This window comes from Zea mays, chromosome 3 (assembly GCF_902167145.1).
Source record: "Zea mays cultivar B73 chromosome 3, Zm-B73-REFERENCE-NAM-5.0, whole genome shotgun sequence".
NCBI classification, from domain to species: Eukaryota; Viridiplantae; Streptophyta; class Magnoliopsida; order Poales; family Poaceae; genus Zea; species Zea mays.
Genome location: NC_050098.1, coordinates 136,456,241 through 136,528,329, shown reverse-complemented (window position 1 = coordinate 136,528,329; position 72,089 = coordinate 136,456,241). Strand labels below are relative to the sequence as shown.

The 72,089-nt window shown below is 46.7% G+C and overlaps 1 protein-coding gene, 1 long non-coding RNA gene and 1 other non-coding gene across 3 annotated transcripts; 2 read left to right on the top strand and 1 right to left on the bottom strand.

The window, feature by feature from the left end:
- Positions 1-4,035: 4,035 nt before the first annotated feature.
- On the top strand, positions 4,036-4,108 carry TRNAK-CUU (transfer RNA lysine (anticodon CUU)). Its single transcript has one exon. It is a non-coding gene; the product is annotated as a tRNA-Lys (tRNA).
- Positions 4,109-44,406: 40,298 nt separating this feature from the next.
- Positions 44,407-45,916, top strand: LOC100216793 (uncharacterized). Its single transcript, NM_001366969.1, has 4 exons — positions 44,407-44,645; positions 44,773-44,817; positions 45,474-45,506; positions 45,581-45,916. The coding sequence occupies exons 1-4, from the start codon at positions 44,606-44,608 to the stop codon at positions 45,757-45,759; spliced, it is 297 nt and encodes a 98-aa protein (NP_001353898.1). The 5' UTR covers positions 44,407-44,605; the 3' UTR covers positions 45,760-45,916.
- Positions 45,917-46,088: 172 nt separating this feature from the next.
- On the bottom strand, positions 46,089-48,632 carry LOC109944841 (uncharacterized). Its single transcript, XR_002268083.3, has 2 exons — positions 46,921-48,632; positions 46,089-46,718 (listed from the first exon to the last, which is right to left on the bottom strand). It is a non-coding gene; the product is annotated as an uncharacterized lncRNA (long non-coding RNA).
- Between the last annotated feature and the right edge of the window lie 23,457 nt (positions 48,633-72,089).

Sequence of the window (72,089 nt, the reverse complement as noted above, 5' to 3'; positions counted from 1 at the left end):
TTAGTGCATTGAGAGTAGCTTGTGTGCATTCATTATCTCTAAGAGACTTGATCAGGTCAAGTGACGGTCAATGCTTGTTACTCTTAGTGATCGATATCACATAGATGACTTGGTGGCGATCAGGAGTTTGATGATCACTCGAAGAGCTTATGGGTGATCCAACTCAAGGGTGTATATGGTTGTGAGTGATTTATCGTGCTGGAGAGGCAAAGAACTAGTTCATAGAGCACTTGATTCGTGGACATACCAAAGTGGTGCGACACCTTTGCATGGATCCTCCAACAAGGACTAGTGAGGAGTGCAGACTCTGATACGTCAACAAAACATTGAGTGTTTCTAATCCTTTCTTTACATTGAGCAATTACATTCAAGTATTTACTTCACTAGAGTTTCCATGCTAGAATAGGATTGGAACATAGGGTACAAAACTTTTGATTTGTGGGTAGAAACACTATTAGGCACAAGGGGTGAAGTTGGTATTGCTTATAGGTTTTTAATTTATGCAAGAAAAATTAGAGAAGCATGATTTACACCACCTATTGAGCATCTTAATCCTTTTATTTGGTATCAAATCTTTGTGCTAATAGGTTTAGGCTTGACTACCAAGAGATAAGATGTCCAATGGGTTTGGTCCTCATCTCGTGTTTGAGGGAGAGAATTTTCCATATTGGGAAATTTATATGGAAGCATAGCTTAGGGCAATTAACATAGATGTTTCTAGAGTAGCCATTCAAGATCTTCAAAAACCTAAGGATCCTACAAATTTAATTTATGACGAGGTACACTAGGATAAATCAAACTTAAAAGCCAAAAACATCCTTTTGAGAGGCTTTTGCAAGGATGTGTTTGAGAGCACCTAGAGGGGGGGGGTGAATAGGTGATCCTGTAAAAACTTAAAACTTATAGCCACAAAACTTGATTAAGTGTTAGCACAATAGAATCAAGTGGCTAAGAATCGAGCTCTTGTGAAACACAATAGTCACAAAGAAAACAAGCACAAGATACACGATGATTTATCCCGTGGTTCGGCCAAGTAACACTTGCCTACTCCACGTTGTGGCGTCCCAATGGACGAGGGTTGCACTCAACCCATTTCAAGTGATCCAATGATCCACTTGAATATCACGATTGTTTTCTTTCTTATACTCTTTCCCGTTTGCGAGGAATCTCCACAACTTGGAGTCTCTCGCCCTTACAACAAAGATCAAAGTGAAAGCACTTAGAGTAAGGGAGGAAAGCAACACACAAATCCGTAGCAATACGCACACACACAGCCAAGACTTGAGCTCGAATGAATCGCAACAAGTTCACCACTAGAACGGAGCTCAAATCACTAAGAAAGTCAATCAAGTGCGCGAAGACGGAGTGTGGAAGATTAAGAATGCTCAAAGTATGCTTGGGTGACTCCTCCATGCGCCTAGGGGTCCCTTTTATAGCCCCAAGGCAGCTAGGAGCCGTTGGAGGCATTCTGGGAAGGCAATTCTTGCCTTCTGTCGGGTGGCGCACTGGACAATCCGGTGCACCACTGGACATTCACTATTCATTGTCCGGTGCAGATCTCCTTCCTAAAATGGCACAGCCGACCGTTGCAGAATTGTAGTCGTTGGCGCACCGGACACTGTCCGGTGCCCCCAGCCGACCGTTGGTTGGGGCCACGCGTCGTGCGCGGATTGCGCGGCCGACCGTTGCGCTGGCGGTCGTTGGCTCACCGGACAGTCCGGTGCACCACCGGACAGTCCAGTGATTTATAGTCGTACGCCGTCGACGAATTCCCGAGAGTGACCAGTTCGGCAGAGCCAGCCTGGCGCACCGGACAGTCCGGTGCACCCAGACTGAGCAGCAGCTGACTGAACACAGCCAGCTCTTTCCAATCCCTTTCTTTTTCTGATTCAAGCACTTAGACAAATATATTAGTACACAAAAACAAATGTACTAAGTCTAGAATCATACATTCTTGTTGATTTGCACTTCATCCATCATTTGACATATAATTACTCACTCAATATGTGTTGGGCACTTAATCACCAAAATATATTAGAAATGGCCCAAGGGCACATTTCTCTTTCAGTGTTTAATAGGGAGTGTAACCATAAAGACACCCATGCTCTTTGGTTAAGTATATTTCACTCTATGAGGGGACAAAGAGTGGGTGTGAGGAACGCTATAATTTAGTCATGAATAAATTAAGTTAATTTAAAATGTGTCCCTATGAAAATGCTAACAACCAGTACTCACGCTTGGATGTTCCTGCAGAAGAGGTCAATAGGGTGGGACTCACACAATTGACACCTCCAGACATTATGAGAAAAATTTTATGTGTCCTTCTAATGAATAAATATGGACACATTGTCATCGTGCTCCACTAAGTTAATCTATTCCACCATTACACAAACTCAAATATTGGGGAAACACATTAGATGTACATGCACATCAACACTCAAGATGGCTTTTGCTAGGATCTAGATGGCTATTGGTAGGTGAATGGCCTATAAAAATTGTTATACAAAACTCAATATTAACACTAAGATTAAGTTTATTGGCATGGAAGTGTATGCTTGTTCTAGTTCTAAATAACTCTATGCTAGCTTCTAATCAATCTAGCAGCTTGGTAAAAAGATAGTATTGATTGTAGCGAGCTACTTACTAGAAAGAGATAAAACTCAACAATAATCGACACAAGGCTAAATAGAAAAATATGATACAATAAGTATATGCAGTCCTAAGAATAGGTATGGACTGCAAACCATATAGGGCAAGAGATGACTGAATATATATCCCTGAGGTTCAGTTACTTGCCGACAACATATGTTGTTATTGTGGCGAGTCCAGGCTAGATGATTCATGCTCTAATTTTCATTATATGTCAATCCCACAATAAGGACGCCATAAGTATCACCCTTGCGAGGCACTCGAACAAGCCACAATTTCACTATAGTTGCTCTTCTTGAATCTCCCATGGAGAATGGACATAATGGCCCCTCATAATGATGATCGGAGCCTGCAACAATCTTCATTAGATATTCAATGATACCACAAACTTTAGTCACATGGGCCGCCACGGGTGATGTCGTCGTCCACCTCTAGTCATTGAGGACTAGGCAACAAGAGCATGACATAGAGAGGCATTGAGTGGCATTCATGGCCTCATCAGCGAATCAGAAGAAACATAGAAAAAACAAAGAAAAGTGTATTAGGTGATTGATACGTGGGGTGGGATTATATGTGAAGCTGACGTAGCTTTTCAAAGAAGTCATACTTGTTGAATCAAACTACTCTCAATTTTCCCACAACCCGTAATGTATAACATATTTTTTATAGCTCACAACTCACAGTAATTTGTGCAAAAGCAACAACTTAAGCAAACATGCGCTCAGATAATTATACTCTCCGTTCCAATTTATGATTCATTTGACTTTTAACTCTAAGTTTGACCAGCTCGTCTTATTTTAAAAATACATTATTATTATTATTAATTTTTACTATAATATCATTATTATATGATTTAAGAATAACTTTGAATTTTTCACTTTCCAATTTTTTTTGAATAAGATGAACTGATCAAATTTGGTAAAAAATTCAAACAAATTATAAATTTGTATGGAGTGAGTATATTGTTATTCCTTCGGTGTGAAATCTGGCATGCTGTTACGTGCATAGGTTTTATGAAATCCAGGCTGCTGAATGATTGAAAAAAAAGAATAGAGTGCAGGAGACAGGATTCCGTTATTGGCACCAGATCATTATGGCTCCAAATGGATTTATTTGTGTGCACAGATGTGCTAGCAAAAGTTTCTGCAATTGGCATTTTGTCTGGACTCTGGAAGACGGATAAGTTCTGAAAATATGGAAAATTTGAGAGTAGAATGTTTGATCTAGTTGCAATATGTATTATCTGGTGAAATAGCGTATTTTATCAAAGTGATTTTAGCAAGAGGTATTACCATATTAAAGATTTTTAAATTTAAGGATAAAGTGAATATTAATTTGTTGTGTCTTTTGAATACTTAAATAAACTACATAGCATTTTAAAACATAGCCCGTCTAGCTCAGTTGGTAGAGCGCAAGGCTCTTAACCTTGTGGTCGTGGGTTCGAACCCCACGGTGGGCGATTTTTTTTGCTTTTCTTCAGAATATTTTCATCAGTGTGTTACTGGTCCAGAAAGCAAAGGAACTTGAGCCCTCACGGACACAGTCACGTATGCTCACGAAGGTTCCGTGTATAAGTCGTCGAAATAACGGTGAGCTCAAAGTTGCAAAACCTTTGTCTGCATGTATTTTGGAAGATGGTTACTGGTCCAGAAAGCAAAGGAACTTGAACCTCCTGTTTCATATTTTCTAGCTTTTGGAAACAAGGATTTCGTCAAGAGCATGGAATTCCGTTGTTGCATATATTTTATTGTAAAAAAATTCTGAAAGAGTTAGCATAACTTTGAGATATTTGTTAGGAATAAATCCAGCGCCGTGGTAGCGTCTGTGGGTAATATATGTCTATGTGGGTAATATATGTCTATATATGAAGTCTTATAAACATATAATTAAGAATTATTATTTGATGCAAAAAATAACTTATATTGACCACAAAAAAATCTTTAATGTTTATAAAATGAATAAATCTAATTTATAGTCATAAATATTTACTTGCACTTGATATTGATAAACCACCTGATGCATGGTGTCATGATCATGTCGTCCATAAAAACTGAAGAACTCAATTACGATACAGTGTGAGACGATCTAGAGTTGCAGGGGCAGTATTAGCGTCGGCGAGATTAGAGTAGCGAGGCCAAAAGGGCATCGACGACTCAACGCGTCACTGCGTAGTGTTATGAGTCTGTGACGATTTGTTTTCTCTGTGACTATGGCAAGCTCATCGATTTATTTCTCATATTCTTAACAAGTTGCAGCTAGCGAATGAACTTGACTAGACTAAAACTAATTACTAAAAATCCATAACATACATCATATGCTTAGTGCATACTTAGTGGCCCCATAGATTTGGGAGCCTAGGGAGGCTGCCCACCCTGCACCCCCTTAGGACCGGCCCTGTGTGTACATGCATGTGTTGCACACTAAGTTGCATGTGTGGTGACTAGTGGATGTTGAGAGCAGGTCTACATAGAAGATCGCATCTTGTGCGTGAGCGCGCGTCGTGCCTGGTTGTGCAGTATAGGGGTTGATTGGTTGGGTGGACAACCAGCTATCCAGGCTAAGCACATGTAAATCATGGCGTTTGGTGTCCTATACTACTTCTGTGGCCTGGCCTAGGATGTGCAAAGGAGGCCCCCACCTGGCTCCAGATCAATGACATTCCATTTATTTGTGGCCAGGCCCAAACCACAGTCGTGTAGCCCAGCAGCTGGCTTCCGCTCTGCACTCACTCCTCATCCTCATGCAATCCGGTGCTAGGGTTACCGCTCTGTGCCGCAACCCACCCACTCACTCCTCATCCTTAGGGATGGTAATTCGACCCATATATTTGGATATCCATAGGATATCCGATCCGATGGAGCCGGACACCACCCATGGGTTACCCGTTGGATATTCGAAATTGGCCCACAATTTATTTTTTTTGGTCTAGCTCATATTACACAACAAAGAGCAAACCCTAACTCCTAGCTCTTCACTCCATGTCATCGCCCGCCCTTTCACGCTGCCAGTCCAGTGTCGGTAAGCCTCCCCTACCACTTCCCCAGTGGTTGTAATACCCAAATTTGTAAACCATGGTAATGGAGATAATTCTCCTATTGCTTTGTTTCAATTTAACTAAGCATGAGAACAACCACATTTAAAGGGATTAAATGACTAATGTCAACTTGTGCATCATATTGGAGTTTTGTTTGTTGTGCATTTAATACAATAGTAATAAATAAATAAAAATATAATAATGATAATGAGGTGAAGAATTAAAGGAAATGGGGGGAAAAGAAAAAGGAGAGTATATAATATAAAGAGAAATTATATTTTTAGAATTGGTACTTTTAAATTTTATAAAATAATTGAGAATAAAATTTGACACAAGTTTGAATTCAAATTCGAAATTCAAAGTGAACTTGGAAATAGAGAAAGGAGAATAGATTATAAAACAGAAAAGAATAAAAGACTTCCTGGGCCGACCGACCTCCTATTCGGCCCACTACCTCATTCAGCCGCAAGCCTAGTTCCACACCCACGCCGACTGGCGGGACCCGCTCGTCAGGTGTTTCTCACGCAGCAGGCTGCAAGCACCTGGCTTGTGGGACCACTGAGCAGCGTCATCCGCACTGAAAGTAGCCTAGAGGGGGGGGTGAATAGGCTACACCTGAAAATTTTCACTAAAAACTTCGAAATAGGTTAAATTAAAGTTGCACAGGTGCAAACCGGTTCAGTCGATTTTAATCACAACTGAACAAGTTTGAACCCACTCAACTTAAATTTAATAATCTATTGAACAAATGTGAAGTAGTAAAGAAAATAGCTAAAGATTTGCCCTACACAAGAACTACTTAAGTGAATAATATGAACCAACCACCGAATATGAAGTGCTTAACAAGAACACACAAGAACACGCGATATAACCCGAGGTTCGGCAACCACCACAAAGGTGTCCTACTCCTCGTTGAGGAACCCACAAAGGGCCGGGTCTTTTCCAACCCTAATCCTCCACAAGCCGACCACAAAGGTCAAGGCAATCTCTTCTCAAATCTGCTCAAGGAGCGGGTGATACAAACTTCTTGGGGTCGTCCACAAATTTGGAGACTCCCAAGCAACCTCTAACCGTCAAGGAACACGAGGTTCCAAGAGTAACAAATCCGCACACGGTTAAGTTTGCAACGAGCTCAAGAACAAGAGAATGGGAGAATCGAGATGAAATTGACAGCGAGTTCGATCGAGTTCACCTCACACCAAGGGTCCTTCAAATGATTGAAGGAGATGCGATTGCGGGTGTGAGAGGTGAAGTGAATGCTCTTGTTTGAGGGTTGGTCAGCCAAAGATTCGTGGGAGAGGCAGAAGTAAATGAGAGAGAGAGTGTGAGGGGGTATATAAAGGATCCCCCAAAAGCTGGCAGCCGTTGGGAGAAAGTGGGCAAAAACCGGTTGAACCGGTTTTCAAACCGGTTGAACCGGTTTCTACCAGGGGGATCCCGGTCCACTGGTCTACTCAGCCGGACACTGGACCGGTTTCAAAACCGGCTGAGTAGGGTCAAATTTCGGCTCAACCGGTTTCAGAAAAATATCTGCTGCGACTTTTCTGACAGCTCTGACTGTCAGACAGGTCAGAGCAGAGGTGGTAGGGTGAACAGTACCAAAACCGGTTGAACCGGTTTCAGGACCGGCTGAACCGGTTTTGGGGGCTGAAGCCAAACTTTGAGAATTTTGAAGAGAACAAAGGGAGGGACTTTGTGGGAAGTGAAATTTGTTTTTCTCAAGAGCATTCATGATCTGGGAAAAAATGATCTCAAAGGAGTTTTTCAAAAGAATTGAACTTGGCTCGATTCACAACTTACTTAACCTTCGCGGATCCCTCTTAATTGTACGGCGATTCCTATGACTTAAGAATTATAAACTTAGCACCGCCGTTGTTTCATAGCACTTGGAGCACGCCATTGGATGTGGAATTTTAAATCCGCTGTGCTTTATACTTTTATTCTCGTAGGATCTGTGCTTCTCCTGTCTGTAGAAATACTGTGTACATACTAGAAGCAAACTTGTTAGAATCATAGTTTGTTTTGTCATTAATCACCAAAACCCTCAATTAGGGTTGATTGCACTTACAATCTCCCCCTTTTTGGTGATTGATGCCAAAACAAACTAGTATGGAAATAATAATTAAAAGTTACAAATACTCGTAATAAAAAGTCTTTTGTGTATGTGTAGCTCCCCCTAAATATGTGCATGAGTTTTGCGATATTAACATTGACTTGATATGTCAATTTGCAACATATTTAGAGAGAGAGAACAATCAACACCATACACAAAAATGATGAGATATGAAACATAATTGAATATAAAGAGTAAAAACACATTCAAGCTCATCATCGCATAGCATATGATATGAAAGAGTTCTACAGCTATTACAATAATGAGAGCTCGTCTCATCACATCATCAAGTGTTTATGGCTTTCAAGCCATGCATGCAGCCAATAGTTATTACAGACCAAGTGTTCATTACAAAAATAAAGTACTGAATAATAAACGTTCTCCCCCTTTTTGGCACCAAGAACCAAAAAAAGAGAGAGAGAGACACGTCAATCCAAGGATCACCAGTGGGGAGGAGGTTGATGAGGAGCAAAGAGGTGTTGCGCCAGGTCGTAGGCAAAATGTTCCTCTCCAGACTGGGCCGGAGGAGGAGCACTGCCAGACGGGTCCTGGGGCGGAGGGTAAGAGGACGATTGACCCGGATCCCCGCGATATGGGGGTGGGTCAAACTGCTCCGGATCATCAAAATAGGTTTCTTCTTCGACGTCATCGGCTGATGAGAAAGGTACCCCATACGCCTGCTGGTACCACTCATTGACATCTGGAGGAGGAGGGTGAAGAGGTACATCAGGAGAGCGAGGGGCGAAGGGAGTACCCAAAGCAGAAGCTTGACGACGAAGGTTGTCGTCGGTCTCCCGCTGACGTCGAGCCACCTCATGGACATCTGCAGCAATATTTCGGCACATGGAAAAGAAGGCCGCAAACCCGTGGGCCAGGCGGGCACCCATCCCACGGCCACGACCTCGACCACGACCACGACCACGTGGTGTGGGAGATCCGCGGCCAGGGGAAGGGCGCGAGGCACCAGCAGCAGCAGCAGCACCAGCACCGGCAGACGGACCAGCAGATGTATGACCACGAGAACTGGAGGGGGCTTTCCTGAGACGCCCAGCTGGATTGTTGGGATCAATCCAGAAGGGAGTGTATGACTGATGTCGGGTCCCTTTCTCAAATCTGAATTGGGTCACGACCTCAATCATCTTCATAATGAATGGGGCATGAAGACACCCCTTCAAAGGAAAGCAGGCTGCATGAATAATCTCCTGCCAAATCATGTCAAAGACATTAATCCTTTCTGAGCTGTTTGGTTTCATAAAAGAGAGCAAGACTTTGCTCTCCCCAAGGATGTTCATCTGATTTCCCCCTTTTGGAATGAGGGTCATCCTGCAGAGGGAGTTGATATAGCGATAATACTTATGAATGTTGGTTGACTCCCAAAACTTTCCAGACTCAGACAAATGAAGGTCCTTGGCTTCATCTCTTGTGGGCTGACGGAAATCATGAATCTTGATCCTGTCTCCAGATATATCCTCGTCAGAAAAACCAAGAATGTGAGCAAATCGACGATAGCTCACCTTGTACCAACTACCTTCAATGAAGAAGTTCAGATAGGGGTAGTTGTAATGGCTCTCCTCATCAGCCAGCTTTATCCAGAGAGTGGAATAAAATTGTGCAATCACTTCATCATTCCAATCATATTGGAATGTCATGATGTTCTTCATTTGCTTCCTTTCACAGGCCCTCAGTGCCTGTGACATCTCTGGGTCCCCAATTGCTTCGCAACCTTCCCAGTTAATATAACGTTGATGAAGGATGGGTTGATGCTTCTTGGGAAGAATAACTGAATTATAGAAATCCACATGGTGAAGAGTCCAAAATCGATTTCCATCGATCCTGGCATCGCGAATACGCAATACCGGATTTTGGAAACGCAGATCCTGGAGAAGAGCAGACCCTCCACTGGCCGTGAAGTCAGTGACTGGCTCATTGCCAGCACGCCGAGCCTCGGCCCGGTGGAGAACCAAGCCGCGAATCACAGGAGCCGACGCCGGGGGAAGATCAACATCATCGTCCTTCCCACCGTCATCATCACTTGCAGGCTCCCACGCCTGCGGATTCGTAGCAGGTCGAGACCGACCGGAGGGAGTCCGGGAAGTCCGACCGCGAGCACTTTGAGACCCGGAGGCCTCAGTACCCGGCATGACATTTCCGCATCTGCGCCCTCGCTTGGATCGAGAGCGAGGAGGGGTATCACCATGGATCTCCTGTTCATCTGATGAGTCGGATTCGACCACTGACGGATTCCTTCGCCGCACCATTCTAAGAAATAGGAAATAAGAGATAGAACCTATGATGAGCAAGGATCAACCACGTTTGAGAAGAAACGCATAAGAGATTGAATCATGCACTTCAACCGTTCATATGAGCGGTTCAACTACAACGAACAATATCAAATCGCTAATCTCAAACAGTGTTTGTGACAAAATGAAGATAGTCTAAGTGATGCAATCTCTTAAACTAACATGTACCCAACGAATGATACATAAGATAATCAAGAACGCGAAGGATCGAGTACAAGGAAATAACATAGAACAATACCTCGATCTGAAGATGGGGGTCAAGATCTCCCAACGAGAAGGAGGAAGATGGTGGAAACACGCCGGGAAGAACGGATCTCCAACCACACTTCCAAACGGGTGAGAGCTCGAGAGAGTTTGGAGAGGAGAGAGGAAAAACAGAAGTGGCGGCGGCGGCTGGTAACAAGACTGAGAAGGGAAGAGGGGAGAGGGAGAGGTATAAAAAGGAGAGGAGTCGGCCGCCAGAAAACCGAAAACCGGTTCAACCGGTTTCAAAACCGGTTCAACCGGTTTCGGGTCAAACGGCGCAGTAAAAGCGCGCAGAAAACAGTGTTGACTGCGCGAAAAACCTGGCAGTCTGACAGCACAGACTGCAAAACTGACAGCGCAGACTGTGCGCGGACTGACGGCGCGACGGCCAAAACCGGTTCAACCGGTTTTTATACCGGTTCAACCGGTTTCCACTAGGAAGAAACCGGTTGAGTGGTCTACTCAGCCGGTTTACTCAACCAGATTTCAAATATTGCCCGAAAGGGCTGTAATATCACTTAGCAAATATGACATGAGATATTTTAGAGATAAAAATGACATTTCTCAATTCATATTGCTCAAAAAATCAATTTTCAATCATCAAATTTGATCAAAATTTTAGTTATTAAGTCACGTTTCGAGAATCCAAGATATTTAGCTCACTCCTAAGAAAACAAAACCTAGTCTCATCAAGGGGTTTTGTGAAGATATCGGCTAGTTGATTTTCGGTGCTCACATGAAATAGTTCGATATCTCCTTTGGCTTCATGGTCTCTCAAGAAATGGTGTCTGATGTCAATATGTTTAGTTCTAGAGTGTTGCACTGGATTGTTTGCAAGTTTTATGGCACTCTCATTGTCACACAAAAGAGGAATTTTGTTAAACTCACAACCAAAATCTCTAAGGGTTTGCTTCATCCATAGCAACTGTGCACAACATGCCCCAGCTGCTATGTATTCAGCTTCTGCAGTGGAGAGTGCAACACAATTTTGTTTCTTGGAACTCCATGACACTAAGGACCGCCCAAGGAATTGGCAAGTCCCAGTAGTGCTTTTTCGATCTACTTTGCAACCAGCATAATCTGAGTCAGAATAGCCAAGCAAATCGAAAAAGGAGCCTTTAGGATACCATAATCCTAGGTTTTGGGTGTGGACTAAGTATCTTAGAATTCTCTTAACGGCTACAAGATGGCAGTCTTTAGGATTTGCTTGAAAACGTGCACACATACAAACACTCAACATTATATCAGGCCTAGATGCACATAAGTAAAGCAGTGATCCTATCATTGATCTATACAATTTTTGATCTACAGGTTTACCTTCCTCATTTAGGTCGAGATGTCCATTTGATGACATTGGAGTCTTGGCGTGCTTTGCTTTTTCCATGCCAAACTTCTTGAGCATATCTTGAGTATATTTAGTTTGGCATAGAAAGGTACCTTCCTTGAGTTGTTTGACTTGAAATCCCAGGAAGTATTTAAGCTCGCCCATCATAGACATCTCAAACCTGTTTGTCATTACTTTGCTAAACTCTTCACAAAATTTTTCATTAGTACTACCAAATATAATGTCATCAACATATATTTGGCACACAAATAATTCATTATCAACTTTTCTAGTAAACAAAGTAGAGTCAGCTTTTCCTATCGTAAACCCATTTTTAATTAGAAAATCTTTAAGACAGTCATACCAAGCTCTAGGGGCTTGTTTAAGCCCGTAGAGTGCTTTGTGAAGAAGATAAACATGATTTGGCTTCTTTGGGTCTTCGAAGCCCGGTGGTTGCTCCACATATACTCTTTCTTGTAGTGGTCCATTTAGAAAAGCGCTCTTGCTACCGGTGCATATGTTTCACCAAAGTCAAGTCCTTCCACTTGAGTATAGCCTTGGGCAACCAACCTTGCCTTGTTTCTTGTAACAACGCCATTTTCATCTTGCTTGTTCCTAAAGACCCATTTAGTCCCAATCACATTTTGTTTGGGTCTTTGGACTAAGGACCAGACTTCATTCCTAGTGAAGTTGTTCAACTCCTCTTGCATTGCAGTTATCCAATCCGGATCACCCAATGCTTCTTCAACCTTAAGTGGCTCAAGAGAGGAAACAAACGAGTAAAATTCACAAAAATTAGCTAAACGAGATCGAGTCGTTACCCCTCTCCTGATGCTACCCAGGATGTTGTCCACCGGATGATCCTTTGAATTGAATGATGGACTCTTGGATGAGGCACTGATGGATGTCTTTGTATTTGCTCTTCCTCATCAGTTCCTTGATCAAGAGGCACTTCACCATCAATATTTTCTTGTTCATCTTCTACCACTGTTGGCATCCTTTGATGATTTTCTTCGTGGTTTGGATGACTTGAGGTTGATGGGTTTGCTTGGGTGGAGACATTGTCACTCACCACCCTTGCACCCACATCAACTACCTCATTGGTCATCCACAAGGTTCCTTCTTCATCATCCCTTTCTTGAGGTCTCACCTCACCTATGGCAAGTTTCTTTATGGCCTCACAAGGTAGTTTTTCATTTCCTGCAGTGTCATTAGAAACATGCCCTTGCGAGCCATTAGACTCATCAAATGTCACGTCTATCGCTATTTCAACAAGACCGGTGGAATTGTTGAAAACACGATATCCATGCGCATTTGATGCATAACCAAGCAAGAAACCCTCGTCCACTCTAGGAGCAAACTTTGAGCTCTTGACTTTCTTGTTAAGAATAAAACATTTACAACCGAATACTCTAAAATAATCAACTTTAGGTTTGTTACCAGTGAGAAGCTCATAAGCAGTCTTTTTGTAGATCTTATGAAGATAGAGGCGGTTGATTGCATGACAGGCGGTGTTGACCGCCTCTGCCCAGAAGTTGTCAGGTGTCTTGTATTCATCCAACATGGTTCTTGCAGCTTCAATTAGAGTCCGGTTCTTTCTTTCCACAACACCATTTTGTTGTGGAGTGTAAGGCACCGAGAACTCATGCTTGATTCCCTCTTCTCCTAAGAATTCTTTGACACCTGTGTTCTTGAATTCCGTCCCATTATCGCTTCTCACTTTCTTGATTTTGAGCTCAAATTCATTTTGAGCTCTCCTCATGAATTTCTTTAAAATTTCTTGAGTTTCACCTTTGTCACTCAAAAAGAAAACCCAAGTGAATTGAGAAAAATCATCAACAATAACTAAACCATACTTACTACCACCAATGCTAATGTAGGCCACAGGTCCGAAGAGGTCCATGTGAAGAAGCTCCAATGGCCTCTTTGTTGTGACCACATTCTTTGATTGATGTGGGACTCCATGTTGCTTTCCTGCTTGGCATGCGCCACAAACCCTATCTTTCTCAAATACAACATTTGTTAGTCCAATGATGTGATTATCCTTTTGAAGTTTGGCCAAATTCCTCATACCGACATGGGCTAGCCGGCGATGCCATAGCCAACCCTTGTCGGATTTTGCCACTAAACAAGTCTCAGGCGTCACTTTACTTGTTGTGAAATCAACAAGATAAAGTTTGCCCTTCAAGCGACCGGTAAAGGCAACTGAGGAGTCCTCCCTTCTAAGGATCTTCACATCCACATCCGAGAATAAGCAATTATAACCCATTCCACAAAGTTGTGAAACAGACAACAAATTATAGCTCAAGGAATCTACTAATAAAACATTTGAAAGTGATTGTTGGTCGGAGATAGGAATTTTACCAATACCAATCACCTTACTCTTGCCACTATCTCCAAACACAATTTCTTGTGCTTCTTGAGTTAGTTGCAATGTATGAAACATGTCTTTCTCCCCGGTCATGTGATTTGTACATCCACTGTCAAGCACCCAACTTGACCCACCAGAGGAGTAGACCTGCAAAACAAGTTTAGGCTATACTTTTAGGTACCCAAATTGAATTGGGTCCTACAGTGTTAGTTATAGCCTTAGGTACCCACACACTTCTTTTCATGACTTTTTGTTTAGTGTAGGCACCCACATATTTCACAACCAATTTCCCTGAATCCCAAGTCAACATATAATCACAAAGATATGAGTGGGAAATGGGGGCATTAGATTTTTGTCCACTTGAGGATCCCACTTCCTTCATCTTACTCTTTGTGGAACTCAAGTTAACCTTTACCTGAGATGACTTGTCATTTGAGGAGTGGATCCTCCCCAAGGCATCATATAGAGTGGTTCCCTCTATGAACTTGGGGGATCTCCACCCCTTATGCACTGTGCTAGGGTTTTCCTTGAATGAGTTGAACCCAAGCCCCTTTCTACCATTGTTGGGCTTAAGGGACTTGTACTTGGGTTCAACTTTCTTTAACCCATCATTGCTAGAGCATCTTTTCAAAATTTCTTTGACCTTCACCTGTGGGCTATGCTTCCTTGCATGGTTAGTTAGACAACAAGAAGCATGATATTTGGCACAATGCTTGCAAGAATTATCATTAGAGCTAGACTTAGATTCAAATACTAAAGTGGGGGCATTGATGTTTTTGCAATTTTCAAGTTGCACTTGAAGTTCTTGATTTTGAACATTCAAGCTTAATATGCTTGATTCAAGTGCATTCTTTTCATTTGCAAGGTTATCAATAGAGGTTTTCAAGTTAATTACTTCTATATCTTTATTGTGAATCAACTCTTGAAGCTCTAGGTTTCTTTCCTTTTCAAGGATAAGCAAGTCTTCTTGAGCATCAAGAGTTGCCTTTCTTTTATCTAGCTTTTCCATTAATTTTGTGATAACATTGTATCCATTTAAGCCAAATTCTTTAATCATTTTATTTTTCATGGCAATTTGATCATCATCATCATCATTTGAAAAATCATTACTAAATAAAGTTACCTTATCTCCCTTTGCCATGAGGCAAGTTGGAATGTAGGAGTCGTCTTGAAGGTTGGTGAAGAGTTGCGCGCTTGAGGTAGATTGGATGGCCACATTTGCCACCACTTCCTCTTCCTCGGAGCTAGAACTCTCATCATCGGAGTTCCATTCTTCACCAATATGAGCTTGTCCATACTTCTTCTTCTTGAAGTATCCCTTGGTCTTGCCTCCCTTTTTAAACTTATCCTTCTTGTATTCCTTCTTGGCTTCTTGTTCCTTCTTGTTAGGACAATCCGCTATGAAATGACCGGTTTGGCCACATTCATAGCATGCCCTCTTCTTTCCTTTCCTTTGGAACTTGTCATTCTTCCTTACAAATTTCTTGAAAGTTTTGATGAACATAGCTGTGTCTTCATCACTTGAGCTATCTTCATCACTTGAGGTCTCGACCACTTTCTTTGCTTTGTGGTCTTTGCTCTTCTTGAGATTGTCTTGTTCATTTGTGATCAAGGCATGAGAGTCTCTTGTCTTGATGGGGGCTTCTTCGGACTCGTGTTGTTGAATTTTTGCAAATAATTGATGAGGCGTCATGTCCTCATAATCATCACGATCACTTATCATCCTTGCAAGACTTTTATCCTTCTCTTTATAAGCTCTCATGAACAATCTTGTGACCTTGGAGTCACTCCAATCTTCACTCCCAAGAACTCTTATTTTATTGACCAATACCATCAATCGATCAAAGAGTGATTGGAGCGACTCACCCTTTGTCCAATCATATCTTGCAAGCTCACTTTCCAAAGCTTCAACTCTATGTCTTTTAGCTTTGGGATCTCCTTCATGTGACATTCTAAGAATGTTCCAAATGTCACGAGCATCTTCTCTTCCTTGAACTTTCCGGTATTCTTCCGGACACAGACTTCCTTTGATTATGCTCACTGCTTGAGCATTTCGATGAACCTCTTGCATCATTTCCGGAGTCATCTCTTCTCCTTGGGCGGGCTTATACATACCTACATTAACAATCTCCCAAAGACTAGGATGCACACCGATTAAATGCGACTTCATCTTGTCGGCCCACTCATCATAGTTCAACTCACTAAGAGTTGGTAACTTTCCAAGTGGGGCGGAAGAGAAGTTTGGAATATAATTTCTAGAGTAATCGAATTGAACTTTGCTAAAGTCATTACCTTTGCTTTTGGTAGATGATCCTTCGGTGTTGAGACTTACCTTGCTCAATACCTTAGACACCAAAAGATCCACTAGATCGTCATTATAATCAAATGTTCCCTTACCTTTACCTTCTTCGGCCTTTCTTCTTGATTCCTCTTCTTCGGCCTTTTTCCTAGCATCTTCCTCTTTCATTTTGAGGAACATTTTCTCGGCAATCTTCATGGCGAGGTCGAGGACCTTGGGGTCCACTTCCTCACCGGAAGATGTGACGGGGATTTCCTCGAGAAGAGGATCCACATGGTCCCGTTGTGTAGACATGATCGTTTCCTCACGCGGTTAAGCGTAAAACGAGGCACGAAGCTCTGATACCAATTGAAAGTAGCCTAGAGGGGGGTGAATAGGCTACACCTGAAAATTTTCACTAAAAACTTCGAAATAGGTTAAATTAAAGTTGCACAGGTGCAAACCGGTTCAGTCGATTTTAATCACAACTGAACAAGTTTGAACCCACTCAACTTAAATTTAATAATCTATTGAACAAATGTGAAGTAGTAAAGAAAATAGCTAAAGATTTGCCCTACACAAGAACTACTTAAGTGAATAATATGAACCAACCACCGAATATGAAGTGCTTAACAAGAACACACAAGAACACGCGATATAACCCGAGGTTCGGCAACCACCACAAAGGTGTCCTACTCCTCGTTGAGGAACCCACAAAGGGCCGGGTCTTTTCCAACCCTAATCCTCCACAAGCCGACCACAAAGGTCAAGGCAATCTCTTCTCAAATCTGCTCAAGGAGCGAGTGATACAAACTTCTTGGGGTCGTCCACAAATTTGGAGACTCCCAAGCAACCTCTAACCGTCAAGGAACACGAGGTTCCAAGAGTAACAAATCCGCACACGGTTAAGTTTGCAACGAGCTCAAGAACAAGAGAATGGGAGAATCGAGATGAAATTGACAGCGAGTTCGATCGAGTTCACCTCACACCAAGGGTCCTTCAAATGATTGAAGGAGATGCGATTGCGGGTGTGAGAGGTGAAGTGAATGCTCTTGTTTGAGGGTTGGTCAGCCAAAGATTCGTGGGAGAGGCAGAAGTAAATGAGAGAGAGAGTGTGAGGGGGTATATAAAGGATCCCCCAAAAGCTGGCAGCCGTTGGGAGAAAGTGGGCAAAAACCGGTTGAACCGGTTTTCAAACCGGTTGAACCGGTTTCTACCAGGGGGATCCCGGTCCACTGGTCTACTCAGCCGGACACTGGACCGGTTTCAAAACCGGCTGAGTAGGGTCAAATTTCGGCTCAACCGGTTTCAGAAAAATATCTGCTGCGACTTTTCTGACAGCTCTGACTGTCAGACAGGTCAGAGCAGAGGTGGCAGGGTGAACAGTACCAAAACCGGTTGAACCGGTTTCAGGACCGGTTGAACCGGTTTTGGGGGCTGAAGCCAAACTTTGAGAATTTTGAAGAGAACAAAGGGAGGGACTTTGTGGGAAGTGAAATTTGTTTTTCTCAAGAGCATTCATGATCTGGGAAAAAATGATCTCAAAGGAGTTTTTCAAAAGAATTGAACTTGGCTCGATTCACAACTTACTTAACCTTCGCGGATCCCTCTTAATTGTACGGCGATTCCTATGACTTAAGAATTATAAACTTAGCACCGCCGTTGTTTCATAGCACTTGGAGCATGCCATTGGATGTGGAATTTTAAATCCGCTGTGCTTTATACTTTTATTCTCGTAGGATCTGTGCTTCTCCTGTCTGTAGAAATACTGTGTACATACTAGAAGCAAACTTGTTAGAATCATAGTTTGTTTTGTCATTAATCACCAAAACCCTCAATTAGGGTTGATTGCACTTACACGCACACCGGGACACCACGTCCTTGCTTGTGGACCCGTCTCGTCATAGGACCATCTAGCGTGTCGCTTACATTTGGGGCCCGCACATCAGTAGCTCATTTCTTCACAACGCGTGTCTGTGTCTACTACCCGAGCCACTGACCGGTGGGTCCACCTCGTCAGTCGTCTTCTTCCTCAAATCGGACTCTCTGCTGGCAACAAGATCCGCGGAATCCGCGTGCAGTAGTTGGCCCTGGGATTCCCTTGTCGCGTGTATATAAACCGGTGCTATCGTCTCTCCCTAGCCTGTGCCAACGACGAACCTGGAACCCGAGCGCGGAGAGAGAGAGAGAGAACCAGTGAGAGAAACTAGAAGCCGGTCGCCGCTGCGGATCCTCGCCGGTGGTGGGAATCGACCTCCCCGAAGGCCGGCACCGCGACGTTCAGGGCCCTGGCAAGGTTGCTTGGGGGGTTAATCGGGTGGAAGTCCACTGTTGGCCCGGGATTGCTTGCCGCAGCTCCATGGCAGTCGCGGAACCATGCGTCAGCGTGGTCGGACCCTCCGTGAAGCCGTCGCGGCCAACTCTGGCTTCGCGGACTCTAACCCGATCCGTCTCGTCACCGACCGCACGGCCTCCGCGCTCGAGTCCATCGTCTTCGTCGCGCCCGGCGTGCTCATCTTGGCGGCTTCATGGTACCGCTGTTCTCAGAGCAGGGGAAGGAAGAAGATCTCGTGAACGTCCGATCCGGATCGTGCGGATGGGGATAGATCCGGGGTTAGTCCAATGTGGACCGTCGATCGTCAGTTTGAAGGCCCAGATTTGTTGCAAGGTACCTCTTTCGCTCAATTTGATCGCGACCATTGAGATGTCATCGGACGGCTGTGGGCCTGTACTGGTTCGCGGGGCTCGGATTATAATCTGGATCGTTGAAATCAGATCGCGCGGCCTAGATGAAAGGATACCCCTAAGCCGCGGTCATTTTTCTAAAAGAGACCCTAAAGAATCTTAAAACTAACCCGCCGTCCACTTAGCTAGGTTCTGAGTCTCAGGAATTCTTCTGTAATAGCCCCTGGGTTTTCTGGAAAATGAGGCCTAGTCCAGAAATCGTTTAAATTGAATAAATGAAATAGAAAATAGATTTTAATAGGAAAATAATTGCTGGAACTTCAATAATTCATAGAAAATGCATATGAACTCTAAATTACTTCATTCCAGTTGCTAAAATTTTGTAATTTTATTCTCTAGCACTTAGTGTCTCTGTTTTATCATAACCACAGTAATAAAATTTATCCCACACTTAATCTTATTTTAAACACATAAAACCTTTTAAAATCCATAACTTAAAATCTATAACTCCAAAATTAATGATTCCTGTTCCTATAATCTTATTTTAATGTGTAGATTATTATTATGTATTTTGTTTGCATGTTTGGTGTGATGTTAATATTGCCTATACATTGCTTGTTTGTATTGCTACGACTAGCGTGAGGACACGTGTCATCTGAAGAGCAAGTTGGTACCTTCTCAAGTGCCAGGCAAGTTGTGCCCTTGATCACTTCTTTTTACCTACTCATGTTCTGATTAATCATAATGATCTGCATAGGTTAATTTTGATGGGACCCAATAGGTTACCCTAGTTTGTCTATCTTTATGCCTTGTTTACCCCTGAATCACTTGGGTAGTTCTGCTACTGCTTTATATGGTTTTGGGTTAATATTTCATTATATCTATGTTCCAATTATGTTGTTATTTTATTTATGTTCATGACAAGATCATTAAATGTTAATTGGAACATAGAGCTTAACTTGAGAAACACGTGCCACCACAAGGGTTTATGGACGCCCTTGGCTGATTAATTAGGAAAGCTAGTGGAGGACTACCTTACCCGAAAGGGGCAAGGGCAGTAGGGGAGTGGTCAGTGTAGGGAGGCCCTCGGGAGGATTTTGCTGCGATGGCGGTCCTGCAAGGGATTCCTGCATTGGAGCTTCCCATAAACTATAGCGGGTTTTCTGAAGCTAGTGGAACTTTGTAAAGGCCTCGTAGTGTTACCCTGCCTCGCCTCCTCGGTAGAGGTGTATGGGAAGTCGCGATCCCTTGGCAGATGGGTAACATGACTTGTGGGTAAAGGGTACCACCTCTGCAGAGTGTAAAACTGGTATTGTCGGGGACCATAATTAGGGGTACCCTCAAGACGCCTAATTCTCATCTGGTAACCCCCATCAGCATAAAGCTGCAAAGGCCTGATGGGTACGATTAAGTCAGGGATCAGTCCACACGAGTGACTCGATCACGCTTCGCTCGAGCCTAGCCTCGGCCAAGGGCAGCCGACCTCGAGAGACTTCCGTCTCGCCCGAGGCCCCCTTTTAACGGCGGACACACCTCCGGCTCGCCCGAGGCCTTGGCTTCGCTTAGAAGCAACCCTGACTAAATCGCCGCGCCGACTGACCAGGTTGCAGGAGCATTTAACGCAAAGGTGGCCTGACACCTTTATCCTGACACGCGCCCCCCGGCAGAGCCGAAGTGACCGCCGTCACTCCACCGCTCCACTGACCAGTCTGACAAAAGGACAGCGCCGCCTGCGCCACTCCGACTGCAGTGCCACTCGACAGAGTGAGTCTGACAGGCAGTCAGGCCTTGCCAAAGGCGCCATAGGAAACTCCGCTCCGCCCGACCCCAGGGCTCGGACTCGGGCTAAGACCCGGAAGACGGCGAACTCCGCTCCGCCCGACCCCAGGGCTCGGACTCGGGCTAAGACCCGGAAGACGGCGAACTCCGCTCCGCCCGACCCCAGGGCTCGGACTCGGGCTAAGACCCGGAAGACGGCGAACTCCGCTCCGCCCGACCCCAGGGCTCGGACTCGGGCTAAGACCCGGAAGACGGCGAACTCCGCTCCGCCCGACCCCAGGGCTCGGACTCGGGCTAAGACCCGGAAGACGGCGAACTCCGCTCCGCCCGACCCCAGGGCTCGGACTCGGGCTCGGCCCCAGAAGACGACGAACTCCGCTTCACCCGACCCTAGGGCTCGGACTCCGCCCTGGCCTCGGCCGAACGATCTCCGCCTCGCCCGACCCGAGGGCTCGGGCTCGGCCTCGGCACAGAAGACAGACTCGACCCCGGCTTCGGAGGAACCCCCATGTCGCCCGACCTAGGGCACGGGCCCGCCACGTCAACAGGGAGCGCCATCATCATCCTACCCCGAGCCGACTCGGGTCACGAAGAACAAGACTGGCGTCCCATCTGGCTAGCTCCGCCAGATGGACAATGATGGCGCCCCACAAGCCCTGTGACGACGGCGGCTCTCAGCTCTCTTACGGAAGCCAGGCGACGTCAGCAGGGACTCGACCGCTCCTACAGCTGTCCCTCCGCCAGGCTCCGTTGCTCCTCCGACAGCCACGACATCACGCCAGCAAGGTGCCAAGACCTCTCCGGCTGCCACATTGGCATGTACCTAGGGCGCTAGCTCTCTCTCCGCTAGACACGTAGCACTCTGCTACACCCCCCATTGTACACCTGGATCCTCTCCTTACGACTATAAAAGGAAGGACCAGGGCCTTCTTAGAAAAGGTTGGCCGCGCGGGGACGAGGACGAGACATGCGCTCTCTTGGGGCCGCTCGCTTCCCTCACCCGCGTGGACGCTTGTAACCCCCCTACAGCAAGCGCACCCGACCTGGGCGCGAGACGAACACGAAGGCCGCGGGATCTCCACCTCTCTCACGCCCGTCTCCGGCCACCTCGCCTCTCCCCCCTTCGCGCTCGCCCACGCGCTCGACCCATCTGGGCTGGGGCACGCAGCGCATTCACTCGTCGGCTCGGGGACCCCCCGGTCTCGAAACGCCGACAGTTGGCGCGCCAGGTAGGGGCACGCTGCGTGCTGACGAACAGCTTCCCGTCAAGCTCCAGATGGGCAGTCTTCAGCAACCTCTCTGGCCCGGGACGGTGCTCCGTTTCGGGAGTCTTGAGTTCATGTCCTTCGACGGCAGCTACGACATGATACTCCTTCCACCGCCGCGCGACAACGACAATGGCGGCCGACAACCCGCCCGCCGGCGGGGGAATCGGCGACATCTTCCCCGCGCGGTGGAAGAACAACATTCGAGCTCGCCCCGTCCTCTCCCCCGCCAACGGAGGAGAAGGCGGGGCAACCAAGGCCAAGCGGGAGGCCGCGCTTCGTCGGCTGTCGAGCGAATCGACGTCCCCAGCGCCCCGACGGAAGGCGCGTCGGGCGTCGACCCCGCGTTCGAGACGAAGGCAAGCGCCGTCCCCCCGCGACACGCTGATCCCGAGCAAGTGGACAACGCCGGCGCACTCGCGAGGAGCTTGCAGGACGTCGCCCTCGTACCTGAGATGACGGTGCAACCAGTCCCCGATGTGACTACGTCGCCCCGCGTCAACCAAAAGGTACCGACTAACTCCCATCTTACGTCATTTCGACTCGGCCTCAACCCGCCAAGCGACCTCGCTTTGGCGGGTGCCCTCATTGAGGCGAGTGCAACCCCACTGGGGTTTCGTATGCGGTCGCCTTGGGACCGATTGACGGACGTCTCGACCTACGGGCCCTCCGGGTCCGAGGAAGATGACGATCCCAGCATCTGTTGGGATTTCTCTGGACTTGGCAACCCCAGTGCCATGCGGGACTTCATGACCGCATGTGACTACTGCCTCTCCGACTGTTCCGACGGAAGCTGCAGCCTCGACGACGAGGGCTGCGGCCCAAGCCGCGAATGTTTCCACGTTGAGCTGGGGGATCCCTCCGAAGGCAACCATCTTGGCATGCCGGAGGACGGTGATTTTCCTAGGCCCGCGCCTCGCGCCGACATCCCGCGGGAGCTAGCTGTGGTCCCCGTTCCGGCGGGGGGTCACGACCCACAGCTCGAGCAAGTCCGCGGGGCGCAGGCCAGGCTCGACGAGGGAACAGGAGCGCTTGAGACGATCCGCCGGGACGTCGGGCAGGTATGGGCGGGCCAGCCCCCGGTCGGAGAAATACGTCACCTGCCCAAGGGTCTCCAGCACCGCGTCGCCAACGATGTCAGGGTCAGGCCGCCGCCCGCATCCAGCGGGGTTGGTCAGAACCTGGCAGCCGCAGCAATGCTCCTCCGCGCGATGCCGGAGTCATCAACCACCGAGGGTCGGCGAATCCAGGGAGAGCTCAAGAATCTCCTGGAAGGCGCTGCGGCCCGACGGGCCGAGAGCACTGCCACCCGAAGGCAGGGATACCCCTCGCAACCTCATGCCGCGACTTCCCGGTTTATGCGGGAAGCCTCGGTCTACACCGGGCGCACGCGCAACACCGCGCCTGCGGCCCCGGGCCCCCTCGGCAACGAACACCATCGACGCGACCGTCGGGCCCACCTCGACGAAAGGGTGCGCCGAGGCTACCACCCCAGGCGTGGGGGACGCTACGACAGCGGGGAGGATCGGAGTCCCTCGCCCGAACCACCCGGTCTGCAGGCCTTCAGTCGGGCCATCCGACGGGCGCCGTTCCCGACTCGGTTCCGACCCCCGACTACTATCATGAAGTACTCGGGGGAAACGAGACCGGAACTGTGGCTCGCGGACTACCGCCTGGCCTGCCAACTGGGTGGAACGGACGACGACAACCTCATCATCCGTAACCTCCCCCTGTTCCTCTCCGACACTGCTCGCGCCTGGTTGGAACACCTGCCTCCGGGGCAGATCTCCAACTGGGACGACTTGGTCCAAGCCTTCGCCGGCAATTTCCAGGGCACATACGTGCGCCCCGGGAATTCCTCGGACCTTCGAAGCTGCCGGCAACAGCCGGGAGAGTCGCTCCGGGACTACATCCGGCGATTCTCGAAGCAGCGCACTGAGCTGCCCAACATCACCGACTCGGATGTCATCGGCGCGTTCCTCGCCGGCACCACCTGCCGCGACCTGGTGAGCAAGCTGGGTCGCAAGACCCCCACCAGGGCGAGCGAGCTGATGGACATCGCCACCAAGTTCGCCTCTGGCCAGGAGGCGGTTGAGGCTATCTTCCGAAAGGACAAGCAGCCCCAGGGCCGCCCGTCGGAAGAGGCTCCCGAGGCGTCTACTCCGCGCGGCGCCAAGAAGAAAGGCAAGAAGAAGTCGCAATCGAAACGCGACGCCGCTGACGCGGACCTTGTCGCCGCCGCCGAGTACAAAAACCCTCGGAAGCCCCCCGGAGGTGCTAACCTCTTCGACAAGATGCTCAAGGAGCCGTGCCCCTACCATCAGGGGCCCGTCAAGCACACCCTCGAGGAGTGCGTCATGCTTCGGCGTCACTTCCACAGGGCCGAGCCACCCGCCGAGGGTGGCAGGGCCCGCGACGACGACAAGAACGAAGATCACCAAGCAGGAGAGTTCCCTGAGGTCCACGACTACTTCATGATCTACGGTGGGCATGCGGCAAACGCCTCGGCTCGGCATCGCAAGCAAGAGCGCCGGGAGGTCTGCTCGGTGAAGGTGGCGGCGCCAGTCTACCTAGACTGGTCCGACAAGCCCATCACCTTCGACCAGGCCGACCACCCCGACCACGTGCCGAGCCCGGGGAAATACCCGCTCGTCGTCGACCCCGTCATCGGCGACGTCAGGCTCACCAAGGTCCTGATGGATGGGGGCAGCTGCCTCAACATCATCTACGTCGAGACCCTCAAGCTCCTGCGCGTCGATCTATCCTCCGTCCGGGCAGGCGCTGCGCCCTTCCACGGGATCGTACCTGGGAAGCGCGTCTAGCCCCTCGGACAACTCGACCTCCCCGTCTGCTTCGGAACGCACTCCAACTTCCGAAGGGAGACCCTGACGTTCGAGGTGGCCGGGTTCCGAGGAACCTACCACGCTGTACTGGGGAGGCCATGCTACGCGAAGTTCATGGCCGTCCCCAACTACACCTACTTGAAGCTCAAGATGCCGGGCCCCAACGGGGTCATCACCGTCGGCCCCACGTACAAACACGCGTTCGAATGCGACGTGAAGTGCGTGGAGTACGCCGAGGCCCTCGCCGAGTCCTAGGCCCTCATCGCCGACCTGGAGAACCTCTCCAAGGAGGTGCCAGACGTGAAGCGTCACGCCGGCAACTTCGAGCCAGCGGAGACGGTTAAGGCCGTCCCTCTCGACCCCAGCGGTGACACCTCCAAGCAGATCCGGATTGGGTCCGGGCTCGACCCCAAATAGGAAGCAGTGCTCGTCGACTTTCTCCGCGCAAACGCCGACGTCTTTGCGTGGAGTCCCTCGGACATGCCCGGCATACCGAGGGATGTCGCCGAGCACACGCTGGATATTCGGGCCGGAGCCCGACCCGTCAGGCAGCCTCTGCGCCGATTCGACGAGGAGAAGCGCAGAGTGATAGGCGAGGAGATCCACAAGCTAATGGCAGCAGGGTTCATCAAAGAGGTATTCCATCCCGAATGGCTTGCCAACCCTGTGCTTGTGAGGAAGAAAGGGGGGAAATGGCGGATGTGTGTAGACTACACTGGTCTCAACAAAGCATGTCCGAAGGTTCCCTACCCTCTGCCTCGCATCGATCAAATCGTGGATTCCACCGCTGGGTGCGAAACCCTGTCCTTCCTCGATGCCTACTCAGGGTATCACCAGATCCGGATGAAAGAGTCCGACCAGCTCGCGACTTCTTTCATCACACCGTTCGGCATGTACTGCTATGTCACCATGCCGTTCGGTTTGAGGAATGCAGGCGCGACGTACCAACGGTGCATGAACCATGTGTTCGGCGAACACATCGGTCGCACAGTCGAGGCCTACGTCGATGACATCGTAGTCAAGACAAGGAAGGCTTCCGACCTCCTCTCCGACCTTGAGGTGACATTCAGGTGTCTCAAGGCGAAAGGAGTCAAGCTCAATCCTGAGAAGTGTGTCTTCGGGGTGCCCCGGGGCATGCTCCTGGGGTTCATCGTCTCCGAGCGAGGCATCGAAGCCAACCCGGAGAAGATCGCAGCCATCACCAGCATGGGACCCATCAAGGACTTAAAAGGCGTACAAAGGGTCATGGGATGCCTCACGGCCCTGAGCCGCTTCATCTCACGCCTCGGCGAAAGAGGTCTACCTCTGTACCGCCTCTTAAGGAAGACCGAGTGTTTCGCTTGGACCCCTGAGGCCGAGGAAGCCCTTGAGAACCTGAAGGCGCTCCTTACAAAGGCGCCTGTCTTGGTGCCCCCAGCTGATGGAGAAGCCCTCTTGGTCTACGTCGCCGCCACCACTCAGGTGGTTAGCGCCGCGATTGTGGTCGAGAGGCAAGAGGAAGGGCATACAATGCCCGTTCAGAGGCCAGTCTACTTCGTCAGCGAGGTACTGTCCGAGACCAAGATCCGCTACCCACAGGTTCAGAAGCTGCTGTATGCTGTGATCCTGACAAGGCGGAAGTTACGACACTACTTCGAGTCTCATCCGGTGACTGTGGTGTCATCCTTCCCCCTGGGGGAGATCATCCAGTGTCGAGAGGCCTCGGGCAGGATCGCAAAGTGGGCGGTGGAAATCATGGGCGAAACAATCTCGTTCGCCCCTCGGAAGGCCATCAAGTCCCAGGTGTTGGCGGACTTCGTGGTCGAATGGGTCGACACCCAGCTGCCAACGGCTCCGATCCAACCGGAGCTCTGGACCATGTTTTTCGACGGGTCGCTAATGAAGATGGGAGCCGGCGCGGGCCTGCTCTTCATCTCGCCCCTCGGAAAGCACCTGCGCTACGTGCTACGACTCCATTTCCCGGCGTCCAATAATGTGGCCGAGTACGAAGCCCTGGTCAACGGGTTGCGGATCGCCATCGAGCTAGGGGTCAGACGCCTCGACGCCCGCGGTGATTCGCAGCTCGTCATCGACCAAGTCATGAAGAACTCCCACTGCCGCGACCCGAAGATGGAGGCCTACTGCGATGAGGTTCGACGCCTGGAAGACAAGTTCTTCGGGCTCGAGCTCAACCACATCGCTCGGCGCTACAACGAGACTGCAGACGAGCTGGCTAAAATAGCCTCGGGGCGAACGACGGTCCCCCCGGACGTCTTCTCCCGGGATCTGCATCAATCCTCCGTCAAGATCGACGACGCGCCCGAGCCCGAGGCACCCTCGGCTCAGCCCGAGGCGCCCTCGGCTCGGCCCGAGGCACCCTCGGCTCAGCCCGAGGAACCCTCGCCCCCCGAGGCCGAGGTACTGAACGTCGAGGAGGAGCAGAGCGGGGCCACGCCTGATCAAAATTGGCAGGCCCCGTACCTGCGATATCTCCGCCAGGGAGAGCTACCCCTCGACCGAGCCGAGGCTCGACGGGTAGCGCGACGCGCCAAGTCATTCGTCTTGCTGGGCGATGAGGAGGAGCTCTACCACCGGAGCCCCTCGGGCATCCTCCAGTGATGCATCTCCATCGCCGAAGGTCAGGAACTCCTGCAAGAAATACACTCGGGGGCTTGCGGCCATCATGGAGCGCCTCGAGCCCTTGTCGGGAATGCCTTCCGGCAAGGCTTCTACTGGCCAACGGCGGTGGCTGACGCCACTAGAATTGTCCGCACCTGCGAAGGGTGCCAATTCTATGCGAAGCAGACCCACCTGCCCGCTCAGGCTCTGCAGACGATACCCATCACCTGGCCCTTCGCTGTATGGGGTCTGGACCTCGTCGGTCCCTTGCAGAAGGCGCCCGGGGGCTACGCGCACCTGCTGGTCGCCATCGACAAATTCTCCAAGTGGATCGAGGTCCGACCCCTGAACAGCATCAAGTCCGAGCAGGCGGTGGCGTTCTTCACCAACATCATCCATCGCTTCGGGGTCCCAAACTCCATCATCACCGACAACAGTACCCAGTTCACCGACAAAAAATTCTTGGATTTTTGCGAGGATCACCATATCCGGGTGGACTGGGCCGCCGTGGCTCATCCCATGTCGAATGGGCAAGTAGAGCGTGCCAACGGCATGATTCTACAAGGGCTCAAGCCTCGGATCTACAACGGCCTCAACAAGTTCGGCAAGCGATGGATGAAGGAACTCCCCTCGGTGGTCTGGAGCCTAAGGACGACGCCGAGTCGTGCCACGGGTTTCACGCCGTTTTTTCTGGTCTACGGGGCCGAAGCTATCTTGCCCACTGACCTGGAATACGGCTCCCCGAGGACGAGGGCCTACACCGATCAAAGCAACCAAGCTAGCCGAGAAGAATCGCTGGACCAGTTGGAGGAGGCTCGGGACAGGGCCTTACTACACTCGGCGCGGTACCAGCAGTCCCTGCGACGCTACCACGCCCGAGGGGTCCGGCCCCGAGACTTCCAGGTGGGCGACCTGGTGCTTCGACTGCGGCAAGACGCCCGGGGAAGGCACAAACTCACGCCCCCCTGGGAGGGGCCATTCGTCATCGCCAAAGTTCTGAAGCCCGGAACATACAAGCTGGCCAACAATCAAGGCGAGATCTACGGCAACGCTTGGAACATCAAACAGCTACGTCGCTTCTACCCTTAAGATGTTTTCAAGTTGTTCATATACCTCGCACCCACGCAAAGTTTAGTCATCAAGGAAGGGTCGGCCTTGCCTCGGCAAAGCCCGACCCTCCCTCGGGGGCTAAAAGGGGGAGACCCCCTCTGCGTCGAAATTTTCCTCGAAAAAGGATCTCTTTTTAGCAGAATTTCTTTCGTGCTTTTTGACTACTTCGAAAAGCGGATCCTGGAAACGACGGAGTACACGTAAGCAGCCAAGGCCGACCGAGCCGAGGGACTCCTACGCCTCCGGGATACGGATACCTCACTCATCACCTTCTGCGATAAGTAACTCGCGTTCGGATAAAGTGATTCCGCAGACCGAACAAGTCTTCACGTTCGGAAGCTCTTCTGCCAAGACGGTCCTTCAAGCCTTCTCGACTGAATCGGTGATAGGGCCTCATGGACGGGCGAAAGTACGCGTAAGCGGCAAGGCCGACCGAGCCGAGGGACTCTCACGCCTCTGGGATACGGATACCTCACTCATCACCTTCCGCGAGAAGCAACTCTCGCCCACACAAACATCCCTGTTACCGACGGAAAGTCCAGATGCTCGAAATAAGAGGAAAAGGAGACGCGGCTTTACAACGAAGCGAGGGCGTGTTTTCTGGCCTCGGCGGCCGTAGAAGGCACACGCTACAAGACAACCTGATCCTGCAGGCTCGGGTCTTCACGCTGAAGGGGGCTGTAGCACCCTCGGCATCGACGACGCCTTCAGCAAGGTCCGACCCAGCCTCGGACGGCGACGCGGCCCAGGGACTCCTCCGGGAATCCGGCCCGAGCAGGCGGCTCGGCCAGTTACCCCTGGGGCCTCGGCCAAGCATCTTCCAAGGGCGCCAGCCCGACCCGAGGCCTCGGGTCATCGACTCCGACGTCGAGCCCCGCTGATGGGCAACCCGGCTAGGCTCCGGCCAACCAGGTTCCCATTTTCGAGCCAACTCCGCCTCTGTTCGTACTGATATCGCTACCCCTGGCCTCGGCTCATCGAAGAGCGGCCAAGGGGTCCCTTTAACTAAGCTAGAGGAGCCTCAGACAACAAGGCCGATCGAGCCGAAGGATTCCTACGCCTCCGGGATACGGATACCTCACTCGTCACCTTGACACGGGGCGACTCACGCTTGGTGAAGCGGTTCAGATAATCAACAGACGAGACTTAGTGCTCGAAAATGAGGAAAAAACACGGCTCCGTGCCGAAATTACATACATGTTCAGGCCTCGACGGCCACAATGAGCAAAAACTCTGGCATTCGAAGTGCCATTACAAACGGAACTCCGGTTCCCCCTCCGCAGGTACGAACAACCCCACTCCGAGGGGGAAGGCCTGCGGAGCAACAGAAGACTGACGAGCGGCTCGCCGCCACCCGTTCTGATTACGGCGACGACCACCCCCGCCCCAGGCGGCGAAGCGGCCTCGGCAGCAGCTTCGAGGCAGACGTCGCGACAGGGGGGCTCTCGCCCGCAGAGGACGAGAACCAGCCATTCAGGCCGGGAGACGGAGACCCAAGGCTACCGGCGCCCTAGCCGAGCAACGACGGCCTACCTATCCCGGCATGGCTGGAGGAAGTCCCCGCGAGACTGGAGGATGCCATTCTCCCCCAGGCGCCGGGGGAAGAAAAGGGCAGCCGACCCATGCGGGGACAGCCCCCCGACTCGCCTCATCCTCCATCTTGGCCTGGATGACGAAAATCCTTGAGGCCAAGGGAAGGGTAAAGGCCGCAGCTTGGCTCGCTTTCCCCCACCGCCGAACTGGAGGTCACCATCTTGGGTGACCGCCGGTGGGGGGATGCGGCCGGGCTGCGTGATGAAAATCCTTGAAGCCGAACGATGGCTGAAAGGTACCAACTCCCACGGAGTTGCGTTCCTCCGACGAGGAGGCGGAAAGACGGCGGGTACCCCCCATCCGGGGGCTTGGAAGATGGAAAGACGCGACGCATAAGGGAGGGAGAAGACATGGTCGCCTTCCGAAAGGGGTCGCCCTCCTTTTAAAGGCGACTCTCCCTACGTACGCCCCCAAACGCCACGGGCCGAGTCTTCTCCAACACGCTCCAAGGCCCTCCCCTGCGGCGCGAGGGCTGGGTCCTGCATATCATGCAAACCGACTCAGAAGCAGAAGAAGCCAAACCACCGCGCGCGGTGCACACAACCGCCCAGCGGCTACGAGCGATTCCCCACTTTCGCCCAGACCAACGGGCGGGAGGGGCGGGTAGCCATGCAGGCAGCATGCAACCGCGCCAGGTGGACGCGCTTCTCCGACTTCTGACGCGCCGGCTTGGAGGCCCAGGCCCACGCGTCGCGGAACCAGCGCGCCAGTTGCTGCATGCAAGCAACCGCACCGCCACTTGTGCCACCGTCGCGCCTCTTTGGTTGCGGAGCCTATGCCGCGACTCGAGGCGACCCAGCGCACGACCCAGCAGCGCCAGCCTGGCGCGATGGTCAAAGCGGCCGAAAGTGGGCCGGCAGTAATGGCGGTGGCAGGCGGACGGGCGCAGCAGTCACGTCGTCAGCTAGGCTCACGTCCCATCCTGGGACAGCAAGAGGGCCTCCTCCCACGGCGTGAAGACGGAGCACCCGTGAACCGTTCCTCGAACGGCTCGCGCACGCGTAACGGCCGCCCCGCCAACCACTCGCCCCGTCGCATTAACTCCGCGGCGGGACAGGCGGCGCCTCTGGCAGGAGAAGCGGACGACGCTTCGCCTTCGCCGTAATAACCGCGTCAAAAAAGGTACGCCACGTCGTTCGATTTCGTATCCTTTTTTCCTCTTTCTCTATCTCTTGCAACAGGGACCGGGAAAGGGGGATACCCCGAAAAGGATCCTTCTCTGTGAAGGAACCGGGCTTCGAGCCCCCCCTACTGATCAGAGGTTCGAAGGCTGGCCCCCCGAGGGGTTCGACAGTCGCCTCAGATCGCGTGGGCCCGACACCCACTACTGGTCAGGGGTTCGAAGGCCAGCCCCCCGAAGGGCTCCATGGCCGCCTCAGGCTACTCGGGCTCCGCGCCCATTACTGATCAGGGGTTCGAAGGCTGGCCCCCGAAGGGTTCACAGTCGCCTCAGACGCCGAGCGAGGGATGACCAGGGGTACGTTCGATACATAACCGAGGCTCGGGCTGCGCTCCCGAGGTACCCTAGGACATTTCTGAGACCAGCGGGAACGATCTTGTAACGGAATCCCATCGGAGGGAGGCATCGAGCCCTCGGACCCCGTCGCCAGGGGACCGGGTCCGGCAAATCACCCGCAGGTACTTTTGGGCGTGCCTCTGGGCCCCTAGCCGACCCCCAACGAACGGGGCACGGACGTCCACTCAGATTACCCGCTTGCAGCTCACCGGAGACACCATGTTCGGTGCCCATCGAGGGTAACATGGCGCTCTCCCCCCTCCTCCTTGCGGAAAGGCGACGTAGGGGCGTATGTAAAAAAGCCGAGTCTGTCCCTGATCGTCCTCTCGCCCTGTGCGGAGGCTCAGGGGCTGCTCTCGCAAACCCGGCTCCGGCCAAACCGTTGACAGCGTCAACATACCAGCCCGAGAGCTTGGGCCCCGACCGTGCACCCGGGCTATGGCCCGCATGAGGGAACAACCAGACCAGCCGAAGCATTACGCAAGGCATTAAGACCTCGAAGGAGTGTAACCACTCCTCCGAGGCCTCGGGGGCTACACCCGGCGGGTGCGCTCGCGCGCACCCACCGGAACAAAGTGCAACCGAGAAAGGCTGGTCCCCTTGCAAAAAAGTGTGACGAAAGCCTCCAAGCGAGTGCTAACACTCCCTTCGAGGCTCGGGGGCTACTGTCGGGGACCATAATTAGGGGTACCCTCAAGACGCCTAATTCTCAGCTGGTAACCCCCATCAGCATAAAGCTGCAAAGGCCTGATGGGTACGATTAAGTCAGGGATCAGTCCACACGAGTGACTCGATCACACTTCGCCCGAGCCTAGCCTCGGCCAAGGGCAGCCGACCTCGAGAGACTTCCGTCTCGCCCGAGGCCCCCCTTTTAACGGCGGACACACCTCCGGCTCGCCCGAGGCCTTGGCTTCGCTTAGAAGCAACCCTGACTAAATCGCCGCGCCGACTGACCAGGTTGCAGGAGCATTTAACGCAAAGGTGGCCTGACACCTTTATCCTGACACGCGCCCCCCGGCAGAGCCGAAGTGACCGTCGTCACTCCACCGCTCCACTGACCAGTCTGACAAAAGGACAGCGCCGCCTGCGCCACTCCGACTGCAGTGCCACTCGACAGAGTGAGTCTGACAGGCAGTCAGGCCTTGCCAAAGGCGCCATAGGAAACTCCGCTCCGCCCGACCCCAGGGCTCGGACTCGGGCTAAGACCCGGAAGACGGCGAACTCCGCTCCGCCCGACCCCAGGGCTCGGACTCGGGCTAAGACCCGGAAGACGGCGAACTCCGCTCCGCCCGACCCCAGGGCTCGGACTCGGGCTAAGACCCGGAAGACGGCGAACTCCGCTCCGCCCGACCCAAGGGCTCGGACTCGGGCTAAGACCCGGAAGACGGCGAACTCCGCTCCGCCTGACCCCAGGGCTCGGACTCGGGCTCGGCCCCAGAAGACGACGAACTCCGCTTCACCCGACCCCAGGGCTCGGACTCCGCCCTGGCCTCGGCCGAACGATCTCCGCCTCGCCCGACCCGAGGGCTCGGGCTCGGCCTCGGAACAGAAGACAGACTCGACCCCGGCTTCGGAGGAACCCCCACGTCGCCCGACCTAGGGCACGGGCCCGCCACGTCAACAGGGAGCGCCATCATCATCCTACCCCGAGCCGACTCGGGTCACGAAGAACAAGACCGGCGTCCCATCTGGCTAGCTCCGCCAGATGGACAATGATGGCGCCCCACAAGCTCTGTGACGACGGCGGCTCTCAGCTCTCTTACGGAAGCCAGGCGACGTCAGCAGGGACTCGACTGCTCCTACAGCTGTCCCTCCGCCAGGCTCCGTTGCTCCTCCGACAGCCACGACATCACGCCAGCAAGGTGCCAAGACCTCTCCGGCTGCCACATTGGCATGTACCTAGGGCGCTAGCTCTCTCTCCGCTAGACACGTAGCACTCTGCTACACCCCCCATTGTACACCTTAATCCTCTCCTTACGACTATAAAAGGAAGGACCAGGGCCTTCTTAGAAAAGGTTGTCCGCGCGGGGACGAGGACGAGACAGGCGCTCTCTTGGGGCCGCTCGCTTCCCTCACCCGCGTGGACGCTTGTAACCCCCCTACTGCAAGCGCACCCGACCTGGGCGCGGGACGAACACGAAGGTCGCGGGATCTCCACCTCTCTCACGCCCGTCTCCGGCCACCTCGCCTCTCCCCCCTTCGCGCTCGCCCACGCGCTCGACCCATCTGGGCTGGGGCACGCAGCGCATTCACTCGTCGGCTCGGGGACCCCCCGGTCTCGAAACGCCGACAGGTATACTAGCCGAGCTCACGGTCATGAGCAGCTCAGGACTCTCTGATGATTAATTTATGGAACTAAATTCAATTTGTCATATGCATTGCATCGCAGGTGATGATGTTACTTTTGTTCTACTACTTAATTGGGTTGGTATTTACTTATACTTAGTAACTGCTAATAAAATTTTGACCAACTTTAAAAGCAATGCTTAGCTCTAACCTTCCTCTTTGGTAAGCCTTACACTTCACGTGAGCTCCCACCTTTGGCGAGTTCATGCACATTATTCCCCACAACTTGTTGAGCGATGAACGTATGTGAGCTCACTCTTGCTGTCTCACACCCCCCACAGGTCAAGAGCAGGTACCGTAGGATGAGGCGCATGGAGGATGCTGCGATGAGTTCGTGAGAGATCTAGGCCGTCGTCTCCCAGTCAACTTTGGGTTGCTGGACCGTTGTCTCCTTATAATGTAATTATTTATTTATTTTGTATAGAACTCATGTTATGTAGTAAAGATGTGACATTCGATCCTGTGCCATGATTCATCATATGTGTGAGACTTGGTCCCAGCACACCTGGTGATTATGTTCGCGCCCGGGTTTTGGACCCCTAAAATCCGGGTGTGACAGTGGTCCCCTGGTCCCCACTCTTTCTAGTTCGGTGTCCCTTTCATATTGTCATGTTGAGATATTGCTTGTTAAAAACATGTATATTTGTATAATTTTTTATTAAGTTTTTAATTGTGTATGATAATGAATTGGGAAGAAATTTGATTGATTATGCATTTATGCTATTGAATTGTTGAAAATTATTGTCAGCGTCATATCTGATGGAAATCCGAAACCTGTTCAAAACACGATGGACACAACTGCACAAGCATGGATATGAATTTCTACGCACGGGTATAGACGCAGACAGATATTGGTTGCAACTGTGGATGTAGTTGAGGACGGATATTTGCAATATTTGATACATTGACATCCCTACTCATCCTCGCACAGTCCGTCAATGTGCTCCACCTCTCTCGACACTTCCCTCGCTCTCATCGCCGGTGACTGCCGATACCACGACGATGAGCGTGTGCTTGTAACTTCCCCTCCTTCCCTTCTGATCATGGATGTTTATGTGTAGCCTACCAAACACGTTCACAAGATAGCCACCAGGTAGGGCACAAGAACCGAACACAATACCTAGCTATTCAGGACATATTTAATAGTAAACCAAACACACATAGTTGCACAACTGCATATAGCCTGAGAACCTTGGCTATTCCCCTTAGCCAGACTATAGTAGGGACAGACCCAGAATAAAATTGGAGGACACACTTGCAACAACAAGCAGCAAGATATGAGAGCAAGAACATTTAAGTTGGCTAAATATATATCTAATGGTGAAAATCTAGGCTCTACTATTTACAAAAGAGAAATAAGTTGGGCATATGCTCTACGTAGGTCCGCCCCTGCGCTGCATCTTACCCATCCAACCAATCAGTCCCATAGTCGCGACTCGCGAGTTCGTTGCTGAGAGCTTTCCACAGCTATAAAAGGCAGCACATGTACTAACCATTACAGAACGTACAAAAAGGAAGGGGTGTTTGTTTGTGCACCATAGTGGTTGCCTGCTTGTTGTTGTTGTTCTTCTTCCACCCTCTGTTTCAAGTGCCAGTAGATCCCAACAATATTCCATCCAAAACCTTACGGATTGCTTTGTTTTATTTGTACCAAGAAAACTGAAAGCAACCCGTCTTTTGAATCGAGCACACGAGGCACCTACCAGTCTACAACAAGATTTCAGATCGAGGAACTTGTTTTTAATGTTTCCTCGGTGTGAGATGTGCGAGATTACATCCAAGTTTGGACAAAGTCTGTCCGAACTAACGTGGACCAGTTGCTGCTCGCAAACCCCATCTTTGTTTTTTTTTAAAGGTCATCCTTCGCTCTACCTGTACAACAGACGCCGTGGAATCAACGTTCAATTTGAAAGCAGCCATCCATGTTTAATTTATGTTTGCATACTTGTTTTTTGGCATTAGATCACGACGAATCAAGTTGTATTTGTAGTTGAAGTTGAAGGCATCCTCAGTCTGCTGCTGCACCTGCAGCTGCTGAAGAGGCCAAGATCGTGTCTTGTAAATAAGAAGCCATTTGATGCGATGTGGGTCAAGAGAAAGATCATGTCAGATGTTGGCTGCTTGCTGGGTCGTTTATCTGTTCCACAGGAGACCATATGGTTGCATGTGTGTCCAGTGACAATTGTGGCGTGAGAATCTAGTCTGCTTGTAATTCAATCCTTGCTTATTATTTTGTTATACAATAATGCAAAGATGAAAGTTATAAGTCGAAGATCTCCTAATTAAGCTGTTAAAGCGCACTCGAAGACGGCGGCACACTTCTGAATGAAGTTGTTACAGACGACTCAAAACGTACAGGTGACCGACGACCCCGGCCTGTAACAGTAGTGGACCTATTAACAGTAGTGGCCTAGCTAATGCTATAATTTGTAACGCCGCAAAATCTCATTTTGGGGATATAGTATAATTTTACAAAGATTTTGAACTAGAATATCTGTTAATCAGAATTCCTATAATTTGGAGATATCTTCTCCTAAAATAAGTAGACGGCGGTACTAAAACATGATAGAGATATAAATCCTAAAACTTTTGAATCTGGAATTTAATTCGGAAAAGAAAGCATAATCTTTTTGTTAGAGTGGAATATCTCCCTCTTGAACTATACAATTGGAAACACTTCTTGAAGTATATATATATATATATATATATATATATATATATATATATATATATATATATATATATATATATATATATATATATATATATATATGTAGTATTTAGAGCCCTGAGCTCTATTTACCTACAGGAAGCCCCGACCAGGTGTGCAAACCGCACCGGACCCTTTTTGGCTTATTGTACCTACCTGTGCTTACGCTAAATTACAATACGAGTTATGCTGATGTGTGTATCAGTTTATGCAAATATAGTCTGCGCATATTACGTGAATCGGGCCCACGATCCTGCCCACACGCTCACGATTATCCAGTCCCACGCTGTCACTATAAAAACACCCCCACGCCGCCAGGGATTAGGTTTTAGCGGCGGCGTCGGTTCCCTCGGACGTGCGAGCAGGCGCCCGTGAGCAGGAGAGCCCTGGCCGCCGCGGCGCTCTCCAGCCGGCGGATTGGCGGACGTGGAGGGGGCGCGAGGAGGAGCCTCAGCGTCCGCGGCGGTACAGCTTCAGGAGGCACCGGTCGGGCGCGGCGGAGTGGGCGGCGGTGGTGTTGTTCATGGTGCTGGCGGTCGTGGTGCTGCTGGGCGTCGTGGTCGTCCTTGTGGTGGTGTTGCTGCTGCAGCCCCGTGCGCCGTACGTGGCGGTGCGGGCGGCGAGCCTGTACGCGCTGGTGTACGGGCAGACGGGGGCGCTGGACGACGTGCAGGTCACGGTCCTACCCGTTCTGCGTGCCCGCCAGGGGCGTCCTCCCGCTGGCGTACGTGGGGCGCGCGCAGGGCGCCCCGCTGGGTCACGCCGGCAGCGCCGCCATGGAGGCCGCGCTCCGCGACAGCGTGGTGCCGTTCCGGGTGGAGGGGGAGGCCCGGACGCGATGGAAGGTCGCGGGGATCGTCGGCGTCGACCAGTGGACGCGCCTGGCTTGCCAGCTTCGCTTCTTCTGGCCCAACGACACCGTGCTCCCCTTCAGATGCAGCTCCAAGTCCAAGCTCTTGTTCTTCTGACCGTCGTGCCCTCTGTATTGTCTAGTGGCTACTCTTCTGACCTCAGTTCCATGGCCGGGCGTGAGCGTGACGGATCAAGATTCAGGAACAACAAATGGCTTCATCGTTTTCTTTCTTGTCTTGGGTTCGTTCAGTTATTAATTCACCCCCATGTCGCATGTATAGGTCGGCAAAAAAAGATTTTGTCTTTGGGTTCTTTCTTATTGTATTTTACGCTTCCACTAAAAAGCAAGTACCACATTCGTCGTTTTAAAACAGATCATTGATTTACGCTAAAATTCGTATCCATTTACGCTGTTTCGGACCACGTCTTACGCTTAAATCCACCTGACCTAGAACCCGAGCACGATCGGAGCGCGATTTTCACGCTGTAATTTAGGCCACATTCGTTGTTACGAAATAGATTGATGATGTACGATAAAATTTGTACCCATTTACGCTGTTTGGTTCACGTTTTACGCTGAAATTTGACCAAGCCAAAATCCGTGCACGATCGAACGTGATCAATTTTCACGCCGTAATTTTCGGACCCCATTCGCTGTTACAAAACAGATATATGATTTACGCTAAATTTTGTACTCATTTACGTTGTTTTAGCTCACGTTTTACGCTGGAATCCGCCCGAGCAGAACCCGCAAACTGCGGCTGTAAATTAAATTTTATTTCCTTCTACTAATGCTCTCAAACCGTAACTGTCCATTTATTTACGCGATTATGCAACACGTCTTTCCTTATATCAAACCGGTCAAGATTTATATAATGCATGGTTTATGCTATCATGTTACACATCGTTATGCAGTCGTAAACGGTTTATTTATGCATCGTTATGCAGTTGTTAACCGCCGCCAATATCACAGATACGAACGTGGACGAGCGGCTGTAAATGAGAATTTGTTTCCTCGTGTAACTGTGCCTTTATTTACGCGAACGTGGGACACGTCTTTCCTTATCTCAAACCGGTGGATATTTAAATGTTGCATGGTTTACGCTATCATGTTACACAGCGTTATGCAGTCGTAAGCGGTGTACACATGGTAATATTCGTTCCCGTGATTCGTGGCCCAAAAGATTCCTTCTATGCATGATTTATGCACATTTCTACATATATTTATGCATGCGTATATTGCCTGTCACGTCTCATCCAGGATTCGTGGCTATCATATGCATGGCTGACACATGCTGGCGTACAGTGGGTCGACCACGACCTGGTTAGCGTCCTGGCTGGGGCTTCCCCCACTAATGGAAGCCCAGAGCTTCCATTACCTCTTCCATATATATATATATATATATATATATATATATATATATATATATATATATATATATATATATATATATATATATATATATATATATATATATATATTGCCCTCAAAATAAGTAAGAGCCAAGTATTCATTTTTAAACTAACTTTTAATTGAGCACACATTCAAAAATGACATTTTCCTAAAAATAATAATATGTGAATTATTCTTTATTATATGTTTTAGAGCATTTACTTAAAAGAATAGAATAGTAATACTAAAATAAAATATATACTTTGCATCATGCTGTATTTTAGTGTGTGCGTTCAAATATGTGAAACTCAAAACTATATTTCAATTTAAAATGAAATTCAAATAAAAGAAAATGAAAAGAAAGAATAGAAAAGATAAAAGGGAAAGGAGAAAACCTGTTGTTGGCCCGAAATTCACCCACGCGGCCCATTCTTGTCTCCCCACTACACGGCCCATTTTCCTTTCCCTCCGCCTGACCCACTGACCTACGAGGCTCGCTCCATGGCGACCCATCTGCTCGTGTGCGGACTCGCGCATTGACATCGACCCATGGAGCCCACACTGTCATCCTCACCCCTAGGACTTGGAACCGACATGTGGGACCCGCATCCCACGACTCCTCACACACGCCCGACGTGTCCGACCGAAGAGGGCCACCGGTTAGTGACTTCGTTCCTAAACCCTGCTACCACTCATTGTCACTTGGGCCCCATGTCGTCAGGTTTATCCCCTCCCTCGCAACAAGCTGTACAGAATCGAGCGTGCGGTCGGGGAGGGGGATCCCATCCCTATTCCACCGGAGCCTGCGCATGCAAACGGGGCCAACCAGGGCTCGCCTCTGCCCTATAAAACTCGTAGGGCCGAGTCAGAGAAATTTGAGACACTGTGCAAAATTTAAAGCAGTGTAATGTATGTTTTATTAAAAATCAGTAATAACAATCTATAAGTTACAGTAATATATATTGCAATATAATATCTAAAGAAACATTTCTATTTTATTTGAATAACATCGTTCTTTTGGCGGGTTTTCAAGAAAATCTTGTACAATATGCTTATATTCGATTTTCTCCAAAACTTCACTATCGAGTGTTAGGCCATGTTTGGTTTATTTAGTCTAGGGACTAAAGTTTAGTTAAGGCACTAAAGTTTAGTCTCTAACATGTTTGGTTCTAGAGGCTAAAAATAGTAAGAATATACTAAATGACTCATAAGAAGACTAAAATGGTCTTTAACATTCTCCTGCTATTAGTACAATTGAACTAAATGAGTGGTAAATATGGAATTAATATGATTTAGTCCCTTTTAGCATATATGTGAAGCACTAAAGACTAAATCATTTTAGTCCATATTTTAGTCCTAGTATTTGGCAAAAAAGAGACTAAATGGGACTAAAAACTAGAGACTAATCTTTAATCCCTCTAATCAAACACCCCCTTATTGTGGCTAAATAATACGTCTTTATCATAGTAGAACACAAATATGAATTTAGTAGCTTTAATTTAGAGAACTTCGTTCATGCGGACAGATATGTTAAGATTCTATGAAGATTTATTCTCTAGTGCAGCGCTCGGTAGTTTCACTTCATCGCAGCGGTATGGTAGGGAGGAAAATATGTGCTAGATATTAATATGTGTAGAAGATCATAAAACTAAAAATATATACATCTGCTAAGTTTTGGTGCTCTTAATTTTTGGAGGCCCTGTGCGAGCGCACGGCTCGCACATGCCTCGGCCCGGCCCTGAAAACTCGGCCTCCTCTCAGACATCTTGCATCACGGTGAACCGGAGGACCATGAGTACCATTGCCGAGAGGGAGAAGAGAGAAGGATAAGCCGCCGCCGTTGACGGGCGTCTTCATGGGCTTAGGTATGGAGAAAAGCCACTTGTGGGATTCGTCAGCACTTCTGTATCTGATGACGTTGGGGTGCCCTTGGCTGCAGATATCAAGATCAGAGCCGAGTTTGGGTGAGGCGAAAGTCTTCCCGAGGTGATGGTTGAATCCTTTCTGACGTGCGCCACAATCGATAGTGTGGCTTCCTGCCAGATTCGCGGTGGTGTAGGTAGCCGAGGCTGAGCTCGGGCAAGGCGGAAGCGGTATCCGAGGGTGAGCTCGACATCTGGCGAGGCGGCGTTTGCGCCTGAGGGCCGGTCCGTCCTTCTATCGTATTACATGTCCCGTCAGGGGATGGCAGGCGGCGTGCGTGCACAGTAGCACATGCATAATCATGTTGTTGGTATTTGACAATACCGTAGTTTTGTTGTCATTGTACGGCTATAACCCCGCGCGGGGTAGGTACGTGCATTGAATGTGGCTGTCCCCTGATGGCCTTTGGGCACACTTTGTCCTTATCGCCTGAGATGGGTTCGAGCGAGGCGAACATGGTTGCCCGAGGTCGAGGGAGCCTCGGGCGAGGTGGAGAATCTCCCGAACGTGCGACCTACTCGAGACAGAGCTCGTGCGAGCCAGAGATTTTGGAAGACCCTCGCGCGCGCGGGGGGGGGGGGGGGGGGGCTCGGTCGAGACAAAGTTTTAGGGATGACCCCTGATGTGGACCTCGTAAAGGCGGCCCTAATTATCGTACCCGACACCCTCCAAAACAATCCATCGTCAACCTAATCCTCCATCCGATCATGTACACACTTTTGCTAAATTCTAACATCATGTTGTTTTTCTAATTTTTTGCTAAACTTTTCTCTATTCAGTCAGAAACAAAACCGAACCAAAAAACAAAAAAACGAAATTTTCGGTTCCGTCTATACTAGATGCATATTTCGGTCTAGTTTTCTGGAAACCGAATTTTCTAAAAAACTAAGGAACTAAACTGAACCGAATGCCTAGGCCTACCCATTAGAAAATGCAATATTTAGAGGCAAATTCAAATTAATTATATCAAGTCAATACGAATTGAAAAAACAAGATTTAAAATTACAAGAGACATCTATGTTAGAGTTTACTTTGCTATTTTATAACGGGCTATATATTGAGTCTTTAGTATAATTTTAGCATGTCAATGGATTAATTTAGATCAAGAGAAGTTATGAGCGGGTACGCGAGAGAAGCAATCCCGTCCCTGCAAACCTGATAGAGACTAAATTTTTCACGCTTTGATTCTTGTAGAGACTAAATTACCCTCATCCTCGTCTAAGGGTGTGTTTGTTTGAGAATTGGAAGAGAATGGAGCGGCTCTATTCCTATTTTCTGGATGTTTGGTTTCTAGCAAAAGAGGAGTTGAGCGACTACTGGAGTCTCCATATGAAAATTTATCATAACTAGTTGGGATGCTCCCGTTCCACCAAAACGATCCAATGTGATCTCCCGGACGCGAGCGCTCTCTTTCCTCTCCTCTCCTCTACATATATGACTATCCAACTAAACAAAGAACGGAGCGGCTCTGTCCTATTCTACTCTTGAACCAAATAAAAATGGAGCGGTTCTGTTCTGCTTACCAAATACATAAGGGCGCGTTTGATTGGAGAGTTAATTCGAATGGAGCGGTTCTATTCTAGTTTTTGAAAATGGAGCCGTTCTATTCTCTGTTTGGCAAGTAGAACAGAGCCACTCTATTTTTTGTTTGGTTGAAGAGTAGAATAGAGCAGAGCCGCTCCATTCTTTGTTTGGTTGGAGTGCCATATGAGTGTAGAGGGGAGAATAGGAAAGAGAGCGCTCGCATCCGACCATTTTGATGGAGCGGGAACTATTTATGCTAAATTTCCATATGAAGACTACAAAAGCCGCTTTGCTCCTCTCTTGTTGGAAACAAACATAAAAAAACTAGAATGTAACCGATCTATTCTCCTCTATTCATCAACAAAATGAACCCTAATAGAATGGCTCCATTTAAAAAAATCTAGAATAGTTCTCCGCGGGATTGCCATCTAGTCTGGACATTGGAATCGACCAGCCCGAATTTTTTGTATTTTAGCCCTTAAACAGAAGTAAAATCACGTTTAGACCTAAAAAAATTTTAAATGCAGTTTTGGACCCTTTGCTCGGCGCCATAGCCTATGGCGCCGAGCTAACACAGCTCGGCGCCATAGGCTATGGCGCCGAGGTCGTGTTGCGTTGGCACAACCCAGACGCGTGGCGTCGACGTGGAACCGAGCTCGGCGCCACAGATCTTGGCGCCGAGCTCGGTTGTGTTATTAAAATATTTGTTGCATACATGAGCACAAAGCCCATCTAGCCCACTTGGTAGAGCATAAGGCTTCTAACCATGTGGTCGTGGGTTCAAACCCCATAGTTTGCATTTTTTTTGTTTTTTTTTTGTTTATGTCGTTGGTGTGTCCGCTTAAATTTATTTCTCGCCTAGATTTTTTTTATGTCGTTGTGCCTAGTATTGCCTTCCATCTTGCACTGCATGCGCGCGCATTTCAATCTACAGTTTCCGAATTTAAAATGCGCGTAAATAATCGACTAGCTCAAATCATGCATGTGCAATACAAAAGCAATGTAGTAATTTTATAAAATGTCATCCGTGCATTATTCAAAATTTTACTACTTTTTTAAAAAGACCGAATGCATGGCATGCATGTTTTCATCTTGCAAATTAAAATCCGCAGAGCTTAGTGCATCTCCAATAATTTAAAAAAAACATTTAGTAATTTAGTGAGCTTTTCATGTAGCTAAAAAAGGTTAAGAACAAATTTCTTGAACAAAATCTAACTTAGTAAAAATATAGAAAACAATTTTGCATTACGAATCATTAACTATTTCTAAATCACTATAACTATTTTTATACATTTTTTTCTTCCTTATATACATTTGCTTTGATAAACAGCATGCCCTACTTATTATTATTCTCCACAACCTTTCACATACAGAGATATTGGCCGATCAGTACATGAGCATATATTTTGGGTCGATTTTTTCAATTGTGAAAAAAAATCTAGGCGAGAAATAAATTTAAGCGGACACACCAACGACATAAACAAAAAAAACAAAAAAAATGCAAACTATGGGGCTTGAACCCACGACCACATGGTTAGAAGCCTTGTGCTCTACCAAGTGGGCTAGATGGGCTTTGTGCTCATGTCTGCAACAAATATTTTAATAACACAACCGAGCTCGGCGCCAAGATCTGTGGCGCCGAGCTCGGTTCCACGTCGACGCCACGCGTCTGGGTTGTGCCAACGCAACACGACCTCGGCGCCATAGCCTATGGCGCCGAGCTGTGTTAGCTCGGCGCCATAGGCTATGGCGCCGAGCAAAGGGTCCAAAACTGCATTTAAAATTTTTTTAGGTCTAAACGTGATTTTACTTCTGTTTAAGGGCTAAAATACAAAAAATTCGGTCGACCAGCTGGAAAACTGTCAACTATTACGGACTGATGGGCCCAAAGACCTGGTCCCACTAGTTAGACGCTGGTCCTGCTTTTTTCTGTTTGTTGTTGCGCCAGGAAGGTGAGCCTGGCCTAAAAGCGACGGGAAAGCCTATCAGCCAGTGAAGCCCACTACGGTCCGACCGATGTCTCGCTGACGTCACCTCGTGTTCACCAGTTACCACCGGAGTCCGGAGTGAAGCGCAGGTCGGGTTCGCTTTTTTCCTCGGCTTCTTCTCTCTCGTCCATCAACCCAGGGGGAAGGAGCGGGAGGGAGCGAGCCATGGTAGTCAGCACGTTCAATGGACCCGGGATTGGGATCGGTGAGCGAACCAAAGTTCTCCTTTCAGGCGCCAAGATCAGATCTTGATGTTGCTCTCTCTGATTTTTCGCTCCTTATTTGGTTTGTTGAATTCTTCTCTTTCTGTTTGATGCGGTATTGCGGTGCAGGGTTCGGTGTCGGCTGCGGGTTCGGCGTCGGGTGGGGGTTCGGAGGTGAGAGCATGCTCGTTTTCGCGTGATTAATTTGCTTTTTTTTGGTGGGAGACGATTAATCTGCTATTCTTTTCTGAAGGTTGTAAGCGTGGATTAGATATCTTAACTTGTTGAATTGAACTAGCGGGGTCCTTTTTTGGATTCTGAATTGTTGATTTCCTGTAGTGTTGGCTGTATTTGGCGGTACACATGGCTATCAAATTATGGACAGGACAAGCATGTGGCTGCAGTTCAGTCCCAAGTTGTTTCCCTTGTGATTCTTCTAAATTGTCAAATACGGAAAGTAAAATAAAGTTTTAGTTTCCGTATTTGACAATTTATGGACTAAAAGGAAATATAATGGAGAGACTAAAATGGAATATAATAGAGGGACTAAAAATTAGTCCCTATAAACCAAACACCCCCTTAATATCTGTTTACTGCTAACTAGGGACTAGGGACCGACATTGTGTATGTGGATTGGTTCGGATCACCTGACCAACATGATCATAAGTATATTTTTATGAAGCTACGATTTGAGTAAATGCAACCAATGCTTAGAATGATTCATTTGACTCCAAAAGTCACTTAATTGTGATTGGAGGTAGTAATATTCAATGACAATGTGTATTCATGATCAAGAAATGACATGCTTTTGATTTGCTTTTCTACCACAGGAATGCCTCTTAACATGTTCGGCTTGGGTATCGGTACTACTTCTAAGCTTATCATCACTTACATTTCCTTGTTAGTAGATTACTAAAATTTATCTTGTTAAAATTAGGTGGGGGTTGTGGATTTGGTCTTGGACTAGGATGGGGCTTTGGAAATGCTTTTGGTTGTCAGTATCGATCTTCAAGAGTTCAGTTCCAAGGCATTGAATTTCAGAAGAAGGCGGAAGGAGATGATGCACCAAAAGTTGTTTCACCGGAGCTTGCTCAAAAGTCTCGTCCTTATGGCTAGTATGCCTGCTACCATAAAAATTCAGAGACTGTTTTGTGTGATGAATCACAGTTTAATTACATACCTACGTGTTCCTTGTTAGTAATGTTATGCTACACTTATTTTCGTTTCTGTTGTAACCAGGATGAAGTTAATCGATGGGATTTTCAATTAGGAAGAAATGACACTAATGTTTGCCCTACATGCTATCCATTTACTTTTCATGGCTGAAGGATCTTCGCTATGATTTGTCGCTGTGCTTTATGCTGTACAGCTACCATATCGTGACTTGGTCTGAAATTTGAATTGGCAGAAAAATATTGAAAATAAATTTGCTGAAACCATCAGTATTATGATCTTTCATGTTTGCCTCTCCTTTAACAGTATGAGAACCAAAGCTTTGATTGGTTTCTTTTCTTAGGACAAGCTTAAAAATAAAATAAAATAACTGCTGCTCTAAAGGTACAGTTTAGGACAGGTCTTTCAAGTTGAACCAACAGAAGGTTAAGAAAAAAATACAAAAGAAAGGCGGACATTGTTTCCGATCTGTAGGTGGTTGCTGCGACTGCACCCTGGGAATCAGAACAACTGGTAAGCATGAAGCATCCATGGACCTGCCATGATGGTGATGACTTGCACAACTGTATCTCTTTTCTTCCTGAAAGCACACAGCTGTGTCTTTCAATGGTTTTTATTCCAGTGCAAAGCCTCTCATATATCAAGCAAATGGATGGTCAAAGGAAGTAGAATCATTCTTTGATGTAATAGAGCTTGCTGGCTCTGCCTCCCCAGTCCTGAACCAGTATGACTGCTGGAATGAAGCTGCGCTGCTGGGGACATCCTCCATGACCCATTCAAAGCCCTTGGGGTAGTAGATCCCTGTCCTTGGGTGTGGTACCCACAATGATGTTTGTGGAGACCTCGCTTCTGTAGGCTCCAGTCGCTTCACAAGGTTAGTCCTTTGCTTGTTCTTAACTTCCCTGCAAATGGCAATTTAATCACTTACTTCAAAGAACTGAAATGATGGTGCGTGTGCCAATACAAGCCTTTTGCAGTATAATATGAGATCAATCCTTGTTGTTCAGCCATACTTCAAGCTCATCAAGGCGGAAGCAACCAGAATGAACACCTATCTAATCACTGTTGGTTTGACATTGCAGGTTCAGAGTGGATCAAAGTTACCGGAGCAGAGCTGCCGATTTCGCAAGCGCATGGCGACCCATGAATGCAGGCTGGGGTGTTTATCAGGATGCACTGGTGGTTATCCTTGGTAGCAACCAGCTGATGCCAGTTCCTCCTTGTTTGGTACCTCCCTCATCCTCAAACCAGGTATTTATACACTAGCCGTAACCTTACAGACACAATGCCACCACCAACCACGTTCAGCAATGAAACATACACCGTACATTCATTGGATTATAGAGAATTGGACACTCTTAACATTCAGCAAAGCTAATGAGAAGGGTGGTTATTACTGGCCTACGGGTTTACATATGGTTTTGTTAATTGTTGCTAGCTTCTGATTGGGCAACTAAAATGATGGTTTTGAGCCTCTGATTGGACTCCTCTGGACAAAACACCGCCGGAACTGATTCTCCCAAAATCTGAAGACAATTTTGCCGAGGAGTGCAGTCTTGGATTGCAATGTTTTGCTACTTTGTGGAATCATGCGACTCACCACCAATGCTGTAGCTAGCATTATTAGTAAAGTGGAACCTTGGCCTTTTGAACAAAAGATGGAAGCAGGACACAATCATTAGAAAACTGCACAGTAATACACAAATTCCACTATGAAGGGTTGATAGCTGCAAATTGTTTTGTTATAAACTCATTCCTCACGCATATTTCAAGATACATATATCTCCATGGTGAAGTTTTTTTTTTTACTTTACTGGATGGCTGTCCCCATAATTTCTGTGGATGGTACTCGTTACCTGATCCATCTTGCCCCAAACATTCTACCTGCCACCGGTGGTCTGTTTCTTGTGCACAATAATGGAGATCATGGGATCTGATTCTCCCCTTCCAGAACGCATAGCTACGGTGTAAAACTAAAGACATAGCATTTTATCGCACCGTGGTTCTGTTTCTCAGGCCCTCCGGATTTGACAGTACAGTCATAGGAAGGGTGGCACTTTGATTTGTGAGAAAAAAAAAGGTAACAGGGAGGGAAAGGTATATCGGCATAGATAGGCGCTGCCTGCATAGGAGCTGTACTGGGACATGTTTGAGAGTGGAATAAAGCTGCTGATTTTGTTCTCATCGGCTTCGATTCGTCTGTTGGTTCCATTGCTTTTGGTAGAAGAGTACAAAGTCTTTCAGTGCTGGATGGTATGCTGCTATTCACATCAGGGACAAGCCTCTGAGATCTCAGTTGTTGCTTGACAAGGAATCTTGATCACTTCACAGATTATTGGCACTTGTTTTTTGCGGTTCCTATTCCAGGAGAAATTATGCTGGAATGTTTTGCTTGTTACTCCCTCTTGCTCAGAACAGTTTCCACTACCTGCAGAATTATGCACAAATTTCGTCTGGACATTGGAAGCCTGGAACATAATATGGCAAAAAACTTTTGGTGCCAAATTTTCACATAAAATTTTCATGTGGAATCCTAAATAGAGTAATCCATTGCACTATAAATCGACTACTTGTAAATGGGTGGGAAACATATTTTTTTGTTTTTTTTCAGGTTTATTATCTTAGTAATCAGGTTTCTGGATCGATGAAATCGAGGAACAGAAACGTGGTACATGATACGTTACTAAAACGGTTTTAACCCTACGGGATCGAGATTGTTACTACGTTCTCGTAACGGAACGAACGTTCCCAAAACAAGGAACGTGACCACATTCTCCAGTTTATTCTTTTTATTATTGTAAATAGTTACCCTTTTTATTATTGCATATAGTTACGTAGCTAATTTAGAAACTCAAATCCTCTTGAGTTCTGATATCATCAATAACATATTTAGGATTAGTTTTGCAACACTATTTTTCTAAAGGAATTTTATTTTCTTAAAGAACATTAGCTCATTTTTTTTGGGGGAAAATAAGAATCCCTTGTGAAAATAGAGTTACCAAACTAGCCTTTAGGTTTTTTTGGCATGTTTTTCCTATCTGTGTTTGACTCCCTTTGTGTTTGACTCTTCGGTTCCAAATTAGTCCATAAAGTGTCTCGTTGACACGGGGAAGGGAGCGCACTTATGGACTAGTTTGGGAGAAAAAAAAACATAGTGGATTAAATGAGCTAAAATTCCTTTATTATTTAAAATTGAACAAGAACGAGACTCTAGGACTTTTAATCTCTCCTGGTTTTATGGTCTCAAACTAGCCCTAAGGGTTGATTTAGTGACCTAGAAAATAGAGGTGATTTCCTTAGTCACTAAATCTCTCTATGGATCTCCTTTATTTCCCTGGTCACTAAATCAGCCTAAAAGCATCTTCAAGAGACTAACCAAATAATTCGTCAAGTTAAATTTTGGCTACTCAATAACAAAATAACTCTTGAACTAACTAGTTATTTAACTCGCTAAGCTATCTAAGAACATCTCCAAGAGACTCTTCATTTTTTGCTCTCTATTTGACTATCTATTTACGTTTTCATAAAGATTAGAGCATCTCCAAGAGACTAGTAAAATAGCTTGTCAAGCTAAATTTTAGCTACTAAATAGCAAAATAGCTCTCCAACAGGCTAGTCATTTAACTTGATAAGCTATCCGGCTCTCTAAATTGACTCCCTCGCTAGCTAAATTTGGCTAGCAAATTTCGCTAGCTAAGCTAACTTGCATGTTGGAGTGTCTGTTGGAATGAGATGTTATATTTAGAGTTTAATCTTTATAGAGTGACAAATAAAGAGTAAATAGAGGGTAAAAAATAAAGAGTCTTTTGGAGATGCTCTTACACTCTATATCTGCATTTTAGTCAAACAGATTATTTATCTAGTTTTGCTAGTCAGGTGGCTAGCCAAATTTAGCTAGTGAGAGAGCCAATTTAGAGAGCTAAATAGCTTGTGAGTCATATAGTTAGTCTGTTGGAGATTTATTTTGCTATCGAGTAGCCAAAATTTGGCTTGACGAGTTATTTAGCTAGTCTCTTGGAGATGCTCTAACTCTCCAAATTAGCTTCATCACTAGCTAAACTTAGTTAGCCACTCTAACTAGATGCTCTTTGTTACATGGTTTTCTACATGTTTAGATTTGAAGTTTTAAATAGAATACAAAAATAAATAATCCACTCAATAGCCGAACAGCGTAGCTTTGGAGACTACGATTCGCAGGCGTGCCCGGCGATACTGTTCATATCTGTAAGGGAAAAAAATCATACTGCCTGCAGAACTATCGTCAGTTCTGGTTTTCGTCTGGGTCTCCGAAATTCTGCAAACTGTATCTCAACTCAAAACCATTTAAATTACCTGATAATTTAATTTAAAATGTTTCGTAAACACCTGATAATAATAAGGTTTTTAAAGCATGAAGAATTTATCTAAACTTAAAAAATATTGAGCAAAAAATTAGAGATAACCTGGGACACGGAATGCAAATAAAATATTTGAGCTCGCGAAATTATATCGAAAGGATTCAAGAAATTAGATTTAGGTCTAGCCGTCTAGGCAAATGGAACAATATGCATAAAAATCTGAAAATTTTCTAAAACATTCGAACCAATGTCTAAACATGTTCTGAAGACTTCGCACGAAAGTATAAGATGCATGAATGGATTCGATATAATGTATATTGCATTTATGATATCTCATATGTTTTTGACGTGAAAAGTTTTAAAACGTTTACAGATTGATAAGAATGTTTTGGGATTTAAAGGTTCTTGTGCATAGTTTCCTTTTTCCTAGAGGTAAATCTAATTTGTAGAATAAATTCATGTGTATATCTAGTATATCTAGAATAAATTTCATTTGTAGAATAAATTTATTAGTGTTCAAAAATCTCTTGTTTTGGAAACTAAGAGGAATGAAATGCTATCTTCTGAGTTATCTGCTTGCCATGAAACTATATCTAGTTTAAAAAGTTTAAATGATGAACTAACTGTTAAGCTAGAGGAAGTTAGTAAAATAAATTCATGTGTAGAGCATGTTAGTGTTTATAATAGATGTAAGGACTTTGATGTTGATGCATGTAATGAACATCTTATTTCTATTACTAAGTTGAATGATGAAGTGACAAGTCTTAATGCTCAACTTAAGACTTGCAAAAATGATTTTGATAAATTAAAGTTTGCTAGGGATGCCTACACTGTTGGTAGACACCCCTCAATTAAGGATGGACTTGGTTTTCGAAGGGAAACCAAGAACTTAACAAGCCATAAGGCTCTCATTCTCAACAAGGAGAAAGGGAAGGCCCCTATGGCAAGTAGTCCTCAAAGGAACCATGCTTTTATTTATGATAGGAAAATTGCTAATCGTGCTCATTATAATAGGAGTTACGATCATGATGCTTTTAATTCACATGCTATGTTTGCCCCTAGTTCTACTTTTGTTCATGGTAGAAGTAGGCCTAGGATAAATCACGTTGTGCATCATGTGCCTAGAAAAATGTGTAATATACCTACTACTATTTTCCATGCTTGCAACACTTCTTTTGTACTTTCATGTAAGAATGAAAAAGTGGTTGCTAGGAACTTGGGAGCCAAATGCAAGGGAGACAAGACATGTATTTGGGTTCCAAAAATTATTGTGACTAACCTTGTAGGACCCAACAAGAGTTGGGTACCTAAAACCCAAGCTTAAATTCCTTGTAGGTTTATGCATCTGGGGGCTCAAGCTGGATTATCGACAGCGTATGCACAAACCACATGACGGGGGAGAATAAGATGTTCACCTCCTACGTCAAGAACAAAGATTCCCAGGATACGATCATCTTTGGAGATAGGAACCAAGGCAAGGTCAAAGGCTTGGGCAAGATAGCCATCACCAACGAGCACTCCATATTGAATGTATTTCTAGTAGAGTCGCTTGGATACAACCTTCTGTCTATAAGTCAATTGTGTCACATGGGTTACAATTGTCTTTTTACAAACATTGATGTATCTGCATTTAGAAGGAGTGATGGTTCATTAGCTTTTAAGGGTGTATTAGACGGCAAACTCTACTTAGTTGATTTTTCGAAAGAGGAGGCCGATCTAGATGCATGCTTAATAGCTAAGACTAGTATGGGCTGGCTGTGGCATCGCCGTCTAGCACATGTTGGGATGAAGAACCTTCATAAACTTCTAAAGGGAGAACATGTGTTAGGACTAACCAATGTCTGTTTATAGAAACATAGGCCTTGTGCAGCATGTCAGGCAGGGAAGCAGGTGGGAAGCACTCATCATAGCAAGAATGTGATGACAACATCAAGACCACTGGAGCTTCTTCACATGGACCTTTTTGGACCTGTTGCCTACCTTAGCATCGGGGGAAGTAAGTATGGTCTTGTAATTGTTGATGATTTTCCCGCTTCACTTGGGTGTTCTTTTTGCAGGATAAATCAGAAACCCAAGGGACCCTAAAGCACTTTCTAAGGAGGACTCAAAACAAATTTGAGCTCAAGGTGAAAAAGATAAGAAGCGACAACGGGTCCGAGTTCAAGAATCTGCAAGTGGAGGAGTATCTTGAGGAAGAAGGCGTCAAGCACGAGTTCTCCGCTCCCTACACACCACACCAAAACAGTGTGGTAGAGAGGAAGAACAGGATGCTTATCGACATGGCGAGAACGATGCTTGGAGAATTCAAGACGCCCGAGCGGTTTTGGTCGGAAGCTGTGAACACAGCTTGCCACGCCATAAACCGGCTCTACCTACATCACCTTCTCAAGAAGACCTCGTATGAACTCCTTACCGGTAACAAACCCAATGTTTCTTACTTTCGTGTATTTGGGAGCAAATGTTACATTCTGGTGAAGAAAGGTAGACATTCTAAATTTGCTCCCAAGGCAGTAGAAGGGTTTTTACTAGGGTATGACTCAAATACAAAGGCGTATAGAGTCTTCAACAAATCATCGGGTTTGGTTGAAGTCTCTAGCGACGTTGTATTTGATGAGACTAATGGCTCTCCAAGAGAGCAAGTTGATCTTGATGACATAGATGAAGATGATGTTCCGACGGCCGCAATGCGCACGATGGCGATAGGTGATGTGCGACCACAAGAATAACAAGAGCAAGATCAGCCATCTTCCTCCACAATGTTGCATCCTCCAACTCAAGACGGTGAACAGGTACCTCAAGAAGAGGGACATGATCAAGGGGGAGCACAGGAAGAACAAGTGATGGAGGAAGAAGCACCACGGGTCCCTCCAACTCAAGTCCGAGCGACGATCCAAAGAAATCACCCCGTCGATCAGATTCTGGGTGATATCAGCAAGGAAGTAACGACTCGCTCACGTTTAGCTAATTTTTGTGAGCATTACTCGTTTGTCTCTTCTATTGAGCCTTTTAGGGTAGAAGAGGCCTTGCAGGATCCAGACTGGGTGTTGGCCATGCAGGAAGAGCTCAACAACTTCAAGAGGAATGAAGTTTGGAGCCTGGTGCCACGTCCAAAGCAAAATGTTGTAGGAACCAAGTGGGTGTTCCACAACAAGCAAGACGAGCACGGGTGGTGACAAGAAACAAGGCTCGACGTACTTGTGGCAAAAGGTTATGCCCAAGTCGCAGGTTTGGATTTCGAGGAGACTTTTGCTCCTGTGGCTAGGCTAGAGTCTATTCGAATTTTATTAGCCTATGCCGTTCACCACTCTTTCAGGTTGTTTCAAATGGACGTAAAGAGCGCCTTCCTCAACGGGCCAATCAAGGAGGAGGTATACGTGGAACAACCCCCTAGCTTTGAGGATGACAGGTATCCCGACCACGTGTATAAGCTCTCTAAGGCGCTATATGGACTTAAGCAAGCCCCAAGAGCATGGTATGAATGCCTTAAAGATTTCTTAATTGCTAATGCCTTCAAGGTTGGGAAAGCCGATCCCACTCTTTTTACAAAGACTTGTGATGGTGATCTTTTTGTGTGCCAAATTTATGTCGATGACATAATATTTGCTTCTACTAACCAGAAGTCTTGTGAGGAGTTTAGCAGGGTGATGACACAAAAGTTCGAGATGTCGATGATGGGCGAGTTGACCTACTTCCTTGGGTTCCAAGTGAAGAAACTCAAGGACGACACCTTCCTCTCCCAAATGAAGTACACTCAAGATCTTCTCAAGAGGTTTGGGATGAAGGACGCCAAGCCCGCGAAGACACCGATGGGAATCGACGGGCATGTCGACCTCAACAAAGGAGGTAAGTCCGTTGATCAAAAGGCATACCGGTCTATGATAGGGTCATTACTTTATTTATGTGCTAGTAGACCGGACATTATGCTAAGTGTATGCATGTGTGCTAGATATCAATCCGACCCCAAGGAGTGTCACCTTGTGGCCGTTAAGCGAATTCTTAGATATTTAGTTTCTACGCCTTGCTTCGGGATCTAGTATCCAAAGGGGTCTACATTTGACTTGATTGGATACTCAGACTCCGATTATGCCGGGTGCAAGGTTGATAGGAAGAGCACATCGGGGAAGTGCCAATTTCTAGGAAGGTCCTTGGTGTCCTGGAGTTCTAAGAAACAAACATCTGTTGCCCAATCCACCACCGAGGCCGAGTATGTTGCCGCAGGACAGTGTTGCACGCAACTACTTTGGATGAAGCAAACCCTCTAGGACTTTGGCTACAATCTGAGCAAAGTCCCACTCCTATGTGACAATGAGAGTGTAATCCGTATGGCGGATAATCCTGTTGAACACAGCCGCACTAAGCACATAGACATCCGGCATCACTTTCTGAGGGACCACCAGCAAAAGGGAGATATCGAAGTGTACCATGTTAGCACCGAGAACCAGCTAGCCGATATCTTCACCAAGCCGTTGGATGAGAAAACCTTTTGCAGGTTGCGTAGTGAGCTAAATGTCTTAGTTCGCGTAACTTGGATCGATCTGTAGCATACATGTGTTCTATGTCTTTGATCATGTTACTTCATGCATTTATATGATTTGTTGCTTATTTATGGTGCGCAAGTTGTGCAAGGGATCCCTGGACCTCACAAGTCCATGTGTGAATGATGCACATATCTAGGGGGAGATGTGCTACAACTTGACCCTTTGAGACTAATATGTTTGTTTGAGTATACTTGATGTAGTCTCAAAGGTACATTGAAAGGGAAAGGTGAACTTGGACAATGAAAAGACTTCCACTGCACTCCGGTATTAGTGTACTCTCTTCCAAGTTCATACTTATGCTCTCATTGTCTTTTTGCTCTTAATTGACATTTTTGGTGAGGCAGTGGGGTTAAAGGGCAAAAAATGATCCCGTTTTGGTGCTTCATGCCAAAGGGGGAGAAATTAAGGCCAAAGCAAATGGATCAGCTACCACTTGTGAATTTTGAAAACAATAGAGTTAGAACTTTTGATTTGTCCAAAACACTCTTATTGCAAAATTTGGTCTCCTGTGGGGGAGAATATTGTTTATGGGAAAAGGGGGAGTTTTTGGCACTTGATCTATTTTACTCTTGGAGTATCTCTCTATTTTCCCAAACAAGTATGTTTGACTTAGAGATAGGAAAATGAATTTGATTTGCAAAAACAAACCAAGTGGTGGCAAAGAGCGATCCAAATATGACAAATTATAGTCAAAAACAATTTGGTCTTCAATTGCATTGATGTTGCACTTCTTTTGGTTGCTTTTGATTGTGTTGGCATAAATCACCAAAAAGTGGGAGATTGAAAGGGAAATGTGCCCTTGGGCAATTTCTATAATGTTTTGGTGATTAAGTTCCCAACACATTTAATTAAGTTCTAATGTGCCAAATAAAGTGAGAAGTGCAAATCAAGGAAAAAGGTATGTTTCTAGACTTGGTGAATTGTTTTGTGTACTAAAATGGTTATCCAAGTGCTAGAAATAGTGACTAAAGAAGAAAAGAAACAAATTGGAGAAGACTTGGTTGTGTGCAGCCAAACATCAACTCTGGTCAGGTGCACCGGACAGTGTCCGGTGCGCCAGGTTGGTCCGCGTGAACTCACCGCTCTCGGGATTCGACGGCGGTGTACGACTATAATTCACCTGACTGTCCGGTGAGCCAACGATCGCCAGCGCCAACGGTTGGCCGCGCAATCCACGGGCGACGCGTGGCCCGCAGCAACGGTCGGTTGGGCACACCGGATTGTCCGGTGTGCACCGGACATTGTCCGATGTGCCAACCGACCCCGAGGACCAACGGTCGGATGCACCAAAAAGGAAGGAAATCGCGCACCGGACAACTACAGTGACTGTCCGGTGGTGCACCGGACTGTCCGGTGCACCACCCGACAGAAGGCAAGTTTGTCCTTCCAAGTTGGCCTCCAACGGCTCCTAGCTGCCTTGGGGCTATAAAAGGGACCCCTAGGCGCATGGAGGAGTTACCCAAGCATTCTCTAAGTATTCTCAAGCATCCAGACTCCACTCTTGCGCATTCGCTTCATTGTGTTAGTGATTTGGGCTCCATTCGAGTTGTGCACTCCCTGAGTTGTCATTTGAGCTCAAGTCTTCACTTGTGTGCGTGGTTGTGCTGCATATTTGGGTCTTGTGTGTGTTGCTCTTCCCAACCTTACTCCGTGCTTTCTTTGTGATCAATATTGTAAGGGCGAGAGGCTCCAACTTGTGGAGATTCCTCGCAAACGGGAAGAAAACTATAAGGAAGAAAGTCGTGGTATTCAAGTCGATCATTGGATCACTTGAAAGGGGTTGAGTGCAACCCTAATCCATTGGGACGCCACATCGTGGAAGTAGGCAAGTGTTACTTGGCCGAACCACTGGATAAAATCGTGTGTCTCTTGTGATTGCTTTCTCTGTGATTGTTTTGTCCACAAGAACTCGCCTCTCAACTACTTAGTCGCACTAACACTTTTATAACTAAGTTCTGTGGCTATTTAGTGTTTAATTTTACAGGATCACCTATTCACCCCCTCTAGGTGCTCTCAACAGTGCATATTCTAGATCAGCAATGCGTTTCGAATCAGCTTTCTTTTCTTCTTCTAGTGTTGTAACTAATGAGCTCTCTTTAGAAAACTTAGCTAATTCAACATGGCTCCCATTCAGTTTGCCGACCAAGGAAAGCAGAATTTTATCTTTTTCAATAGCCTCATGCCGAAGGGTTATAACTTCGGAACGTAGATTTCCGAAGGCTATTCCAGTGCTTTCATCTTCGGCATCTTTCTGAGCTTTCAAGGCCTTACTCAGATTAAGCCCCTGGCAATAACAAAAGAAAATGTGTAAATAATATAGAAGAACACCCGAGAAATCATTAAAGATAAAAGAGAAGATCGAATACAAACCTTTAAATTATTATAGGCTAAGCAATCCGCATGATGATCTTTCGGTATTGTGGATAGTCCAAGCTCAAGCTTCGAAATAACCCATATTATCCATCATCTCGCAACAAACATCAATCTCTTTATTATCTGGGAGGCAGTACAGGTAATCATCTTTGTCGTTGCCCCCATAAACTAAAGAGCCTCGAGGATACCTTAGGTCTCTTGCATAATTTTGCACTTCGGCAATTTATTCTTTCGCCAGTTGTTTCCCCGAAGCATGGCGAATAATGTATTCAAGATTTTCAAGTGGCGCCATTTTGGGTGATGGCATTGCCATTTTCTTCGGTAGGCTCCCAGATTTCTCTTTTGATGGAATGGGCTCCGAAGGTCCAGCCTTGTCCAAATCGGAAGAAATATCTACAATAGCAGCCATCTTTGGTTGATCGGCCTTGTCCTTGGAGACCTTCGGTGGTGCAGGCGTCGCTACCTTCGAAGGCCTCAAAACAACTTCTAGTACATTGGCCATTCTCTTCCCCTTCTTAGGAGTTCCTACCGGGACAGATGTTGCCTTTGGCTACTCTTGTACCTTCGGTAGTTCTGGCATCTTCAGTTCCACGATAGTCTTAGACGATTCAGCAGATGATTTCTTGATTTCCTCTTTCTCTTGTCAAAAAATTCAAAAGGTTTAATAAGAATGCCAACGGGACTGTTTAAAGTTGTATTTAAAAAATAAAAATCATTACCTTCGAAGGTAAAACACTCACAATCTCAGTAACTGACAAAGCAGGCCGCTCTGCTGCCCTTTCCGTATAATATGACCTTGGCCGATGAGTCAGGATCTTTATTTTTTCTACTTCGACCCGCAGAAGAAGCTTTCAGTGCAATTTTTCTCTTTAGCCCCCTTTTTTGGGCAAGGAAACAATAATCAGGGTAAATGAACCCAATGGAATCAAAAACCCTGTTTAATCTTCTTCCTCGGGCACCAAAGGCGGCATTCATAGCTTTGTCCTTAGCCTTGGTGTAGGCCCCTAACAACTCATCACTTGTTGCTTCGATGGCATCAAGCCAATCGTCATCTGGATCACCAAATTGATTTCTGTAGCGATAAGTATACTTCAGATATACTAGACTATTTCTTCCAGCACTTTGACTCGTACCAGCCTCAGTATCCTTCGACATTTCTCACTTAGCAGCCAGGGGCCATACCTTGAAGGCTATGTGCTCCTGCACTAAGTCTCTAGTGCTGATGTAACCACACACAGCGTTAAACGCTACCAGGTAGGCTTGAGATTTTTCTGTGTTCACGATAACTGATCTCTTTAATCCAAAGTAGGATCGAACGGGCCACTGGATTAGATCCTTAACATCGCTTCTCTGGCTCAGGTCATTCTTCACATAAAACCACTACTTCATCCACGAGCCCAGCCGTTTCTTCTGAAAGGTTGGCACGGGATACCTGATGTTTGATCGATACACGAAGGTATAACATCCGAAGTTATTGTGATATTGCTCTTTTCCAGTGGCCTTCGCCCGGTAGGACAACTCATGGATATTGCAAAAGCAATCAACATCTGGTTCTAGTCCTTGGCTCCTTATTGCCTAGATGAAAATTCCAACTCTAATTAGAGCTTCAGGAGTAAATTGATGAAGAAATATTTCAAAGTTTTTAAGACCTCAACTAGCATCTTGTGCAAAGGAAAGTGTAGCCCAACTTTCATGAAGCTTCGAAAAATAACTACCTCATCTTTCTCAGGAAGAGGAATAGTGTTTTCACCTCCGATTCTCACTATAGATACATCATGAAAATACCTACCCTTCATGGTTTCAACATGCCCTTTCTTCATGGTCGATTTCCTAAAGACCACATGGCTTGGCCTCCACGGCCGATCTTCGGCATCGTCATTACCACTATCAACATCAAAATCCTCGCTGTCTCTAGAATCTTCAGATAGCCCAGCCAAAATCTCATCAGTTATTTTTTCAACGTTGGTCTTTTTCATAGCTTCATAAAACCCAGCCAATGTGGTGTCTTCACTCCTCTTATCTTCGACCATCTCAACTTAAATCAAAGAAACAACCAAAGCTAAAAAGCAAATGCAATCACAATGGTTCAGAAAAAACAGCAACGCAAGTCGGTGGCACAACAAATGTTTTATCATGACCCTCATATTTATATACAGAAAACCACTGCAAGGTGGCCCCCACGACTCTGAAAGTTTCGCTATTCTAGCGAAGGAAAGGTGTTTTTTGGACCTTCGGCATAAGGCCTTCGTTCGTTCCGCAATCTGAGTTCGTTACGAAGAAACAAACTAATACTGTGAGGGGGCTACTGTTGGGGGGCTTCGTCTTTTGAAGGTCCTCAAAAACACGTTTAACCATTGGTTATCAACATGTTGCCAAGTATTGCAGGAGCTTCATCACTGGAACACCTTTAATACAGGACGATGAAGGGGCGACGAAGCTAGCTTCGTCATAGCACACAGGGAGACAATGCAAGGAGAAAGGGTCATCCTGAATGCTGAAAGCAAAAGACAATGTTGCCCTTTTATTGTTTGTAAATCCCGTGTGTAATATTTGTGGATGTAAATGTCATTTCGTACGAAGATGTACGATTCCCTATAAATAGACGAACAATACCCTGCATAAAGTACCTTTGGAAGGGACAGGCAATTGTTGTGTGTAACCTTTTCTCTAGAGCACCTTTGTTCTAACTCATTCTGTAGAACCGAAGGTACGATTGTAAATTCATTATACGAAAGAGGAGAAATATGATATTAATACATCTAAGATGAGTCATTATGTTGATATTCTTTTACATTCTTTACTTATTTATACGATCAAGTCATGACTTATTCGATTAAGCCATAACCTCCGTCTTCGAAGGAGTTATCTTGAAGAGATAACTGCTTACGGATGAAGGTTGATTACCTTTTTAACATTTTGTTGCCTTGTTTTTGATCATGCATAGCAATCAAGAACAAGTGAACAACAATATTTACAGAACTAGAGGGGTGCACCGCATACCTTGGTCTAGGCATAATAGGCACAATTGAATCACACATGATTATCAATTGAAAGAATTTAACCACTGCCTAGTCGAACCATAGCAAGATATGCCTTATGAAGAAAAACACATTGACATCAAACTAGGCATGCTACACACCAGGTTATCATCAAAACATATACCAATTCAAATGCAATATGAGCATGATCAATGGAACTAGAAAATACTCAAAGAATTGTATAGTTCCATTCTCCATAACTTTGCCTTTTACCTGAATATGAGGTTCATTCTTAAGGTAGTATGACTTTTGAGCACCTATTGATTGAATGCTCCATTGATAGTTCCACTTTTTGCTTGTCCATGCAACTCGTCCTCTAATAACACTTGTCACAGCTCATGGGAGTGCATTAGTGAAAGTAGCCTAGAGGGGGGGGGGTGAATAGGCTACACCTAAAAATTTTCACTAAAAACTTCGAGATAGGTTAAATTAAAGTTGCACAGGTGCAAACTGGTTCAGTCGATTTTAATTACAACTGAACAAGTTTGAACGTGCTCAACTTAAATTAGATAATCTGTTAAACAAATATGAAGTAGTGAAGAATATAGCTAAAGACTTGCTCTACACAAAATCTACTCGAGTGAATAATATGTGCCAACCAATGAATTTAAAGCGCTTTACAAGAACACACAAGAACACACAATATAACCCGAGGTTCGGCAACCACCACAAAGGTGTCCTACTCCTCGTTGAGGAACCCACAAAGGGCCGGGTCTTTTCCAACCCTAATCCTCCACAAGCCGACCACAAAGGTCAAGGCAATCTCTTCTCAAATCAGCTCAAAGAGCGGGTGATACAAACTTCTTGGGGTCGTCCACAAATTTGGAGACTCCCAAGCAACCTCTAACCGTCAAGGAACACGAGGTTCCAAGAGTAACAAATCCGCACAAGGTTAAGTTTGCAACGAGCTCAAGAACAAAGAGAATGGGAGAATCGAGATGAAATTGACAGCGTGTTCGATCGAGTTCACCTCACACCAAGGGTTCTTCAAATGATTGAAGGAGATGCGATTGCGGGTGTGAAAGGTGAAATGAATGCGGTCAACCAAGAATTCGTGGGAGAGGCAGAAGTAAATGAGAGAGAGAGTGTGAGGGGGTATATAAAGGATCCCCCAAAAGCTGACAGCCGTTGGGAGAAAAGAAGTAAAAACCGGTTGAACCGGTTTTCAGACCGGTTGAACCGGTTTCTACCAGGGGGATCCCGGTCCACTGAGCTACTCAGCCGGAGACTCAACCGGTTTCAAAACTGGCTGAGTAAGGAAAAATTTCAGCTCAACCGGTTTTCAAAAAATATCTGCAGCGACTTTACTGACAGCTCTGACTGTCAGACAGGTCAGAGCAGAGATGGCAGGTGAACAGTCCCAAAACCGGTTGAACCGGTTTTAGGACCGGTTGAACCGGTTTTCAGGGCTGAAACCAAATTTTGAGTATTTTGAAGAGAACAAAAGTGGAGTCTTTGTGGGAAGTAAAATTTGTTTTTCTCAAGGGCATTCATGATCTAGAAAAATGTTCTCCAAGATGTTTTCAAAGGATTTTGAACTTGGCTCATTGCACAACTTACTTAACCGTCGCAGATTCCTCTTAATTGCACGATGATTTCTATGACTCAAGAATTATAAATTTAGCACCACCGTTGTTTCTAAGCACTTGGAGCACGCCATTTGATGTGGAATTTTAAATCCGCTATGCTTTCTACTTTTATGCTCGTAAGATCTGTGCTTCTCCTGTCTGTAGAATTACTGTGTACATGCTAGGAGCAAACTTGTTAGAATCTCAGTTTGTTTTGTCATTAATCACCAAAACCTTTAATTAGGGTTGATTGCACTTACAATCTCCCCCTTTTTGGTGATTGATGCCAAAACAAACTGGAGTAGAAATAAAAATTAAAAGTTACAAGTACTTGCGAGATAAAATCCTTTGTGTATGTGTAGCTCCCCCTAAATATGTGCATGAGTTTTGTGATATTATCATTGACTTGATATGTCAATTTGCAACATATTTAGAGAGAGAGAACAATTAACACCATACACAAAACAATGAGGAATGAAACATAATTAGATAGAAAGAGTAAAAATTACACATTCAAGCTCATTATTGCATAGCATATGATATGAAAAATTCTACTGCTATTACAATAATGAGAACTCATCTCATCACATCATAAAAATGTTTATGGCTTTAGAGCCATGCATGCATCATACGATAGACCAAATAGTTATTACAAACCGATTGTTCATTACAAAAATAAAAAGTACTGCCAGTCTAATAAACCTTCTCCCCCTTTTTGGCAACAAGAACCAAAAAGAGAGAGAGAGACTCCAATCCAAGGATCACCAGTTGGGAGGAGGCTGATGAGGAGCAAAGAGGTGGTGCGCCAGGTGAGAGGCAAAGTGTTCTTCCCCAGACTGATCTGGGGGAGGAGCACTGCCAGAAGGATCCTGGGGCGGAGGGTGAGAGGATGATTGGCCCGGATCCCCGTGATACGGAGGCGAGACAAACTGCTCACGATCATCAAAATAAGCTTCTTCTTCGTCGACGTCGTCTGCTGTCATAAAAGGCACCCCGTATGCCTGCTGGTACCACTCGTTGATCTCCGGGGGAGGAGGATGGAGAGGCACGTCAGGCGACCGGGGGGCGAAGGGAGTACCCAAAGAGGAAGCTTGACGACGAAGGTTGTCGTCAGTCTCCCGCTGTCGTCTTGCCACCTCATGGACATCCGCAGCATTGTTCCGGCACATGGAGAAAAATGCCGCAAACCCGTGGGCCAAGCGGGCACCCATCCCTCGGCCACGACCTCGACCACGACCACGTGGCGTGGGAGATCCACGACCAGGGGAGGGACGCAAGGCACCGGCAGCAGCAGCAGGACCAGCAGACGGACCCGCAGATGTATGAGCACGAGAGCTAGAGGGGGCTTTCCTTAGGCGCCCTACTGGATTGTTGGGATCAATCCAGAAAGGGGTATAGGATTGATGTCTTGTACCTTTGTCAAATTTAAACTGGGTCACAACCTCAATCATCTTCATGATAAACAGAGCATGAAGACATCCCTTCAATGGAAAGCAGGCAGCATGAATGATTTCCTGCCAAATCATATCAAATACATTTATACTCTCTGAGCTGCTGGGTTTCATGAATGAGAGCAAGACCTTGCTCTCTCCAAGAATGTTCATCTGATTACCCCCTTTTGGAATGAGGGTCATCCTGCAGAGGGAGTTGATGTATCGATAATACTTATGCATGTTTGTAGACTCCCAATACTTCCCAGACTCAGAGAGATGAAGATCTTTGGCTTCATCTCTAGTAGGCTGGCGGAAATCATGTATCTTGATCTTGTCGCCAGAGATATCATTGTCAGAAAAACCAAGAATGTGAGCAAACCGACGGTAGCTCACCTTATACCAACTACCTTCAATGTAGAAGTTCAGATAAGGATAGTTGTATGGACTCTCCTCGTCAGCTGGCTTGATCCACAAAGTTGAGTAGAATTGGGCAATAACTTCATCATTCCAATCATATTGGAATGTCATGATACTCTTCATCTTTTTCCTTTCATAGGCCCTCAATGCCTGTGTCATCTCTGGGTCCCCAATGGCCTCACAACCTTCCCAGTTTATATAGCGTTGAAGCAGAATAGGTTGATGCTTCTTGGGGAGGATCACAGAATTATAAAAGTCCACATGATGAAGCGGCCAAAAGCGGTTTCCATCAATCCTGGCATCGCGAATGCGCAATGCAGGATTCTGGAAACGGAGATCCTGAAGGAGAGTAGAACCTCCACTGGCAGTGAAATCAGTTACTGGCTCATTGCCAGCACGCCGAGCCTCCGCCCGGTGGAGGACCAACCCACGAATCACAGGGGCGTGGGCCGGGGGAAGATCAATTTCATCATCCTTCCCACCTTCATCATCACTCGTAGCCGCCCACGCCTGCGGATTTGTTGCGGGTCGGGACCGACCGGAAGGATTCTGGGTTGTCCGTCCGCGAGCTCCTTGAGACCCGGAGGCCTCAGCACCTTGCATGACATTTCCGCTTCCTCGCCCACGCTTGGATCTAGAGCGTGGGGGAGTATCTCCATGTATTTCTTGGTCATCAGAGGAGTCGGATTCAACCACGGACGAGTTCCTCCGACGCACCATTCTAAAAAATAGAACCTATGATGAGCAAGGATCAAACACGTTTGAGTAGAGACGCATAAGATATTGAGCATGCACTTCAACCGTTCATATGAGCGTTTCAACTACAACGAACAATATCAAATCGCTAAACTCTAACAATGTTCATGACAAATGAAGATAATCTAAGTGTTGCAAGCACTTAAACTAAAATGTACCCAACGAATGATACAGTAGATAATCAAGAACGCGTAGGATCGAGTAAAAAGAAATGAAATAGGGCAATACCTCGATCCGGAGATTTAGTCAAGAAATCCCAACGAGATTGAGGAAGATGATGGAGAACGCCGGGATGAACGGATCTCCAACAAATCTTCCAAAGATGAGAGGGCACAAGTGGGTTTTAGGAGTGGAGAAGGTGTGAAGGAGAGAGAGAAAGAAGAGTGGGCGTCGGCGGCTGGAAAGTGAGACTGAGAAGAAGAAAAGAGGGGAGAGGGAGAGAAATAAGGGGGGAGTCGGCCGGTCAGAACACAGAAAACCGGTTCAACCGGTTCTAAAACCGGTTCAACCGGTTTCTGGTCAAACTGCGCAGTAAAAACGCGCAGAAAAAGGTGTTGACTGCGCGAAATTTCTGGCAGTCTGACAGCGCAGACTGCGAAACTGACAGCGCAGACTGCGGTGCAGTCTGACGGCGCGGATGCGGAGGAGGTCAAAACCGGTTCAACCGGTTTTTATACCGGTTCAACCGGTTTCCACCAGGGGAAAACCGGTTGAGTGGCCTACTCAGCCGGTTTACTCAACCAGTTTCCAGATATTGCCCAGAAGGGCTATAATAGCACTTAGCAAATATGACATGAATGATTTTAATGATAAAAATGTTATTTCTCATTTCATATTGCTCAAACAATCAATTTACATCCATCAAATTTGATCAAAATTTTAGTTATTAAGACACGTTTCGAGAATCCAAGATATTTAGCTCACTCCTAAGAAAACAAAACCTAGTCTCATCAAGGGGTTTTGTGAAGATATCGGCTAGTTGATTTTCGGTGCTCACATGAAACAATTCGATATCTCCTTTGGCTTCGTGGTCTCTCAAGAAATGGTGTCTGATGTCAATATGTTTAGTTCTAGAGTGTTGCACCGGATTGTTTGCAAGTTTTATGGCACTTTCATTGTCACACAAAAGTGGAATTTTGTTAAACTCACAACCAAAATCTCTAAGGGTTTGCTTCATCCATAACAACTGTGCACAACATGCCCCAGCTGCTATGTACTCAGCTTCTGCAGTGGAAAGTGCAACGCAATTTTGTTTCTTGGAACTCCATGACACTAAGGACCGCCCAAGGAATTGGCAAGTCCCAGTAGTGCTTTTTCGATCTACTTTGCAATCGGCATAATCTGAGTCAGAGTAGCCAAGCAAATCAAAAAGGGAGCCTTTGGGATACCATAATCCTAGGTTTTGGGTGTGGACTAAGTATCTTAGAATTCTCTTAACGGCTACAAGATGGCAATCTTTAGGGTTTGCTTGAAAACGTGCACACATGCAAACACTCAGCATTATATCAGGTCTAGGTGCACATAAGTAAAGCAGTGATCCTATCATTGATCTACATAATTTTTGATCTATAGGTTTACCTTCCTCATTTAGATCGAGATGTCCATTTGATGACATTGGAGTCTTGGCGTGTTTTGCTTTTTCCATGCCAAACTTCTTGAGCATATCTTGTGTATATTTGGTTTGGCATAGAAAAGTACCTTCCTTGAGCTGTTTGACTTGAAATCCCAGGAAGTATTTAAGCTCGCCCATCATAGACATCTCAAACCTGTTCGTCATTACTTTGCTAAACTCTTCACAAAATTTTTCATTAGTACTACCAAATATAATGTCATCAACATATATTTGGCACACAAATAATTCATTGTCAACTTTGCGAGTAAATAATGTAGAGTCAGCTTTTCCTATTGTAAACCCATTCTTAATTAAAAAATCTTTAAGACACTCATACCAAGCTCTAGGGGCTTGTTTAAGCCCGTAGAGTGCCTTGTGAAGTAGATAAACATGATTTGGCTTCTTTGAATCTTCAAAACCCGGTGGTTGGTCCACGTATACCCTCTCTTGTAGTGGTCCATTTAGAAATGCGCTCTTGACATCCATTTGATATAGCTTGAAATCATGGTTAGTAGCATAGGCAATTAATATTCTAATTGATTCTAACCTTGCTACCGGCGCATATGTTTCACCAAAATCAAGTCCTTCCACTTGAGTGTAGCCTTGGGCAACCAACCGTGCTTTGTTTCTTGTAACCACGCCATGTTCATCTTGTTTGTTCCTAAAGACCCATTTAGTCCCAATCACATTTTGTTTGGGTCTTTGGACTAAGGACCAGACTTCATTCCGGGTGAAGTTGTTCAACTCCTCTTGCATGGCAATTATCCAATTCGGATCACCCAATGCTTCTTCAACCTTAAGTGGCTCAAGAGAGGAAACAAACGAGTAAAATTCACAAAAATTAGCTAAACGAGATCGAGTTGTTACCCCTCTCCTGATGCTACCCAGGATGTTGTCCACCGGATGATCCCTTTGAATTGTATGATGGACTCTAGGATGAGGCACTGATGGTTGTCTTTGTATTTGCTCCTCCTCATCATTCACTTGATCAAGAGGCACTTCACCATCAACACTTTTGTGTTCATCTTCTACCACAGTTGGCATCCTTTGATGATTTTCTTCATGGCTTGGATGACTTGAGGTTGATGGGTTTGCTTGGGTGGAGACTTTGTCACTCACCACCTTTGCACCCACATCAACAACCTCATTGGTCATCCAGAAAGTTCCTTCTTCATCATCCTTTTCTTGAGGTCTCACTTCACCTATTGCAAGTTTCTTTATGGCCTCACAAGGTAGTTCTTCATTTCCTGCAGTGTCATTAGAAACATGCCCTTGCGAGCCATTAGACTCATCAAATGTCACGTCTATCGCTATTTCAACAAGACCGGTGGTATTGTTGAAAACACGATATCCATGCGCATTTGATGCATAACCAAGCAAGAAGCCCTCGTCCACTCTAGGAGCAAACTTTGAGCTCTTGACTTTATTGTTAAGAATAAAACACTTACAACCAAATACTCTAAAATAATCAACTTTAGGTTTGTTACCAGTGAGAAGCTCATAAGCAGTCTTTTTGTAGATCTTGTGAAGATAGAGACGGTTGATTGCATGACAGGCGGTGTTGACCGCCTCTGCCCAAAAGTTGTCAGGTGTCTTGTACTCATCCAACATGGTTCTAGCTGCTTCAATTAAAGTTCGGTTCTTTCTTTCCACTACACCATTTTGTTGTGGAGTGTAAGGAACCGAGAACTCATGTTTGATTCCTTCATCGCCTAGGAATTCTTCGACACCTGTGTTCTTGAATTCCGTCCCATTATTACTTCTCACTTTCTTGATTTTGAGCTCAAACTCATTTTGAGCTCTTCTCATGAATTTCTTCAATATTTCTTGAGTTTCACCTTTATCACTCAAAAAGAAAACCCAGGTGAATCGAGAAAAATCATCAACAATGACTAAACCATACTTACTACCACCAATGCTAATGTAAGCCACAGGTCCGAAGAGGTCCATGTGAAGGAGCTCCAATGGCCTCTTTGTTGTGACCACATTCTTTGATTGATGTGGGACTCCATGTTGCTTTCCTGCTTGGCATGCGCCACAAACCCTATCTTTCTCAAATACAACATTTGTTAGTCCAATGATGTGATTATCCTTTTGAAGTTTGGCCAAATTTCTCATACCGACATGGGCTAGCCGGCGATGCCATAGCCAACCCTTGTCGGACTTTGCCACTAAACAAGTCTCAGGCGTTACTTTACTTGTTGTGAAATCAACAAGATAAAGTTTGCCCTTCAAGCGACCCGTAAAGGCAACTGAGGAGTCCTCCCTTCTAAGGATCTTCACATCCACATCAGAGAATAAACAATTATAACCCATTCCACAAAGTTGTGAAACAGACAACAAATTATAGCTTAAAGAATCTACCAATAAAACATTTGAAAGTGATTGTTGGTCAGAGATAGAAATTTTACCAATACCAATAACCTTACTCTTGCCACTATCTCCAAACACAATTTCTTGTGCTTCTTGAGTTAGTTGCAATGAATGAAACATGTCTTCCTCCCCGGTCATGTGATTTGTACATCCACTGTCAAGCACCCAACTTGACCCACCAGAGGAGTAGACCTGCAAAACAAGTTTAGGCTATGCTTTTAGGTACCCAAATTGAATCGGGTCCTACAGTGTTAGTTATAGCCTTGGGTACCCACACACTGAAAGGGAAATGTGCCTTTGGGCCATTTCTAAGTATTTTGGTGATTGAGTGCAAACACAAGTGCTTAAATGTGGATTTATGCCCATGGATGAACAAAGTGCAAATCATGAGTAAAGGTATGTTTCTAAGCCTTAGTACATTGGTTTTGTGTACTAATATACTTGTCTAAGTGTTAGAAACAGAAAGTAGAAGAAAAGAAGAAAGGTGCAAAGACTTGGCTGTGTACAGCCAAGACTCAGCTTGGTCTGGCACACCGGACTGTCCGGTGGTGCACCGGACAGTGTCCGGTGCGCCAGACTGACTCGGCGCGAAGTAGCCGCTCTCGGGAATTCGCCGACGGCGTACGGCTAAAATTCACCGGACTGTCCGGTGTGCACCGGACTGTCCGGTGAGCCAACGGTCGGCCGCGGAATCTGCGCGTGACACGTGGCCGGGCCAACGGTCGAAAGGGGGCACCGGACTGTTCGGTGTGCACCGGACATGTCCGGTGCGCCAACGGCTCCCAGATCTGCAACGGTCGGCTGCGCCGTTTAAGGAAAGAAATCGGGCACCGGACAGTGTCCGGTGTGCACCGGACTGTCCGGTGCGCCCGACGACAGAAGGCAAGGATGGCCTTCCAGATTTGTTCTCAACGGCTCCTAGCTGCCTTGGGGCTATAAAAGGGACCCCTAGGCGCATGGAGGATAAAACCAAGCATTCCTACAACATTCCTAAGCACCAAGACATCGATCTCGCGCATTCGTTTCATTGTGATAGCATATAGAGCTCTTGTGGAGTTGTGAACTCTTTGAGTTGTGTTGTGAGCTTTTGTTGCTACTTGTGTGCGTGTTGTTGCTCTGATCTTTTGAAGTCTTGTGTGTGTTGCTCATTCCCCCCTTGCTCTGTGTTTCTTTGTGAACTTCAACTGTAAGGGCGAGAGGCTCCAAGTTGTGGAGATTCCTCGCAAACGGGATTGAGAAAAAGCAAGCAAAACACCGTGGTATTCAAGTGGGTCTTTGGACCGCTTGAGAGGGGTTGATTGCAACCCTCGTCCGTTGGGACGCCACAACGTGGAGTAGGCAAGTTTTGTACTTGGCCGAACCACGGGATAACCACCGTGTCATCTCTGTGATTGATTTCTTATGGTTATTGTGTTTTGGTTCCTCTCTAGCCACTTGGCGATTATTGTGCTAACGATTAACCAAGTTTTTTTTGTAGCTATAAGTTTAAGTTTTACAGGATCACCTATTCACCCCCCCTCTAGGTGCTCTCAATTGGTATCAGGGCCGTTCTCTTCAAGAAAGGGACTAACCGCCCGAAGAGATGGATCCTAAGGGGAAGGGAATCGTGATCAACGATAAGGAGAAGGAGTCCTTCGTCAACGAGCCCAAAGATGACAAGCCTACCGACTCCGGCTCGGGCCATAGACAGAAGGAAGGGAAGAAGAAGAAGACAAGGCACATCAAGGAGATCGTCTACTACGACGACAGCGACGAATCTTCCTCTTCCCAAAAGGACAACGACGACAACGACTATGACAAACAAAAGACGGTTAACTCAAACTTTTCTTTTGATTATTCGCGCATTCCTCATAGCTCAAATGCTCATTTGCTCCCCATTCCACTTGGCAAGCCTCCTCACTTTGATGGAGAGGACTACGGATTTTGGAGTCACAAAATGCGTACTCACCTATTTTCTCTCCATCCAAGCATTTGGGAGATTGTGGAAAGTGGAATGAAATTTGATAGCTCGGATAGCCCTTCGTTTATTAATGAACAGATCCATAAAAATGCACAAGCTACTACTGTATTGCTAGCCTCTTTGTGCAGGGACGAGTATCACAAGGTGAGTGGCTTGGACAATGCCAAGCAGATTTGGGACACCCTCAAGATCTCTCATGAGGGGAATGATGTCACCTTACTCACCAAGATGGAGTTGGTGGGCGAGCTCGGACGATTCGCGATGATAAGGGGCGAGGAGCCGACACAAACATACAACCGGCTCAAGATCCTTATCAACAAAATAAGGAGCTACGGAAGCACGCGATGGACGGATCACGACGTCGTCCGCCTAATGCTAAGGTCATTTACCGTTCTTGATCCTCACTTGGTGAACAATATTCGTGAAAATCCTAGGTACATCAAGATGTCGCCCGAAGAAATTCTTGGAAAATTTGTAAGCGGGCGAATGATGATCAAGGAGGCAAGGTACGTGGACGACGCGTTGAATGGCCCAATCCATGAGCCTCAACCCATTGCTCTCAAGGCAACAAGGAGCAAGGAGGCGCTACCCAGCAAGGTGGCGCAAATTGAGGCGGCCGGTCTTAATGATGAAGAAATGGCCCTCATCATCAAAAGATTCAAGACGACACTAAAGGGTCGCAAGGGACAGCCAAGCAAGACTAAGACCAAGGGAAAGCGATCATGCTTCAAATGCGATAAGCTTGGTCATTTTATTGCTAACTGTCCCGACAATGATAGTGACCAGGAACACGGGAGCAAGAGGGAAAAGAAGAAGCATTACAAGAAGGCCAAGGGCGAGGCACATATCGGAAAGGAGTGGGATTCGGATTGCTCCTCCTCCGACTCCGACAATGAAGGACTCGCCGCCACTGCCTTCAACAAGTCATCCCTCTTCCCCAACGAGCGTCACACATGCCTTATGGCAAGGGAGAAGAAGGTATGTAATCAAAACAATGTCACTTATGATTCTTCCAGTGATGATGAGTCTAGTGATGATGAAATAGATTACTCTAGTTTGTTCAAGGGATTGGATAGAACTAAAGTAGATAAAATCAATGAATTGATTGATGCCTTGAATGAAAAAGATAGACTCTTAGAAAAACAAGAGGACCTTTTGTATGAAGAGCATGACAAATTTGTAGAGGCACAAAAATCTTATGCTTTAGAAGTTAAAAGAAATGAAGTGCTTTCTAGTGAACTATCTTCTTGTCATGAAACCATTGCTACTTTAAAGAGTGTTAATGATGACTTAAATGCTAAACTAGAAGTAGCTAGTAAATCTAATTCTTGTGTAGAACATGTTGAGATTTGCACTAGGTGTAAAGATTTCGATGTTGATGCTTGTAGTGATCATTTAGTTTCAATTTCCAAATTAACTGAGGAATTGGCTAGTCTTAATGCCCAACTTAAGACTAGTAAGAATGAATTTGATAAACTAAAATTTGCAAGGGATGCCTACACGATCGGTAGACACCCCTCAATTAAGGATGGACTTGGCTTCAAGAGGGAAGCCAAGAACTTAACAAGCCATAAGGCTCCCATTCCCGCTAAGGAGAAAGGGAAGGCCCCTATGGCTACTAGTGCTAAAAAGAACCATGCCTTTTTGTATCATGATAGGAGACAAACTAGAAATGCTTATAGGAGTTATAATGCGTACGATGATTTTTCTCATGCTATGTTTGCTTCTAGTTCTTCATATGTGCATGATAGAAATGTTGGTAGAAGGGATGTTGTTCATAATATGCCTAGGAGAAATGTTGTTAATATTCCTAGGAAAGTTAATGAGCCTTCTACAATATATCTTGCTTTGAATGCTTCCTTTGCAAT

Excerpts from the sequence above, each read along its gene's own strand:
- LOC100216793 (NM_001366969.1), top strand. The coding sequence starts at position 44,606 with ATGGTAGTCAGCACGTTCAATGGACCCGGGATTGGGATCG. Across the intron at positions 44,646-44,772 it reads TGGACCCGGGATTGGGATCG|GGTTCGGTGTCGGCTGCGGG; the intron begins GTGAGCGAACCA and ends ATTGCGGTGCAG. Across the intron at positions 45,507-45,580 it reads CATGTTCGGCTTGGGTATCG|GTGGGGGTTGTGGATTTGGT; the intron begins GTACTACTTCTA and ends TGTTAAAATTAG.